This window comes from Cynocephalus volans, chromosome 12 (genome assembly GCF_027409185.1).
Source record: "Cynocephalus volans isolate mCynVol1 chromosome 12, mCynVol1.pri, whole genome shotgun sequence".
NCBI classification, from domain to species: domain Eukaryota; kingdom Metazoa; phylum Chordata; class Mammalia; order Dermoptera; family Cynocephalidae; genus Cynocephalus; species Cynocephalus volans.
This window is the reverse complement of record NC_084471.1, coordinates 104,261,572-104,333,660: the sequence shown is the minus strand read 5'-3', so window position 1 is coordinate 104,333,660 and position 72,089 is coordinate 104,261,572. Positions and strand designations below refer to the sequence as shown.

The 72,089-nt window shown below is 36.8% G+C and overlaps 2 pseudogenes; one reads left to right on the top strand and one right to left on the bottom strand.

The window, feature by feature from the left end:
• Positions 1-44,559: 44,559 nt before the first annotated feature.
• LOC134391832 (dermatan-sulfate epimerase-like) lies at positions 44,560-47,108 on the bottom strand (annotated as a pseudogene).
• Positions 47,109-47,827: 719 nt separating this feature from the next.
• On the top strand, positions 47,828-48,756 carry LOC134361102 (olfactory receptor 5W2-like; annotated as a pseudogene).
• Positions 48,757-72,089: the final 23,333 nt, after the last annotated feature.

The following is a 72,089-nucleotide window of genomic DNA, read 5'->3' as shown; positions in this document are numbered from 1 at the left end:
CAATCACAAGCACTCACTCATCCCTCTAGAGATGAATATAATCAGCTGGATTTAATCATTCAACAATATATACATACATCAAAACACCACATTGCACCATGTAAACCCAATCACTCAGTCTACCTCATTCAGTTTCATAACTCTTTAGTATCTTTCATTAAAGTATGTGCAATTGCATATATTCTTAATTATTATAGCTTTGAAATAAAACACAACATGCAGTAGAGCAATTTGTGCCATTTTTTCTGACCCCGGAGTAGATCATGATTATCTTTTTCCCTTTATATTTTTATAAAAAGTTCAGGATTTATTTTGTTCATATTACTGCATGCTTTTGCAGCCAAAACCTCTCATGCACTCTAAAAAATATGTTGTCTGTTCATTAGATCTGTCATTCAAGGCATTCTTAGCTGTAGCTAGGCTTTTTCTTCTCTATCAATCTACACTTCTTCACCACCTTTGTATGCTTCTGGAGTTATAGTAAAATCATATAAGATAGTGTTTATTTTTTACACTGTCTTTAAGGATGTGACTTTATTTGAATTATTGATGTATTATTATTATTACTATTATTATTGAATTTATGTGGGAAGAGAGAGGCAATACAAACCTATATATTGAGTTCAACATATTTAATAATAAGTCCACGATAGATAGATAAATGGTCTTACAGGTGTAACTTTTGATAAACATACATAGGGTTAAGTAACTGGACAAAGTACACATAAAATATAAGAATTATATACTTAGATGTAGGATTATTAATTGATTTTTGTTTTCTTTGCTCTGTAGTTTCTTCTCACTATTTTTTTTTCAGTTTGTTAATATTTCTATTTTAATAAAGAGAGAAAGTGTACGTTTGAAAACCTTGCAAAAATGCAAAAGTACCATGATCTCCAGCATTTTCACTTCAGTGAAATATCTGTGAAATGAAGAAAGTAGCCTAAAATATGGCAGCATTTATATTTAAAACCATTACAGCAAGATTATCTTCTGTATGTATTTTTCTTCTTTTTCAAATTCCTTACTGAACATATATATACATAATGATTTATATATAACATGATATCAATAAATAATTCATTTGGAAGTTCTAAATAAAAGTTACATTGGTTATAGCATTCATTTTAGTTACCAAACAGGCTCTAAAGAACATTCAGTAAAAGACTAATTGTATAAAATGTGAAAGAGATGAATAACCACAGATTTAGAACTATATTGTCAAATTAGATTGAGAAGGCTTTTGGTTAGGGTGTCATAGATAATTTCCACCAAGTAGTATGTTTAGGCTAGAAAATAATAGGATAAAAAATGAAAATATGAAAAGCATATCTTAATGACAACATCAAGAAACTACACTAAGTTATGGGCAATTTCTAATAGCAAAGTGATATATTTTGAGATGAAAGGCAGGATTATTGCTAAAAGTGAAGATATAAAGCCAAAAACATGTATACAGTTCTCTAGAAACTTAACATTTTACAGACTGGTATGCTTGGGGTCAAAAAGAGAGATTCTGACTTCTATTCCAATCAATTATTGGCTCCGAGGATAGTCAAAAAGCAGCAAACATCAACATGTGTAACTAAGGCAAGGAAGGCTTGGAGTTGTTCTATTGCAATGGTGGCAAAGGTCATGTCAACATCAGGATCATTCTGAGGTCAGGTGTCTATTGCCTTGAGTAGCAGACTTTTTGCACTGAAACAGTATTTTTTTTAAAAAGCTACCTGAGGACCAGCTATTATGTCCATATAGTGTAAAAAAATATGTATTTTATATCTTTCAATCATAATTTATACTAAGCCAAGTTCAAAGGAAACTCAGAATTTCAGAGAGATGATTGAGGTACCCGTGGATGATTTGTTCCAAAACCTTTTGCTGAAAGGCTGAGCTATACCTTTTATGGCCTCATAGACCTATAGGTAAAGGGACAAATGTAAGGAAAACCCAAAGTTGAAGACTCAGAGAAAATATTCCCTAATGTGGATTCAGGCCATGGACACATACACACAGGTGCAAAAGTGATCAGGAGATAAACCATACTACCTTTTTCAGTCTGAAACTGAGATATGACTCACCTAAGGTGCACAGGAAACTTTAAGTCTGGAAATTGGGAGACGGTTGTACTAGACTTGTGTTCTCAATGCCTATTGGAACACAAACAATATCCTAATGAAACTAAAACATTAAAGGCCTCAACATATTTTCAAACATGATAATTTGAATGTAATATCCAGTACATAGAGAAAGCTTATCAAGTACATAATAAGCCGAGCAATATATAAAAGACAAGGTGAATTATATGAAATATATAAAATACTGGGCAATATATGAAAGACATGGTCAAATCAAATACAATAACTTTACAAATTAGTATTACTGGATACATATTGTACATCTACACATTCCATGTTTAAGATGCATAATTTAAAAAAATTCACGGGGAATTAGGAATCACGATATTTTACAAAAACCTTAAAAAAAAAGATCTAAATAGAAGCATCATTTTAAAAATATAGCATATGAAATTAAGATCTTAAAGTTTTAATAGTAGATTAAACATAGGTGGTGAGAGAAGTAGTATATTAAAATTTTCAGAATAGAAAATAGAATAAAAGAATAAGACAAAAACTGATAAAAAAATATATGAGGTAAGAGACACAAGTAATTTAATGCTTGCAGAAACATATTTAATAGGTATCCCAGAGTTTGGTTGGAAAAAATATAAATAAGTAAATTTGATGAGATAAACATTGAAAATTGTTCTGAAATGGATACATCTTATTCCATTTATATCTTTATACATCCATAGTAGTAACATTCTAGAAAACATGACAAATCAAAAAGAAAATTACAATTTAAAGGAGCAAAAGTAGTAAATTTATAACCCTTCAAAGTGCTAATTTGACTGACAGCTGACTTCCTATCAGCAGCAATGGTCTGAGAAAGGATAACTCCATATCTTGAAGTCTACACCCAGTAAAAGTATCAATCAAGAATAAAGGGAGAGGGGAAGGTAGCTTAGGGAGTGATTGGGTAAGTGACACAAAGAATAATTACACTTTGTAATGATGAACTTGGTAATAATATTGATTTGACCATCACATACTGTACCCAAACAATGATAGTGAATCTGTACTACATAAATGTGCATAATTAATTGTGTTTCAGTTCAAAAAATTAATTTAGAAAAAAGTTAGATCATCCGCTCCCACAGAAAATGCAGTAAAAACAAAATCAAAATCAGAACACACACACACACACACAAAGAAAACAATAATGAATAGAAAATATTTTCCATAAAATATAATTGGGGAGAATTTGTCTAAAATATGTGCACATTCACATAGATGTGTAAGGGTATATCACTATAAATTTTCTGATATAATTTTTGAAAAATTTTCTGCAACAGAGAATCAATACACTATATTATTCATCATACCTATCAAATGCCTCACTTATAAATGCATATTCGACCTGAATTTTAATAAAAAAGGAAAATTAAGGTAAAATACACAATGACAAGAGCTCCATATCAAGTCTATATGCAGAACGATGGTGAGTATGTTATTTACAAAAAAATCACATGTGCAGAAACAAAATTGCTGAGAGAAACTGAAGAAGCACAATTCATTAAACATACTAAGTTCGTTTATTAAAATTGGGTTATGGTCTTTGCTTTGTTAATTTTGGAAATATTATGTTTTTAAAAATACATAATAAATCAAATTGCAGGTTTTTCTTGTTGCGTTTCCAAGACTAGAAGAACAATATTTTCATATGATTATCTATCTATATATACTTTTTCTCAAATGATTAAATGATTTAAAATTAATGATATTCTAAATTAGGAAGTAGGGACATTCTTCCAACTGACATGCTTATAGCTTGTTGCAAGTCCCCAGTCAAGATTCTCTAGGGTGTGATTCCTCAAGGTCATGCAGTTACATTTAAATTACACACACTTTACCTAAATTTAGTTTCCAAATCTCACTCACTCTTTAGAGGCTCTCCATGCTTCCTATATCATTTTTCCCCAAAGACAAATAATGTGATTTATTGGAATCATTTTTTGCATATTCTAAGAATGAAACTCCTGTTACCTAATTATAAACTAGAACTTTTTTGTAAAAAGTTACATTTTTGTAAAATAGTATTCAAAAATTGTATTTTTTAATCAGAGAAGCCTTCCATAAATAAGTCTATAAATAATCTCTGGCTTCTGCTGAGTTCTTAATCTGAGTGTTATATTTTAATTTTGATGTAGAGAACTCTGAAATCAGAAATCTAATATTTTTGGCATAGAGACTCCTGTGTGAGTACAGCTGCAGTGCAGTTGTATACAATTAATAAATTTGAGAATAAGAACACCAGGTATTGAACTCTATTTCCTACATTGTTAAGAAACCATGTAGATTTGTTTTACAGCCTCCTTTATTTACTTTAATGATGTTTGGTCAGATTGGTGAATATGAAAATAATATTCACTATTTGTTCTTAACTTTAAAAAATCTTTTAGGGAAGATTAAAAAACTTATAAAGCTTTAGATAAATATGCGAGACATTGTATAATAATTGTGATTTTAAATCCACGTAGGTGGAAGCAAATCAAAGCAGTATAACTGTGAAATCTGGATGAATCCACAAAGATTTCAGGAAAAGCGCTGCCTGGAATTTGACATTAAAAGGTAATGCTGCCAGAATTTGGTGGAGAAGGAGGTCATTCTAGTTAGAAGAGATATTTTGGTGAAGTTCTTATATTAAAAAAATCATGTTTTATGCATGAAATGTCAAAAATGCTGGTGTGAGTGAAATAGAGAGAGGATCAGTGAGGAGTGTGGACGTGCAGTGATATTAGATATTGTGCAAATCCAGGCAGAAGTGTTTAGAATTCAGGTGTTTTGTTAGGAGGTTATCTTGAAAAATGTGTAGGGATATGAACGTGACACTAAAATAAAATCTTAGCAACATCAGACTTGCAGGGTGGGAGAAGGCAGGCTGACTGAAGACGCAGAGTTATCTGGCTGATTAATGGGTGTCGGGGTGGGAATAAAAACGGGAGGACTTTTTGAAAATCTCTTTTTGCTCAAACTTCCTTTCTCACCATTGAAACCTGAGATAAAGGGAAATCTGAGGGAGACAGAGAAAGACAAAAGAAATGGAAAAAGTAAAGTTTTTGTGTTGATGGTCAGAGCCTTGAGGAAATTTGTTTCTTCAACAGAAGAAAAGGAAGGGAATTGGTAAAGAAAGCCATTTCTACCATGTTTCTAAAAATGTTTTCACTCTTTGTTCTCTGTTTGCACCACTTCCTGTTTCCTATAAGATATTCCTAGAAATGCTAACACTTTATATTAGTCATACAGACCTCAGGGTGACAGCTCAGGTCCAGTCTAGGTGAGAAACCTCACCACTACTGTTTTCTCTTCGCTGTATAAAAGTATTGAATACCCGCATAGAAACAGAATGCTAATTCCCCAGTGACAGTCTATGTGGAATTATGTGTGTTGTATGTAAGGATATTTTAAGTGGAATTCATATAGCAGTGCATAGTTATTTAGTCTTTAGTAAGGGGGAGAAATAGTGTAAGCATTTAGTATGTACATATATTTATATAACTTGTAGAAGACCTTTATGCGAAAGGCACATTACCTGTGTTATAGATGAGGAGATGAATCATGGATTGGTAAAGGGAATATTCCATGTTCAAGTATTAAGTGTCCAAAGAGAAGTTCAAATGAGGCACAGAAAGGCCAAAAATTAAACATGGGTACATATTTTGTACATCACACGGTGATGGCTTCTCGTTAGGAGCCATCTGTGTTCCCTCATTCCTACTCTCTTGTTATATCTGGAAGCTCAGGATGAACTCTCTGATTTCCTCCAGTAGGAATGATGAAACTGAATGAGGGAAATGAGAGTGCTGGAGCCACTTTTGTCCTCTTGGCCTTCTGAGAGTTCCCAACCCTCAAGGTGCCCCTCTTCCTGCTGTTCTTGGCCATCTACACAGTCACTGTGTTTGGAAACTTGGGAATGATTGTGATCATCAGAGTCAGTCCCAAACTCTACACCCCCCATGTAATTTTTCCTCAGCAATTTACTCTTTCTTGATACTTGTTACTCCTGTGTTAATGACATATCCACATATCATGTACTCAGCACTAAAAAGGAAGAAAGTACTGATACATGCAACAACTCAAGTGATCCATGATGGATTTCAAGGGAATTATGCCGAGTGAAAAAAGGCAAATCTCAAGAGGTTACATACTGTATGATTCCATTCATATAACAATCTTGAAATACAAAATTATAGAGATGGAGAACAGTTAGTGGTTGTCAGAGATTTAGGCGGGCAGTAGGGAGAAAGTTGGTTACGATTATCAAAGGGCAGCACTAGGGGTGCTCATGCTGGAAGTATTCTGTATCCTGACTGTGGTGGTGGAAAATGAATCTACATAAGTGATAAAATTGCATTGAACCAAATACACATTCCATCTCAGGGCACCTATGACCTCCCAGGGACAACCTTGTTCTTGGCCTGTCTGCACAAAGTCCTCTAAAAATGATTAATATATACTTCAGATCAATTTTCTGCACTATGCAGAGAAGCCACTATTAGTATAATTTTCTCCTTTTTTTGGGTAAATTTCTTGATTATATTTATAAGATAAACCATGTATCTCTAGCTTAAATGAACTTGAAGATCAAAAGAGGAAATAAAAAGCTGATATAGCTTCTAGTATTTTTGTCTTTTTTTATTTTTGTAAATTAAGATAAAAGATAAATGAAATGTTTCCAGGTTAAATTAGGTCAAATCAGAGAAAGAGAAAAGCAAATTATATAGCAAACACTTGCTCCTCTGACACCTGTAATTTTTAAAAGCATTAAGAATATTTTTATTAAATTTAGAGAAAATACAACTATAAACAAATACATGACATTTTCCAAAAGGCCACTTTGTGATCAAGTATATACACATGGTGTTCGTGGTTTTTTAAAAAGTGCTATGTCATCTCTGGTTTGAGAACCATCTATTGTTCTAAAACGCCTTTCAACTCAACTCCAGCGCTGTTGTCAGGTGACACTGGCAAAATTGTAAATGTGGGGAAAACATCGGACATGGGTCTCAAAAGAAGATTCCCGGACCCACCAGGTCCAAGTCCAGCTGGGTTAGTAAGAGGCACAGCTGCAGAGCGGGAAGCCAAGAGTGGATTCATGTCTCTACTTCTACCAGACCTGGATTCTGTTGTAAAAAAATGATAAAATATGGATTATTTAGTCTCCACCCTTCACAAATAAGTCAAATTGAAAAAACCCTCTGAATATAAGTAGTAGCATAAAGAAAGTTATTATTATATTGTTAAACTGACTGATATAGACATATATGAATAACCAATTTACCACTACTCTCAAATTTAAAATTCTAGCTGGCTAGTAATAACGCTGGTATTTAGCACATTTTTTGGACTACTCTTTAATTATTCAAAATGAAAGTACAAATAGGCCTCAATTCCTAAACACAAATACTAATTTATATTACTAAAATCTGATTAAAGTTCAGCCTTGATAATTCAAAACATTTTCTGATAAAGAAACAGTGCTAGACATGAGTTTTAGGTTCCCAGATTTGCACCCAAATAATTTTATCTCATATACTGCTGGATACTGGATCCCACATGCAGGGTCTATGAAATATAGAAGGGTAAAAGAGGACAAGAAACAAGAGAAAGAAATGGGAGAAAGAAAAGGGGATAGAAGAGCATTTCCATGCATATTTAATATTTTATTGAACACATTAATACTGTTTTATATTTAAATACCAGTTATATAACTGATAGACCTCATTTACTACAATAACAGCTTTTAGAAGGTCTTATCTATGCCGCAAGTCAAGCTACTTACCCAGCAGAAAAATGAAGAACTTGAGAACTTAGTATATGGATACCTTTCCTGATCCTCTTTTAGGCATTCAAAGATTTGAAAACAATTCTCAATTAGATTATTTCTCTAAAAAGTTGAGCTAATACAGTTCCTTTTTCTTGGAATAAGTACTTAGTTTATGACCTAAAGTCTTAGTGGATAGAATCCTGCTTTATTACCCAAGACCACTGACAAGTTCATTGATAAGAGACAAGCAACCCTTTGAAGGTGCCCACTTCAGCAATGGGAAACTCAAATAAAAGAGGCCTCCCAGAACAAAGAAAGCATGGAAACAAATTCATCATATCTCCACATTACTGAGCACCCCTGAGTTCCCAAGCTGTATTTTCCTGTGAATGACAACTTTCCTAACTCTGGGAAAGCTTCTGGTGATGCCTAATAAAAGCTCTGGCACACTTACAAATCCAGGATTAAAGATCAAGCTTGCTTTTTTTCATGGAAACCCTTTATCAACTTAGATCATCACTGGCTTTTGTCTCTGATCCATACAAATCAAGCTGAGCACAGAACTTGATAAAAGAAAGGGGAGAGGGTGAGAAAGAGAAAGGAAAGGGAGGAGAAGACAACTCTGCCATAATGAATTTGGGAGTCTGCTTCAAGATGCTACAGCCTAGTGTAATAAGAAAAAATGCTTTCAGTATAGTCCATACCTCTTAGATAAAGTTACAACTTTTCACTAAATTTAGTACATAAAACTTTTATCTAATCGACAGATAAATTTTACCACTTTCTTTTTCTATAGGAGTTCAGAAAAATAGAAACATTTGTCTGAATAACTAAGGAAGTTTTTAAAATTTCAAGAGTATAAATTCTTTAATGTTTTATCCAAATTTAAGAATCTGGCATGTGATATAAACTCAAGAGTATACAATAACATATTCCTTTAAAGTCCAACTAGCAAACATATTAGTCTAAAATAAAATACGAAGATTTCAGAAAAAAAGAGAGATTTCAATAAAGAATGTGTTTACAGTTTAATGGATTATAATACAATTTCAACTCAAGACATTTTCCTGCATGCCAATATAGGCAATGTGAATATAAATAAGACCCTCACAACCTAGTGGGATAGAAAAATATGTATACATGTCTACAACCACCAACCATTTGCTTCAGGAAGACCTTTCAACATACAGTATAAGGGCACTTCATAACATTCTTGGAAGTCTAAGTCAATTTACCAAACTGGCATTATTAACATGACAAGGTTTGGTTACTGAGTGTAAAACTTAGATTAGAGAAGGGGGAAAAACTCATCTCAAACTATAAACTATACATCTAGCTCTGATTAGTAATAAGTACCATTAGTGAAAAAGGAAAACAAGACTGAGCAAAGGTTTAACCAATTCGCCATCACTTCCATAGGAGTTATTCAAACTGGCTTATGCAGAGAGAAAAGAATTACTCCGATATACAAAGGGAAAGTATTTCACACTGTTTAATCTAAGCCAGTTAAATATCAGATTGCCACAAGAATATATAAAGCCAAAAATCTGATGGCTTATTGGAATTTTGAATACTCATTACGCATTTTCAAAAACAGTAAAATTTAGTTAATATCACTATAAAACATACTCATAAATTAAACTTTCAATTTTTAGAATCGTAGAAAAATAAATGTTTGGATTTACCTCTAAATCTTTCTGGTACATTTCTATCTAGTTTTCTCTTTCCTGGTGAATCTAGATGTTTTATATCATGACCAGAAAACTTTGGTGGTGGAAGAGATGGATGAGACTCTGCTTCCAGAAATTTAACCAAAAGTTCTGAAAAAGACTAAGATAAAATATTTGGTTATATTAGACTGGATAATAAAATTGTATTCACTACAATTAACAAAGTATATTCAGCTATTGTAATTAAATAAAAAAACGAATCATGCCATTTGAAACTTTTTTTTTTTTTACAAATCAGCTTTATGAACAATTGAAAATTCCAGCACTTTAGTTACACAGTTATCATTACAAAAATTTAACAATTTAATCAATACTCTGATGACAACACTCATTTCAAATACCTTTTTTTGGCAGTTGGCCAGTTTCAAACATTTTATAGTCAGAATTAGCCAACTCATAACACATTTCTTGCCATCAATGGCACTTAAAACACCAAGTCTTATCATTTTAATAACTGTTAATATAGATGTGAAAAATTATATTGAAGAAAAACAAGCATTAAACATGATTTTCTAAAGTAAGACCCAATCAATGAATATAGCAAAAGATCACCAGTAACATTATCAGATTAAAATAATGTAGTGTGGACCTTTCCTTTAAAATAAATTTTATGCTAGCTAAGTAAAATAGTGTTTTATCTTTAACTAATTCTGGGTAAGTCACCTATCCTTAATGTCCTCTTTATTAAAAAAATCAAAGAAACTCCACATTCTAACTCACAGTACAACTCAATTCAATTCATACTCATCTAAAGCCTACCACATAGCACACACAGTGTTTTCATGTTTACTAATTGCTTCCTCCTACCAGAATGTAAGCACCTTGTCTATCTGGTTTGCAGCTGCATCCACAATGCTTGGCATAGTCTGGTACATGGCAGGTGTTCACTGGCTCACTTTGCAACATGTATACATGAGCAAAATAAAGCCTCTGCTGTCAAGAATCTTATGATTTAGTAGCAAGACTGCCAATGGCAGCATAATCAAGCATAAAGAAAAGAACATTTAATACTTTGAAAAATAAAAGTGCCATATAAAAAGTTAAAATAAAACCTATATGCAATAAAATTATTAAACCTGCCTTGTTATCCTTAAGCTAATCACCTCTCTCTTCTCAGTTTTCACAACTCCAAAGTAAAAAGGGTTGTATAAAATAACCTGAAAAAGAAATCTGATTATTTGCTAATGAGTGCAATACACAATCATTTCACCATTCATATTCAGCAAAAATAAAATCGGTTCTTACACTATTAAGCACAGATTGCTGATTTGGACTCAAGGATGTGTTGGGGACACTTTTTGATCCTCCTCCAAGCCACCCAGTCATCCACCTGGTCACACCACCCTGATCTTCATGAAACAACTACAAGATTATTTGAAAACAGAAAAATATTATCAATACAAGAACAGAAAAAACAAGAAGCACTTAAATGTAATTTCATGTAGTATGGTTTTCAAGTCCAATTACTAGAAAATGTTTCCTACTGATAGAGGCCACAAATAGAATAAAATGGCATCCCTGGAATGATCTCAAATAAAAGTTTTGGGAATTGCCATATCTCAAAATTTTAGCATCCTGATATCCTGAATTGAGAAGTGGTTTATAAATTACAGAACATGTAAACTAATACATAAATTAAACAAATCCATTTGCCCAATGTTCTGTGAAATGATTCCATTTCTACATTATTGAAAAAACTATATTCAGTAAAAGTTATACATATTAAAAGGAAACAATTTGATACCACTATTTTAGTTATAAATGTATTCTGAATGGCTTTCACCGTCTAGTTACCTGCTCCATTTCCTCCCTTTCAATACCCAGGATGCTTCCCATCAATCTCAACACTTCATGACGCTGATTTTTTGGTGTGTGGAAATGTCCAACAAAGAGGTTTCTCATTAGGACTCTATGAAAATGAAGGCAGAAACAGCTCAAGCAACTTAACATTGAGTGTACCCAAACACTAAACACTAAACATATAAATATTTAATTATTCTTAAACAATTAAATGTTTGATTATAAAAAGACTAAATAACAAAATATTTTAAAGTAACTTTTAAAAACATCTTGACAAGTCTAATGAAGAATATTTCAAACAAGCCAAAATGTAGACCTTTTAAAACATCATTTATTAGCCACCCACTTTCTTCACCCCAACACTGAATAAGGTGGTGCCTCATTAGTAATTGTCACTGCCTGATTGGGCTGATGTTCACCTGAAGCAGACATTTAAATGGTGACAACTGTTCTTGTGCTTAACCATCATGCTTACAATTCCCATTCACATTTATTAGTAATTTGCTAATATCTAAATTTTAAAAACATTAGATATTGTCGCATATATACCTAGGTTTCAGAGCTAATACATTTTTTTAATAAGATGACCAGTAAGGGGATCTTAACCCTTGACTTGGTGTTGTCAGCACCACACTCTCCCAGGTGAGCCACAGGCCGGCCCAGAGCTAATACATTTAAACAGCATAAATTTATTTAATAACAGCAGGGAACAAAAAAGAAGAGTAAAAATAAACTTTTTATTTTCTAAGTCTTCATATTGGGGTGATGTTGTAACTCTTCCATGCGGTTTTAAGAAAACCAGTTGAAAAAAATTGACTTTAAAATTCAAAAGAATATAACTTATTCTGCTGACCCCTCATTAAAATTACCTATATCTCCTCACAACATAAGAAAAATAAAAGGCACTTAAAAAATTTAATTACATATAAACATCTACAAGTAGAAGTTGTTTTTACCATAAAAGCAATCTCCATAAAATATACAAAAGTTAAAAGGCAAAAGCACACCTGTCCACTTTTCCTTCTTCACTTTTTACTGAGTTCGCCAATTTCTGCTTTACATCATCCAGCATCGCTTGTTGGAGCTCATCTGTTTTAAAATATGTGAGTAAATATAGCCTTTAACTGATTAAAACAGTCTGGATGAACATATATTGAGATTTATGAGATATTTTCTATGAACTTTGAATATATGCACTTCTAATTGGGAATATTCAATTATTTGCATCTCTTCTTTGGAACAGGGAACTAGGCTCTCTGATTTAGAAATCATCTAGAAACCAGAGTACGCATTAATTGACATGGTCTACACCAATAAAGTAATCAATTCTTTAATAGGAAATTTAAAAACCAAAAAAGGTTTTCATCCTCTTTAGTAACTTAAGAGCAAAGAAGAGATTTTCACCACTGCTGCCATGCAGGAAACATTTCCAGAGCCACTTATTTAATGGTGGGAAATGGAAAAGACAATTTTAGATTTTCCTTTTTCTATTTTCCTGGCTTGGACTCACTTTTTGGTGAGCTAAGAGGAATGTTTAACACAACTAAGACCACGGTTCAGGATGTAGCTGATAGGGCAAAGTATTCTGGGGTAAGAAAATTGCAAAATACAATTCAGATCATCGATTCTAAAATACTAATGAAGTTACTATAGCATATGACTGATTCAGAAGGATGCTTGGGCTATTTTATTTTAAAATTCTCATTTAAAAAGGAAGCAAAATTTGTAAAATCTTGGTAGAAGAGCTGGAACTTGAGCAGTATTAAAAGCAAAGTCTAGAATTAAAACAAGAGATGCCTTGTTCATAAATTCAACCATACCTCAGAGCCAAGGATTCCTGGAGTAAGGAATGCTCAGTCAAAGATGGAGTTTACACCTTATCTCAGAAATGTACAGTTTGAGCTGAAAGAGAAGCTTACTAATTTTAAGCTAGATTACAAATTTTTATTCAGAAAGAAATAAGGAGGTGATCACTTTGTAACAGAATTCTACTTTTCAAATCAAGAAACATTCCCATCCAAACACTAGACTTTGACCTCTTTTCACAAACCTACTCTTTATTTAATGTTGCATTTTCCTAGCAGTAGCTGGATGCAAGTTCCTTTATCAGATATATGGCTGAAAACATTTTTTTCCCCATTCTGTGGGCTGTCATTTCACTTTCTTGATGGTATCTTTTGAAGGACCAAAGTTTTTGATTTTGATCAAGTCCAATTTATTTTTTCCTTTGTTGCTTGTGTTTTTGATGTTATATCTAAGAAACTATTACCTAATCAACATCACAAGGATTTACTCCTATGTTTTCTTCCAAGAGTTTTACAGTTTTAACTCTAAAATTTAGTTCTATGGCCCAATTTGAGTTAATTTTTATGCACAGTGTGAGGTAGGCTTCCAACTTTATTCTTTTGCTTGTGGATGTCTGGTTGTTCCAGCACTATATGGTGGAAAATTATTCATTTGGTACCCTTGTCAAAAATCAACTGAACATTAATGTATGATATATTTCTGGACTCTCAATTCCCTCTGCAAATGTTTTTTCTTGTGCATGGAAAGCTCTTTTCCATCAATATTGCCTATTAACTCTTACTCACCCTTCATGTCTCAGTTCCCAATTCACTTAATCACAAAAGTTTTCTCTGAGCCTTCCAGATTAGGCCAGGTCTGTCTGCTTTATATTTTCATTCTGTCCTGTACAATGCTTCCATACAATGGCTAAAATTCTGACTTAGAATACTAAATGCATATATAAAATATCTAGTTTAATTGTTTTCAATGGCTTGTGGTTTTTCTAAATAGCAAAAATCTAAATTGTAAAATGTCATTCATATAATAGGCTAACTTTACCAAAATAGAGATGGTTGCCATAACCATATTATAAAAGCAAGGTTAGTGCTTGGAAAATCTACTACAAAATTTCCTTTCCTGTCTTTTTAGTAAGGAATTTAATCATGGATGAGAGAGAGAGAGAGACAGAGAGAGAGAGAGAGAGATCAAGCACGTGCAAGCAAATATGAACAGGACTATTGTTAAACTCTGGGTTAGTAAAACATTTTAGATTCTTAAGGTGCGCAAGTATATTATGAGTTATGAGCACATGGTGCTATTTAGGCCTTTTCTAGCACTACATTCTTAATGTAAACAGAACTCTCGACTACTCAGAGGAACAACAGCAAATACCTTAATCTTGTCACTGTTCTTACTTAACCATCTCACTCACAATCTAAAGTAGGAGCCAGAGTAAAGATGGGCATTGTCTTCTCTTCCATCCTCACCACGCCACGAGGTTATAGAAGGTAGCAGAGAAACAGAGGTCAAACTTTCTTACCTGCCCCTTCCTTTTTCTGAGATTTCCCTTCTCCTATCTATTTTCCTCTAAATTGATAATTGTTATACTGATTATGCTTCAAAATGATAATTTGAATATATTGGTTTATATAATATATATTAAAAAAATAATTTCACATATCTTTTTACTGTTTTTTATTGTGACCATTAAAAAATTTAAAACTGCATGTGGCTCACAGTATTTCCTTTGGACAGTACAGTCTAAAACATCACCAGGATATAACACTACACTATACTGTCTCTTGTTTAAAAAAATGAAAAAACTGAATGATAAATAGACATTTTCAGAGTAAAATTCAAAAAGTAAAGAGTTGATTCTGATAAAGATGATTTTCATAAAATAAGTTTAAAATTTTTTAACTTTGCTGTATGAAAAACTGATTAAGAAATCAAACTGTCTTAAAATTGAAATAAAAAATACTTTCTTGACGAAAACTGATTACAGTTGGGACAACTTTCATTAAAATTTCCATATTCAGGAAGGAAGGGTTGAAACATGCTCAAGGTCAAAGTGACATGGTTATAAGTTCTTAAAATCACTATCAGAATATCCAGTTAGTCCCTGAGCTAATGTGAGGTAGAATGCAAAGAGCTGCTTCAAATTCAAGTAGTAGTTTAAATGTATTCTGACATTTGAGCCTAGAGGGAAAAAAACCCTCAGAATTTAGGGGAAGGGGCTGGAAGGATGTTATTAACTACAGGAGGTTTGGAAAAGAAAAGAAATTCAAACACCCACTTCAAAGGTCCCTACAGACTCCTCTTTTCTCCAGATACCCTTATTCTCCACCCATCAGAGATTCTGAACACTTCTCTACAAAAACTGACTGTTTTCTAGGAAATGAAGCCTTTTCATTTAATTAAATATAACCAAAGCAAAAGCTAGAAATTAATTGACTTTTTATCACAGAATTTCAACTTATAAAAGATCATTTTTATTTTAGCACCAAATAATATTGGTAAAAAATATATCTATTTTCAATTTGAACTTAAGATATACTAGCATCTTCTTTGTCTTTTAACTCAATTCTTTTCAACCATATCTGACACAGCATTTTAAGGTCTAGAGCACTTGGTGAATGCTACCTGCACGTGCACACCACCGTTCGTTCATTACCAGTCAACAGTATCTTCAGCCAGATTCCAGATTATACCACACAGTTTCATATGAACTCCTCCCTTTGTCTAGAATGCTTCTCCCCAACTCCCCGTGTGCTTAGCTTTCCCTACTCATCATTCAAGTGAGGTCAAGTATACCCTTCACTAGCCTTTTCTACCCTTCCATGCCACCATCACAAGTAGAACAGATAGCTCTTGCCTTGTGAAACAATTTGTTGTATGTATTTGATTCCGTATCCTACCCCCTTCCTGACTACTTGTAACCTCCTGAAAGTAGGACTCTAGTCCCCTGTCTTTGTACTTCCACTGCCTATTGTAGTGCTCAGTACACAGCAGTTAAACAAGGAATATTTGATAAATAAAAAAAATAATGATTAATTTTCCCTGAGAAGGGAGAATGAGAAGAACAAAACACAGAACAAAAGGAATACATAATTTATGTTCTGAATTACTCATCCATACATAAAGAAATGAAGGAAAGTACATAAAATAGATAAACTCAAAACGTTCTCATCTCTACATAATTTATCTTCCTTTATACCTAGAAGAATTATTTAAAAATAACTGCAATTTCTAAAACATAGCTCAGTTTAGATATTAAGGAAACACATTAAAAAATATAACTATTAAGTTGAAAAAGACTTAATTATTTATCTGATACAAACTTTTTTCTTAATTCAAATTTTGGCATTGTCTTGTATACCCAGATGTTTATATCATCACAAATAAATTTTTAATCATTTATGGCAATTCAGAAAACTGCATCTGGTACCTCTTATATGTTTCCTCTAAAATCACCACTTGTGCCAAAAACATCTGTAAAGGAATCCCTCAAAAGGTTTGGGTAACAAAGAATCTGGGAATGTATTTGGCCTATGTTCAATAGGACATTATATGTTTTCTTGTATAAATCACATCCTGGAAAATAGAATGTCTTTATTTAAAATAAAAAGCTCTACCATCCACAACCAGAAAGGTAGTTCCATGGAAAATACTTTAAGCTTCCTTTATAATTGTAGTTTTGAGACACATTTTTATGCTTCATATTACAGGAGGTTTTACTGGGACTCATTTTATACATTCTTCTAGATGTTCCTAAAAACAAATATGCTAGGGAAATTTTCCACTGTCAACTCATAGAAGACTTTTTTTAAAGTGGCAACTAAATCTTAAAAATAAATTAGTTAGGGGGCCCTTTTACATACAGGTATAAACTGGCAAATAGACCAAAAGATTTTTCAATGCTAGAACTAACCTGGTGTTGCTTATGAAAACTTATTTTTTTCTGAATACCATAAAATTCACCACCCTATTGTTTTTTGTTTTTTTTTTAATTTGTTATTAGTATACCACCACCCTTTTGAATAATATTTATGAAAGCAAGAACCATCTTATGCTTTCTATTTCAATTTATCCAATCCTTTTCATTTAAGCAGGAATTTATCTCAAGGATGATGACAGAGAACAAAAGTAAAAGAAGGAAAATGTCGTTTTGACCACAAATGTGGCAAGATAACACATCTTTTAATGTTCTGCTATAGTCTAAGTTTAGACAAATGTAAATATTTTCTCATTAATAGCAATTCCATAGAAATTGTGAACTCTGATCAACTCAGAATAATGAGACACTGCCCGACCTGCTTCATAGACTAGCATATAAAGTTTGAAAAACCCAATACGATATAGATTGGCATGTAAAATAAGTTTCTGGAACTATAGTCATCCCTGGTATGGGGGGACAGGGGTTGGTTCCAGGACCTCCAGTAGATACCGAAATCCACAGATGCTCATGTCCCCAGTATAAAATGTCATAGTTTTTAAGTATAACCTATGCACATGCTCCAGTATACTTTAAATCATTTCTAGATTACTTATAATAGCTTATGCAATGCAAATACTATGTAAATAGTTGTTATACTGTGTTGTTTAAGGAGTAATGACAAGAAAAAGCTCCGCACATGTTCAATAGAGAAGCAATTAAAATTTTTTTTTCTTTCAGTCTGCAGTTGGTTGAATCTACAGATGTGGAACCCAAAGAAAAGAAAGGCTGACTGTATACTGAAGAACGCTTTTAGATAAAATATTGAAAGGATAATTTCTAAAAGGAAGGATAGCACTAATTCTTCTACCAGCCAACATCATTTATTATAATAGTCCTCATAAAATCTTTTTTTGTTTGTTTTGTCTTTTTGGTGGCTGGCCTGTATATGGATCCAAACCTTGACTCTGGTGTTCTAACACCTGCTCTAACCAACTGAGCTAACTGGGCAGCTCTCCTATAGGATCTTAGGCTTTCTTTTCACCGTTACTTTCTCAGGCAGAGAGAAAGATGTTTTAAACAGTCCTTACACTTACTAGGTGAAATCCTACTACTGCTTCAAGGTTCTACTCGAGTTCCTTTCCTCCATGGAATGCCACCTGACCCTTAACAGGATTCTGAAGGAACTAAATATGTACTGTTGTATGACCGCTATCCTGCACCACTGTCTTAAATTACTAACCTATGGTGTATCTATGCTGGATGTCATTTCCTTAGCTAAACTCCTTCAAAAAGGGATCCTGTCTAATATCTGACACAGGACCTAACACAAAGCCAAGCAGTTGTTTCTCACTAAGTGCTTAATGCCTGATAAGGCATCTGTCTTCACAGTTTTCATACAAGACCTGTAAACATCCTCAGTTCATAACCATGGCACTAACAATACATACAAGTTAAATTTCCTAATATTGTTTAAAAGTTGAAACTGCATATCAACTAATCACTAGTCTACAGATGCTTAGAAATAAAACAATACTTTACATCTACCATTCAAATCTATATACTTTCTTGCAACAAAAACCAATCTGTCTTTTTCAAAATTGTTTCTCCTGGCCAATACTTTTACTGTCTGGCCAAGTTTTGTTTTGAAAATAAAGTACAGTACTACAACATCAATCAACATTTAAAGGACTTTATGATCTATGAAAGAAAATATACAGTGATTCTTTTGAAAAAAGCAAGCCAATCAAAGTTATGTTTACATTTTCAAATCAAGAGTGGAGCTTTGAGAAAATAAAATCACATTTGTGTTTAGAGATATAAGAGCAATATTAAGCACTTATGTAATATGAGAAAACAGACTGGGAGGGAGAGCAGTAAATGGCAAGAATAACTTAAAGACATCACAGAACCAACTGTTTCTTTACTTCCCTTCCTGTCTGTGGAACACTGGCCTCTTGCCTACCCTTCCAAACACAAGCTGTACAAGCTTAATTAAACAGAGCTTTTTCTATAAATAATATCGATTCAACAAAATGAGCCCAAAGTTCTATATGTTTACAAGGAATATTAATTGTAATTTTAATATGAATAGAAACCTAGGCCACCTATAATCAAAAAATCTAAAAATGTTTTACTACTAAGGGTTTAAATGGGTGCCTAAAGAAATACTAAATACTGCAAGGACTCTCATAATATTTATCAACTACAATAAGGCACATAATTTTTTATCATCTACTGGCAACATCTCAGGGAGATGTCTAAAGAGGAGGCCTTAGATATTATAGAAACATGAAATACAGCATTGAGTTCTCAAAGACCAATGAGTTGGTTCCAAACACTGCCTTTTCACCTCCACTAGTCGAGCCCAATTCTACAATACCAATGCTTCAGGTAACTACTTGGCTGCCCAGTGTGTCTCCTCTGGGTTGCCCATTTGCCTTCCAGATAATGCTGTAGTTGCTTTGGCCTTCAATCTAACTAGATTGTTTTCCCAATTACTACTGCATCTTGGTAAAGGCAATCATTTCAACATTTAGGGCACAATACAGAGGATACAACAATATCCTCAAGGAAGATGGAGACATATAGAACAAAATATAAGTCAGACTATAAATAACCATTTTCCTGACAGGAATACAGTAACATGGAAAGATCATGAACTTTGGTCATGGGCAGAAAGATCAGAGTTTATATAACCTTTAAAATGGAATTAATACCACCTACTGTAGAGTTGCTTGTGAAAATAAATAAAATAAGAAGACTAAATAATACAGTATATGTTATATCAAATGTCCATAATAGATATTAAGTATATAATTATTTCCTTGCTGCCCACTTCCTGGCCCTCTACTAGATTTAAAGTTCTCCCAGGCTGGTCAAGTCAACTAAAAGTAGAGGACTTTCAGTTGGGCAGTTCTTTGCCTCAGAATCAAGTTTATTTTGAATACAACTATCTAACATCCATCCTATCATTTTTTGTATTCCTAAAATTCTCCCATCTACTGTCTCCTGTTGGATTTACATCAAATTACATTGGCTTGTCCTTTAGAATCCATGCTTCAGTGGTTCTTGCCTGCTTGCCTCCTTAGTGTCTAAGCCAAAGTTTCTGTTGTTCGACAGCATCTCTGCTGTACCATCTCCTACTTTTGCCTATTTCTTATTTCTATTTTATGTTAGGTGGTATGTAATTCCCTAATTACATGCCTTGTTACTGCTGTGTCTAACCATGACACCTAAAAGTGATTCATTTCTAGGCTCCACTATCACCCTTCTGATAACCTTGAATAGTTACCTACTAAATGCAACCCTAGAATAGCTTCAACTTCTTGGTTACCCCTAAATCAGAGATTAAGTGAGGAAAACCATCTTTGTCAGCTATTAGATTCAGCAAAGCACTATCAACCACCTGATTATCTGAGGCCCAATTGATAATCCTAACCACAGGACTCACCTTAGGGAATTGACAGGGATTGTGAGCTACCTTACAAGCCTCAAAAATTAAGGGCTAACCACTTAGCTCAGTTGGTTAGAGCACAGTGTTATAACATCAAGGTAAAGGGTTCAGATCCCCGTACCAGTCAGCCACCAAGAAAGAAAAAAAACCATGATGAATGGGTGTGTGTAAAGCACTATCTCCAGTCATAAAAATCTAGTTATAATCAGACATTTATTCCATAAAAATGTACTCTTTTATTTGAAAATATTGCCCTAACATATCAGACAGCTTTAGGGTAGCATGACTATGAATTGATCAGGGAGAAGTCCGAACCATAAAAAGTCAATCAGTCAAATTAACCCCCTTGTCCTGGGGGGGCCCGAGGCATGGAGCCAAGGACCAGACCCCCTCTCACATAACTAGGCACACCACCAGTGCCAAGGAGGATGCCAAAAACATCACCTCCATTTGGGTGGCCCATCACAGCTATGATAGTAACCACAGTTTCCACCATGCAGGTGGTCCACCAGCCACTGGAGTGTGTTAACACAAGGAGATTCACCAGCAGAGACCAAAGAAAAGAAGAGGATGTTTCTCTCCACAAAGCCCATTCCAGAGCGTCAGAAGAAGCATCTGCTCTATGATAACATTGGGGGAACTGAACACACCTGTCAGCATTAGACAGATCATCTAGGCAGCAAATCAACAGAGTAACCATTACTCTTTCAGAGGGAGAGAAGAAATCTAGGGTTATAAGTGGTAAGAGAGTGGAGGGAGAGGGGGAAAGGGAGAGATTGGACAAGGGGCAAAAAATATAAGTACAATTTGTAACAATATATATACACTAATATTGATTTGATCAACATGTGTCAACACTGAACCACCAAAATATGTATAATCAATTATGATTCAATAAAAAAAAAGAGGGAAAAAAATCAACCCTCTTCTTAGTGCTCAACGGGGTGACAACCAACTCAACAGCATTGCCTCAACATCCAGGAAAACTAACTGCACAGCTAGGGCCAACGTAATGACTCTGGTTTCACCAGGATCACACTTAAGTTGAAGCTAACCAGTCATGGGAGATAGAAATGGAAGTCACGCACAAATGAAGTTGGTCTCACTCAACTGTGCCAGTGCATGGTGGAGGACCACATCTGATTGGTATTGTAGGGTGGGGGAAGGAAAAGAAAAGACGTACTCTGTTTTTTAAGTTCTTCAATTTGTTCCTCCTTTAGGTCTAACTGTTTTGTAAGTCTTGACGCTGAATCCAACACAGCATTTTTTTCATCCACATGTTCCTGAGGGGAAAAACGTTATTAAAAAGCAGTATGCAAAAATGGTTTCACAAACAATAGAGCTGAGAGACATGTCAGAGGCAACCCTTTACATTTTAGCTGATGAAATTGCACCACTGTGACCTTGGGGAAGTTTATGCAACTACTAAGTCCCAAAGATAGACCCCACACTATTTCACAATAAAACATTGCCTCTTTCAGAGGAACTAAATAAAACAGAGAGAATGCTATTAAAAGACAACATGATGACAGAAATAAAAAAAGTGACAATAAGAAATAAAACTTCAAAGAATGGACAGAAAAAGTCAAGGAATATAGCAACAAATGTTCTTGCTCTTTTTAATTTTTGCAAATCTAATAAAGTGATATGTCACTGTGGTTTTATTACTTTAAATTTTATTTCCCTATTACTGAATTTGAGCATTTTTTTCACGTTTACAGGATAGTTAGTTCTGCTCTTCTGTGCAAACCTCTTTGCATACATTGCTCATGTTTCTAATGAGCTGACTCTTTCTTGTCAATTTGTAAGAGCACCTTGTATGGTAGATGTAAACCCTTTGTCATCTGTGCTACACAAATACCATTTACCACATATGCCATTTTTCTAATAACTCTATGATGTCTTTTGCCATGTAAATTTTTTAGTTGTATATAGTCAAGCATGTCCTACTTTGCTTTTACAGCTTCTTGAGTTTTAGTCTTGGTTAGGATCCTCCTTGCCCCTAGACTATACATGTAGTTTTCTAGGTTTTATTGCAAGGTATTTTGGTTTTTATATTTAAATCTTTAACAGAGGGTTTCTCAGTGGGAGTGCTTTTGACATTCCTGGCCCACTAAATATTGGGAGAGCCATCTAATCACTGTAACAACCAAAAATATCCCCAGGTATTCAGTACCATTCCCAGTTGAGAATCCTCATTCTACTACAACTGGAATTTATTTTTGTATATGGTGTGAGATGGGACTCAATTTTATTTTCTTTCATATGGATAGCCAGTTGTGCTAACCTCATTTATTAGACAATCTATCCTATTTCTCATTAAATTAAAATTAGTTTAGTTTAGGGTTTAGTTTTAAATTCTCAAGTATATTCTGCGGTCTATTTCTGGACTCTGCTTCTGTTCCACTAATCTAGTAAATATTGCATTGACTTATGGCTCTATTTTAGTATCTAATAGGCCAGTTCCTCCTCACTGTTCTTTCTCATAATTATCTTGGTTGTTTTCGAGTATTTATCCATGTAAGTTTCAGGTCAAGTTTTGTCATCTTCAATCATTGTGACAGCTTTTTTGACGTGTCATCCTGAACAGGCTACAGTCTTCAGTTATTCAAACATAATCTATACGTTGCTGTGAAGACATTTTGAGAATGCAGTCAAAGCCCTTAATCAGCTGAATTTAAGGAAGGCACATTATACTGAATAATCTGGGTTGGCCTGATTAAACCAGTTCAAAGTCCTTAAAAGCAGGAATTAGGCTTCCCCAAAAAGAGAAAAAATCCTTCTGTGGACAGCAGCTTCCGCCTGTGCTGGTGGAGTTCCATCCTGCTTGTGATTTTCCTTTCTTCACTGCCTGTGGACAATAGCTTTGGCCCTGCCTGTGAGTTCCAGTCCACCTTTGATGTAGTCTTCCCATCTGGACTGCCAGCCTCCAAATTTCAGACTTGCTTTGCCAGCCCCCACAATCGTGTAGCCAATTCTTTATAATAAATTGTGTATGTGTGTAATCATACATATCATATATACAAATTTGTCTGTATATGCATATGTCACACACACATACACATCCTACCAGTTCTGCTTCTAGGGACTGAACACTTCAAGGTGACTGAAACAAAAAATTCTAAATAAAAAATTTATTATTCAATATCCACAAAACTAAACTTAATGTGAATGAAATTTAAATAAACTTCCAAATTACTTTTTTAACCCTGTAGCAATTATACTTACAAATTATTAAAGCTTAAAGCTATACTAAGACTTTTTACACTAAGACTTTTTCAAAAATCAGCATTTATACTTCATTTTTCTTCCTAACATTTCTTTGGTTTCTATTTCAATAATTTCAGCCTTTATCTTTATTAGTTCTCTCTTAGTTACTTCTGATTTATTTTGTTCTTTTTCTAAATGCATAGCACATTTTAAATTTAAAAACAAACAAACAAACAAAAAACCCTAGTTTTAAAAGAAGATCTGAACTTCCATCCTAGCAGTTTGACAGATTAGATACTCTGGACTCACTGGAAATAACTAAGTGTTGGATAAAATATATCTTCTTAAATGTATTAATGAACTGACAAGAAAGCAAGCATAAATGATCAATAAAAGTATTAAATGATACTCGATCTCATTAGCAATCAGGGAAATGCAAATTAAAACCACTGGAAGATAGAACTTCTGCTCTTGTTTGAATGTGTCCCCCCATATCAAATGAATCTACTAATAGTTTAGTTTTATTTTAAGTTGTTATGTAAACTTTTCATTTCTTTAAAAATATACAATGTTTCCCCAGGATAAATCATTGAAACCAAAACAGAAAACCATCTATTCCTTTTACTTCAACATCCCCTCCTAAATAGGATGGCCAATATTTTCCAAAAAGTTTTTAGTTAGTTTTCTTTTTCATATTACAGAGAAAGAGCAAATGCTTGAGAAATTACATAGATTTGAAGATCTCCTGCTGAGGACATCCCCTTCTCCCCCCCAAAATATGTAATTTATTATACTCAAAATGTACTATTAAAGGTACTCAAATTATATGAGCGTACTTGAAACATTTTGTGACAAAACAGAATTAAAAGAAAATATGAATCTTTCCATGAAATTTTGGAAGACCCCTTGCATAGAATATTGGAATAAATTAATTAGTTTATATGAATTACCCTCAAGTAATACAATACTTTAGTAATACTTGAGTTAGGGAAGCTTCCTAAAAGGTACAAGAGCCCGGATAAAATCTGCACACTTAAGATGTGTAAATGTCAATGAAATAGAACTAAATTGTACAAGATGCAAAACCGCAAAAGAAAAAAAATTTATCCAACAGAAGACTTGTTCTACATTCGTTCTGTTGTAGTCTTACAACCATAAGACACTGTATCTAATTTTGGTTAGTGAGTAATAGGAAGGTATACCTTCTAAGAGTCTTTTTCACACCAATTATAAACCAGTACCATTAATGCTAAAAAGTTATCTCTGAAGGAAAGAACACCTCACCATTGACCATGAGTGTACCTATTTAATGAGATATATGGCCAAGAAGAAGAAATGAAGTAAGTTTTCTCAACTTCAATCCAAGACTCTAAGAGAGAACTTAATTGACAAAAGAAGTTTATCTTGTGCCTGGCAACATGTAAATGCTCAAGAAGCACTTGCTGAATATTCCATTGTTCTGCCTACCAACGCTTTTCCAAATTTCTACTACTAAAAGTATAGAAATCAGAGTAGAAAGGCACTACCAAACAAGCCCTACACAGCACCAATCACAGTATGATGTAACAGGAGATCTTCAATAATTCTTATTAAAATGAAATGCATGTAAAAATTTAATGATATGAAAAGCTACTGACACTTTCCATATAACTGTTATGACCCTCCATATTATGGTTAAATAAACAAACCAATAAGGTCAAAACATACCCAAAGTCACATGTGTGACAGTGCTGGGATTACAGTATTTACTGAGTTTACTTTGTGAAAACTACTACTCTTGGCTAATACCTATCAAATTCCAGGTTATGACTAATTGATTCAGAAAAATCAGTTCAATAGTTTATCCACCACTGTGTTTGGTTTTTCTTTAAACAGAGTATCCCATGTAGTAAGGGTAATTTCTGGTTCTTGAAACTTTTCAATTTACACACACAGACACGTGCTGCTATGTCACAATGTAACACGTATCTCTTACTGTAGATAATGTTCAAAGATGTAGTATTTCACAGGGCTCTCCTTTACATATAAGAATCCCTAAGATGTTAATCACTACTAGCAGCTACTGAAATAAGCCTAAAATGTGTTTAAGTGACTTTAAAATTTCTCTTGTAACAAATTTCTACTTTCTAAGTGTATTAATTGCTACTGTACTCTATTTTCTTACTTAGCAGGCTGTAAAAAATTAACCTACTACTCAAAATATTTGGAAATAGGTAATAATTTGAGGGAGAAACTTCCAGATGCCTCAAATCAAAATATAGTCATGTACCCCGTAAAAACATTTTGGTCAATGACTTATCATGTATTCGACAGTAGTGAAAGCAATAGTCTGTACCATTCAGCCTAGGTGTGTAGCAGGCTATACCACCTAGGTCTGTGTAAGTACACTCTCTGACGTTCGCACAACAACGAAATTGCCTAATGATGTTTCTCAGAATGTATCCCCATTGCTTAGCAACACATAACTGTATCTTGAATATTTCTAAATGAACAAATGTGTTGTCCTCTTCAATGATGATATCAATAAAGTAACTGAAACAAAGAAGTCTCCTCCACCCCCAACTTCCCTCTACAATACTCCAACCAGAACACAGGCCCCAAATTAGGACAATTCTGAAAGACTACACCCTTTCCCTTCTTAGGCCTTAAAAACAGTTTTTCTACTTTTAAAGAGGGAAAACCAGCAAGAAAACACTGTAACAAAAGATAAGCAAAAATATCTTTTCCTAATGACATATTCCACCAATACCATCTATCAACCCTCTGGCCAATCTGTATCTGTTATCCTACTATCCCCATCCTCTCACTCAGCCTTTCTATCTACCAGTCTTGATGGGAGTTCCAAATTGTCAACCAAGGTGCCTTGCTACCCAAGTTGAGAAGACCAGTGTCTATCCCAGGAAAATAGATCTTGAGCTGATTCCTCGAAAGAGAGAAATTGGTTGGATGGGAAGCTTTATGATAGCTGCCCCTTCAAGAGTCTGTCTGCTGTATCCCACTACCTAGATTCCTGACACTGTCCCTACTCCTGTACTTCCTGTGGCCAGAATGCTCATCTCTTCCTCGAGTCCTATGGATGGATTACACCAGGTCCTTCCAGTAAATCCTCTTTTCCTTTACTTGGCTAGAGATAGTTTATGCTGCTAACCAAGAATCCTCATCTATAAATTAGCTTCTACTTCCTGAGAAAATAAGTATAGGTATTCTTTAATCCTGTGCACTTATTTATGTGCCAGCACTGAGCTAACAGCTTTATACTTAAACCTCAAATAAATAAATAAATATATAATATAATAAAATATAAACCTCAAAACAATCCTACAAGGTAGGTATTATGATGACATCTAGCTTACTGATGATAAAACAGAAGCCTGGAAAGGTTAAGTAACTTGCCCAAAGCAACACAGATGGTAAATAGCACAATGAACATTCAAACACAGGTCGGACTTTGGAATCCACCTAAACAAGTGTTGTAATAATAATAAAAGCAGTAAGTACCAGTCAAGATGGCAGAATAGATAGTCCCCAGAGTCACTCTCTCCCACGAATCAACCAATTTAGAACTATAAAAATGTAACACCAGCCAAGCTGGGGCCACTGGAGCTCAGGAGAAGAGGAGGAGAGACCTATGGAGTTCATGAATGTGGGAGAAACCACAATGAGAGAAAGAAAAAACTGCTCTGAGAATTTCAGGTCATCGCTGCTTTAATGCTTAAGCTGCGGAGTGCATGGAGCAGGAGCCAGCAGAAGCCACAGCTGTGCCCTTCAGCTGTGCCCTTCATATGAAGTTACTTGGAGGAGGCAGGTGGAAAGAGGGCCTTGGTGGCCCCCAGGACAGCCAGACCATTAATAGGATCCCTGTGGACCCACACAGGAGTGAGGAGCTAGAACAGCTGAAAAATGGAAGCCATTCAGAGGCCAGTGAGTCATCGCGAGGGACCGGTGCACGGCCCATCCCATGGGAAGTGTTTGAAGCATGGGTGGTGGGGACGACAGGCTCACCAGGAGAACACTGGGACACAGGAAGGACAGCTAATCAGCCCCCCAGTCATCACAGGACCACTCAGAGGAGACTGGTTGGGAATGCAGAATTGCAGGGGGTGCAGTTTGATGAAAAAACTCAGGCCCAGGTCAGAGTTTCTACACAACCCAGGTGCACCAGGTCTCTGGAGAGCTGGAAGTACCTTTAAGGTTAACCATTAATCCCTGAGCTGCACAAAAAGCCTTCCCTAGGGAAACAGCTGCAAAGCAGCAATTTAGCTCAACCACAGAGTTCAAGTACTGGTTCCCACAGGAAGTTCCCCCATTTTAGAAGTAAGCAAAGGACAAAATATTAGTTCCAGCCCAGGCACACCACCAGTGCATTGGGGCCTGCCCGGGGACATGAGGCATGGAGACAGGGACAGGACCTCCACTCACACTGACTCACACAGCCAGCACCTTGGAGCCCACCTGGGAACCCAAGGCTTCGATCCAGGAACTGGACCCCACTCCCACATCCAGGCATGCCACCAGCACCTCGGAGCCCACTCAGGTACCTGAGGCATGGAGAAGAGGACCGGAACCCCCGCCCATAACCAGGCATACAGTGCCAGCATCTTGGGGCCCACCCAGGGACCCGGCATATGGAGCTGGGGACCGGACCCCCTCCCACAACCAGGCACATGGTGCCAGCACCTCAGGGACTGCCTGGGGACCTGAGGCATGGATAAGGGGACAGGGCCCCCCTCCCAAAACCAGGCACACTGTGCCAGTGCCTTGAGGCCCACCCAGTGACCTGAGCCATGGAGGTGGGGACCCAAGGCATGAAGATGGGGACCAGACACTCCCCACAACCAGGCACACCACCAGCACCAAGGAGCATGCCAAAAACATCACCTCCATGTGGGTGGCCCACCACAGCCACTAAAATAACCATGGCTACTGAGAAAGCGGCTGGATGCCACAACCACCATACAGATGGCCCGCCAGCCCCTGGAGTGCACTGACACAAGGTGAGTCACTAACAGACATAAAGAAAGGAGGAGGATGTCTCTCTCCACAAAGCCCATTCCAGAGTGACAGAGGAAGCATCTGTACTATGATAATATCGAGGGACCTGATCACACCTGTCAGCAATGGACAGGTCATCTAGGCAACAAATCAACAAAGTAACCATTATTCTTTCAGAAGGAGAGAAGAAATCTAGGGTAATTAAAGCAGGGAGAGGGAAGGGAGAGGGGGATGGGGAAAGATTGGACAAGGGGCATAAAGAATAATTATGATGTGTAACAATATATATGCTAATAATATTGATTTCATCAACATATCTTAATATTGAACCCCAAAACTATGTATAATCAATTTTGACTCAATAAAAATTTTAAAAAATAATAATAATAAAAGCAAAAACTAAAAATTCTGTAGCTGACAATAATTGAGACACTGAAAACAATTCATTGACACAATAAATATATGTAACTAAGAATTATCTTAAAAGAAAAATAATAATTGACACAGAGTAGCAATAAAGTGTTTTACCAATAAAGTAAAAATAATTATTTACAATGAATAATATTAGCAGTTTATGTTGTCAATAGCCTTAAATCTTAAATCTTGAAACTTCAACAGCCCTGGAATTCTGTTTTAATATAGTTTTATGAGATACAGTCGAGTGTAGACACTTATGAAATATAAACTAACTAACAGTTGATTTTGGATCCCTGTGGCCAGCCACACACAAATACACACAGAAAAAAAGATTTTCTAAAGAGATTTTTATATACCTTAATTGTCATAAAAAATAAAGAGGTTACAAAATATTAAAAAAGAAACAAATATAATTTCATAACTGAGACTTTTACTAACAGGCCTGAGGCACCCTCCAGAGGCTCACTGCCCAGGGCCATCTCGGGAAGCTGCTTCCAGCACCAGCACCCTGGCTGATTTGGATGCTGCAGCAGCTGCAGCCATCACTAAATTGGCCCCGGGTGTAGCTGGACCTGCAGGTTTAGAAGATACTTGCTGGAAGCCTTGGCAGCATCTACATGGTGTTAGGTCTGCACATTTGCAGAATGCTAGAGCTGAGGAGGTTTGGGAGTCTCCACCCCAACTTCAGAGGATGTATGGAAAAGTCTGGGTGCCCCAGGAAGAGATCTGTCATAGGAGTAGATTCACTGCAGTGAGTCTGCTAGAGCAATGCTAAGTGGAAATGTGGGGTCAGAGTTGCAGTAGAAAAACCCCAAAAGCTCCATGCCTACTGGAGCCAGGAGAGCGGGACCACCATGGAGGCCCCAGACCTGTGGAGCTACCAGAGTGGAACCCCAGCCTGGTAGAGCTGAAGAGTGGCCTGCAATCAGGAAAGCCATAGGGGCAGAGCTGCCCAAGGACTTGGGGACAAAACCTGCACAACAGCATGCAGAGGACACTGAACATGGAATCAAGGTATATGATTCACCAGCTGTAAGATTGAATGCCTGCCCTGCTGGGTTGCGGACTTGCTTGGGATCTGTCACACCTTTCTTTTGGCCTATTTCTTCCTTTTGGTATGGGAATATGTACCCTTTGTTTGTCCCACCATTCTAGATAACTCGTTTTGAATTTCACAGATGGGACTTTGAACTTTGGACTTTTGAGTTGAAACAAGTTAAGACTTTGGGGATGAAATGAATGTATTTGTATGTGAAAAGTACATGAGTTTGGGGGAGCCAGGGGTGGAATGTAGTGGATTGAATTATGTCCCCCCAAAACTCCCTGAAGCTTGAATTGTCTCCCCCAAGTTTTACATATTAGAAACTTAGCCCACACTGTGACTGTTAAGAGGATGGGAAATCCTATTATGGTAATAGAAATGTGGAGCCTTGAGGAGGTGATTGGATTGAAGGACCACACTGGAGGGAATGTAGAAATGGTGGTCAGGGGTGTGGTGCTGAGGGTTTTTAAAAAGAAGAGGAGTGTCTGTCTTTCTCTCTGCTCTCTCTGCTTCCACCATCTTGCAATGTCAGACCCCTGGGTCACTGTTGCCACCATGAGATGGACTTTGGACTTCCCACCCTCAGAAACTGTAAGCAATAAATTTCATTTTCTTTATAAATTACCCAGTTCCAAGTATTCTGTTATAGCAATACAAAACAGACTAATACAATACGCTTATGCTATTAATAAGATTTTAGATGTATAATAGCAACTGCAAATCAGCAATCTGACGCACCTTAATGATATTTTGCAGTTTGAAGATTTCTCTTTGATCTTGTGCTTTAGAAGTCTAGATCAGAAAAAGAGAATTAGAAAATAATTACACTGATTTTTTTTTAAATAGGAAGTTGCAAACTAACTTTATTAACAGATTCTTTTCAAAAAAAGGGCATTTCTCAGACAGATTATGATTAATGAATGCCAAGCACTTTTTAAAGAACCTAGTACAATAGCAATACACAATAAATAAAAGGTATCATATTTGAGAATTTGTTAACTGATTGGAGAGACAATGGTTTTATAAAATAGCGAATGTTAAGAAGAAAAAATCATAGAATATTTTATTTAGCTTAACAAAATGCAAATGTGAGGATAATTGAGCAGCTTTTTAAAAGGAAATTTCTCAAATGGAAATTACCTAATATTAATGCTAATAATGATCCAAGTAAAAACCTTTTTTAAATGATGTTACCCAGAAGATCTCTACTCCAAGACAGAATAATTTTTGGTATGACAAGTAAATTAAAGAACTTTTGGATTCTTCTCATTCAAAGTTGTATCTTGGTCATTTATGTTCATTAACATTTACGATATAGCATGTTAATAAACTAAAAGCTCCTCTAGGGCTGAAAGAAGGAACATAGTATAATGGAAAGAACACAGGTTTTGGAGTCAAAAGATGTTTTTGAATCATAACTTAATCACAGTAAAAATGGGTGTATTACTATAACTGTTAGTTTCCTTATTTCCAAAACAGAGGTAATAAATTTGTCACATGGTTATCAGGATAACATAATATATATTGTGATAATAAATATGGAAGCATCTTGTAAAGTGTAATACAAATAATTTTTATTATGCCTTGCTAGAAAATTAAATCCTGAAATGTCCCAATTTTTTTCACCATTATATTTCAGCACAGATCTGTCATACAGTAAAACATTTAAGTTATGCTAAAGTGAACATACCAAAAAACCCATCATTTCCCTTTGAAGTCTTACCTAAGCAGTGTTTCTTAAAATGTGTTCCTCACAACATCAGAATCACCTGGGGAATTTGTTTGAATGTGGTTTCCAAGGCTACTAAATCAAAATCTCTGAAGACAGGCATGAAAATCTACAATATCAAGTTCCCCAGGATATTCTTACAGATACTAAGTTTAAGAACTACTACTTTTTGGAGATAAGATGGAGAAACGAATCAGCCTTTCTAAGGTTTATTTTGGGTACTGGGACTGTCTAGCAACTTGGGAAAGAGATCATTTTTATTGGGAGGATTTCTCCTTTACATAACTAGATTAAATTCACAAAAAGATAGAAAAATAGTCTATTTAAATACTTTGGTTTTTTCTACACTGATGAAATTAAATCCAAGTGAACAGTGCTCCAGTTTATTCCAGGTCTCATGTCTACTGACAAACTCCATTAACTCTAATATGTAAGAAAAATAGTGTTCCTTGGGAGAAAGTTTACAGCCCCAAATAGCAAGGATTTAATTTCTAATGCATGAGAAACAACACAAAATAGTCTAACTTATTTTATAATCCAATTATCAGATTTCACTTTACACATACCTAGAGCTAAAAGAAACCTAAGACGTCATCTAAGCGAGCAGGATCAAACACGGTGCTTCAGACTCTGATGTTTCCACCAGAGAAGCCTTCAGGGACTCCCGTGGAAAAGGTGCTGGTTCAATCAACAGCAATTCAATTTTTATCTCTTTTGAGTCCTGGACTTGAAACTTTTATTTTATTTTTTTAATGGATCTATTTCTTTAAATTCTTTTTGGAATTTTTTTTCCAAATATTGTTCAGAAGGGAAATCTAAGGCTGTAAGAGAAAGACCACCTGACTAAAATCACTTAGAAAGAAAATCATTGGCAGAATTAGAGTACAGATTTTCTATTTCCTAGCCCACAGTACTTTCTAATACCAAGAGCTCTCTATATGTCTATTCATATAACATCAGTATTTTTACTCACTATTTTCAAAAACTCATGAAAATTTTAGCTACCTGAGCAATATGCCTCCAATGGCCTACTTCAGACTCGAGTCTTGAAACTTCAGTTGACAATCTGTTCATTTCTTGTTGTAATGAAATAACATCTCCAAAGTCCATGTTATCATCACGGAAAGCTGAGGCATGATGACCGATCCCACAACCGAATGAAGAAGATACAGGGGTTGCTGGTATACCACCAGCTTCTGAATGTACTGACTGAGTGGCTGACTGCAGTTTCAGCAACTGATCCTGTAGTGCAATCTGTCTTGCTTTATGCTCGCTGATTTCGACCTATATATTTATAATCCATGTTTTAGAGAAAGTACTTTAAAATAACCATATTAACCCTTTTATAAATTAATAATATTAAAAGGTATAATAATTTGTTTAAGATAATCAAGTAATGGTACTCTGTTAACTGAACCCACGTCTTCTATAACATCCTATCCATAACATGGTTATTTAAAAAACAAACATGATCACCAGAGTGAAATCACAGATAATGTTTCAAATGGTATAAGATCAGAATTTCACTCACATGTTAACTAAAGCAATGAATTTCTCAGTTAAACGTGGGTTTGCTATCGTCTATGTATGGGGTACTATACGCAATTTCTTAGGGTTCTGTTTGTGATTATCAAACCTTAAAATGATAAGAAAATGAAACCTGCATCAGTTTGTGTATTGGATAACAAGTCACAGCCTCAAAGAAATTATGAACACAGAATCTACCAGAGTGCCATATCCATTTGGAATGAAAGATTACTAAAAACACAAGTGACTAATCTAGAGAGAACTGTCAGAAGCCTTTTATGAAAAACTCAAACTAGTCCAAAAGACACTCTGCCACAACTAAGGAAAATGTGATACTGAAAAAACAGCCTACAAGTTACAGTATTTCTACATGAGTAACGTTAAGCAATTAGACAAACAAAACCAAACACATTTATGTCATGTGTCATAACAAACAGGTTTTTCATATTAGAGACCCTTCCCTAAGGGAGATTTAGAGTAGTACACAAATTTCATTCATCTTCCCCAAAATGATATGAAATAAATTGCATTTTGGGGAAATATGAACATCACGATGAGGGCAGCAAATAGATTCAGAAAAGAGCAGTTTTATACAGTCACATATTAGCTTTCATCCTAGTAAAAAGTACTGAAATACACAGTATTTTTAGAAGTATCTATAACACAAAAAGTTGTCCTTATACAACAGACATTTATATCAAGTTGTAGAGTTACACAGTGCAAGCTCTAATCACAAAGACACATTTGCAAACTTGAATGCTTAATGTGCTCTCTAATATTAACAGTTAAGTAGAAAATAAAAAGCCAAAATTTCCCACAGCAGTATTTTCAACTTTGGGGTAAGCATCAGAATCATCTATGGAGCTTCTGAAAATTACCAGTACCAGGGCCCCTTCCCAGTACACTAAACCTGCACCTCCTGGGGGGCATAAGCATGTGTATTTTTAAGTGTCACTAATGGTTCAGCTGTAAAGCCCTGGGTAGGAATACTATTCTATCATAATGTCTATAAGGCAGTGCTACTCAAAGTGTGGTCCATGGACTGATGCCATGAATGTCTGCTACCAGTCCCTAAGTACAAACATCAATGAATAAGGTTTAAAGAGTTTTAAAGCAATTTGGCAGTAAGTGGGCTTCTAATTTTAATTTGAACTTGTAACTTTGCTTTTCTGTATTCATTTTATTTTTGAAGTAATTTATCTTTATTGTATTATGAAATTATCAAATTCCCACTAGATTAAAAAATTAAGCTCTATTTTAAATTTTATATTTATCTTTAATGTGGGATACTTTTATTTTTAACCTTAGCATGTCACTGAAAGTACTAGAAATCAATATATCTAAATTTAAAACACCTAAATATGAAGTTATGGTGGACATGAACATTTCAATCAACAAACTGAAAAACACCCAAATGATCTGGATAATAAAATGGTTAAATTTAATACAAATATAAGTATTTATTGGACTCCACTTATGTACTAAACACTAAAGAGAATTCAATAACAGCATGACACTTGGGGACGCAGTCTACATTTTAAGGATTCCGGATAACAGTGGTTATATCAGACAATAACTATTACCAGCAGTGCAAAGAAAAGATAAGCCAATTTCAAACACACATTTCAATCAAACTAAAAATAAACAAAAGCATTTATAAAACAGTATAATTATATTTCATATTCTTTTTTCCATGGAAAATCAAGTACATGCCAGTACTACAAATAATAACACTTGCAATCAAAAGCATTTTAAAAAGTCATTAGGAATAACCACACTGATTTAAAACAACTTAAGAAAATATGATAAATTAAAGTTTCATAAAATCAGAAATTACAAGCAACAGATGCCTGAAGACATTTTACATAAAAACTTTCCTTCTTTTGGAAAGTAGAAATTAAAGTCCACAGAGGTCAGTTTACATAATATAAACTAGTAGAAAAGCTTAGAAAGCTCTTGTTAAAATGGTGTTATCAAAATGAGTCGGGAATTATTAAATTCAACATCCTTTCAATATTGTTATGGATCAAAATAGCTTGATTTATATTATAACTCTTAAAAACCTTCCTAAATACATTACAGTAAAGTGAATACGAGGTAACTAAAAATCTTTGCCTCTTTCTGTTGTAGTTGATGTTGGTAATATGTAGATTGCTGCTTTATTTGAAGCTCTAAGGCTACATGCTTCTCTTGCTGATCAGTACAAAGTTTTTTCAGTCTTTCATTCTAGAAGGCAAAGAAAAAAGGATTTGCAACAAAAAGACTGTAAGTTATGTGCATGGAATTATGAAAAAATATTGCTTCATATAAATGATGTAAAAATATAAAAGGTCTCAGACAGAATTATGGCCTTTAAAATATACTTTCATAATACACAAGTGCATAAGCATGTTTATACAGAATATGCCTAATTCTAAACCAAAGGGGGAAAATTAACATTTTGCTCAGTTTGATTTTCTGCTAAGAAAAGCCGCTGATTGACGTTTCTCCCATCTTTCTACACACAATGTCTAGCATATAATACATGTGTAGTAAATGAATGGACACATTACCTGTTTGAGCTTCTGTTTTCTCCCCAAGCAGCAGAACTTTTTTAGGACATATTTTTTAAAAAAGATTTCTGGCTGAATTACAGGTAGGAGGCTAAAGCCTCACATCACCTACTTGTCTTGTTCCCCAGACACCCTGAGTCACCTCTGAACAATCCAATTTGAAAATGACTACTGGGATTGATTGTTTGAAAAACTGCTGTTAAAAGTATACAAAATAGTCTAAATATAATTCAGTGACTCTAGACATTAAACATAGTCTTTTGTTTTAAGATGTTGGAAAACATGAAAATATTACATAACTATTATCTTAACCTATTATCACTCCTTGTCAAGAACACAATATGAACATAATAAGAATATAATGGGACAAGAGAAATAGACATTAAAACTCTCTGCAAAAAAGAATTTAAAAGTTATTACAAATAATTTACTAATTATTCTACTAATATATCTACACAGTTTAACAATCATGACTGAGAAAAAGGAGACTGACGGTGGGCAAGAAAGCTGCCAGAAGATGATGAATTTTTCACTTTTGGGATGTCATCTGTTTTTTTTCTTAGGTTCTAGGAACTTCTGATGTCAGCAGCCATGAAAACTACGGTCTAGGAATATTTCATGAATTCCCAGAGAAAATGAATGGAGTAAATCAAAGGAATGATTACAACATCCACAAACCTTAGTTTGGGACTCTAGCCCCAGAAATCTAACACACACCTCGCTTATCTTGAAGAAGTAGTAGTAAGAAACAGGACCAGTGGTCACACAACTAATTACCTTCTATTCTATTGGCTGCTTTTCATGATTTTCTGTGAGAGCTGTTAATATGAAAAACATACAGGAGTGAATAACACAATATACTGAAGTCAAAACCTGGTTATAAAAGTCCACTTGAGGCTTTTTTTTTTTTTTTTTTTTGCCTTTTTGTGACTGGTAAGGGGATTGCAACCCTTGGCTTGGTGTCACCCACACCGCGCTCAGCCAGTGAGCGTACCGGCCATTCCTATATAGGATCTGAACCCGTGGCGGGAGCACCGCTGTGCTCCCAGCGCCGCACTCTCCCAAGTGCGCCACAGGGCCCGCCCCACTTGAGGCTTTTTAACACAAAAAAAACCCCTAAAGTTATTTAACTGTGGCTAATAACTAGAACTTTGAATTTGATCAATACCTACTTGGTTGTCTGCCCTCATCTCCCCAGCCATATGAGAGTCAGAAAGGTTGAGAAAACACATAAAGGATAGATTCTCCTTATCTGGCTGAACCTGTAATATATTAAGAGTTGTCTGGGGTCATATTTTCTATCAAGTGGAATATGTAGCAGAGGAGGCTGGGGTGAAAGGAAAAAAGAATAAATACACACGACGAAGAGCAGAGAAGAATATAAAAGAAAAAAAAAGACTCTTGATGGCCTCCATTTCTAGTTGCAGCCCCTTCCTGAAGTGTGCCTACATTTCTGCTCTTGGAGTCCAGACACACTTATATTCTTAAAATATTTCATCCTGCTTAATGCTTGGTAAACTATCGTGGTCCACTAGTACCAACCTTAATTTCTTTTTAAAGAAGTCCTATTTGTAAGAATTGATATTAATGACTATTACTCTTTCTTAAAGGTCTTCCAACAAACAAAAAATTTGGCTTTAGAATAAAATTCATTCCACCATGCAATTACCATAATGGTACCTTGGATCCTTTCAGAAATCTAAGAATAATCCATGGGATTGTTATGATCTTGTTTTTTCTGTATCCTGAAACATTTTGCTATTTTATTATCCTAGGATTTATTTTATCATTATTTATCAACTATTCCCAACTATGCTGAAAAAGACTAAAATAATAAGAAAATGGAAGACTTACGGAATCACCCAGAAGAATCATGTAATAGTGAAAAAAACAGTTTTCTGTTTGCATTGCCCTAAGTATGACATCATCTTTATAAAAGTAAACAGCAGTTTGGAGATATCTTTGGAGGTTTTTTTTTTTTTTTTTTTTTTTTTTTTGGCTTTCATTGAACACAATTGAAAATTCAGAATTTTTCGTTTTTTGACAAAAAAAATAAAATGACAGAGGAAAACATTTCACAATCACTAGACAACTCTGAAGATGAATGCAAAGAGACAGAAAGCAGCACTCTAGAGTGTAATGGTGAAACTGACTATACAGGCAAAATCTCAAACAAGTCTTTAGATGGCAATATCAAAATGAAATTTTCTCAAACGCAAGAACTGATGAATGAACAATATATTTCTAAGAACAAAAAGAGAATATGATTTTCACATTAGCCATTCAATAAGAAAGTATTTTATTCTGCAATACTTTAGGACAAGGACCTGAACCACCCCATTTTGCTAAATGAATATGAGACAGTATTCTTTCATTAAGTATAACATTTGTACTCCAACATTTACTTGATGCAGTTCATTCATGGACAAATGCTGAAGGCCAGTGTGTATACAAAGATGACTAGGAGGAAACAGATGACACAGAGATGAAAATAATTCTATGGATTGATCATTCTAATTGGTATTTATAAATATAAGAATAAAAATACTTTGTGATTATGGAGCAAAGATGACAGCCATTGTCTGATCAACAAAATCATGAGTTCTCTCTCCCACAAATCAACCAATCTACAACTATAAAAATGCAACAACAGCCAAGCTGGGGCCACTGAAGCTCAAGGGAAGAGGAGGAGAGACCTATGGAGTTCATGAAGGGGGAGAAACCACAACGAGAGAAAGAAAAAACTGCTTGGAGGATTTCGGGCCATGGCAGCCTTAAAGGCTGGAACTGCTGAGCACATGGTGCAGGAGCCAGTAGAAGCCACAGCTGTACCCTTCAGATGGAGTTGCTTGCAGGTGGCAGAGGAGAAGAGGGCCTTGGTGGCCCCCAGGACAGCAAGACCGCTAATAGGGTTCCCGTAAACCCACACAGGAGCAAGGAGCCAGAACAGCTGAAAAAGGGGAGCCGTAAAGAAGTCAGTAAGTCATCGCATGGGACCCATGCAGGACCCATTGCACATGAAGTGTGGGTGGGTAGGGATGGGCCCTCCAGGAGGAAACTGGGACACAGCAAGGACAGCCAATCAGACCCCCAGTCAGCACAGGATCACTCAGAGGAGACTGGTCAGGAATGCAGAATTGCATGGGGCTGCAGTTTGATGACAAGATTCAGGCCCAGATCAGAGTTTCTACACAATCCAGGTGCACTGGGTCTCTGGAGAGCCAGAAGTACCTATAAGGTCAACCATTAAAACCTGAGCCACGCAAAAAGCCTTCCCTAGGGAAACAGCAGCAAAGCAGCCATTTAGTGCAACAACACAGCTCAAGTACTGGTTCCCACAGGAAGTTCACCTGTTTTAGAAGTAAGCAAAGGACAAAATATTAGTTCAGGCCCAGGAACACCACCAGTGCCTTGGGGCCATCAGGGGACCTGGGGTGTGGAGAAAGAGACCAGACCCCTGTCCACCACCAGGCACACCGCCAGTGCCAAGGAACATGCCAAAAACATCACCTCCATGTGAGTGGCCCACCACAGCTACCAGGGTTTCCCCGAAAGTGGCTAGATGCCATAACCACCACACAGATGGTCCACCAGCCACTGGAATGCACTGATACAAGGATAGTCACCAGCAGAGACCAAAAAAAAGAAGAGGATGCCTCTCTCCACAAAGCCCATTCCAGAGTGACAGAAGAAGCATCTGCTCTATGATAATATTAGGGGACCTGAACACACCTGTCAGCATTGGACAGATCATCTAAGCAGCAAATCAACTGAGTAACCATTATCCTTTCAGAGGGAGAGAAGAAATCTAGGGTTATCAGTGGTGGGAGGGAGGAGGGAGGGGGGATAGCGAGAGACTGGACAAGAGGCATAAAGAATAAGTACAATTTGTAACAATACACATACTAGTAATATTGATTTGATCAACACAGAATCCCCAAAATATGTATAATCAATTATGATTAAATTTTTTTAAAAAACATGAGCCATTAAAGTTTTCAAAACTGTCAGTTTTAATGACACAAGTCAAGAATTAGAAGTAATGATCAAAACAAAACCAAAAATTTAAAAACGGGGGACAGCCCCGTGGCTCACTCAGGAGAGTGAGGTGCTGGTAGCGCTGAGGCCGCGGGTTTGGATCCAATATAGGGATGGCCAGTGCACTCACTGGCTGAGCATGGTGCAGACTACACCGTACCAAGGGTTGTGATTCCCTTACCGGTCAAAAAAAAGAATTAGAAGTAATGATAACCTAAAATCTACTAGGAGAGTAATTAAAATCTAGAACAAGTATTTACAAGATAGATAGAAACATTCTCATGTATGCTTAAGAGTTAACATGTGCCATCAATATGTTTCGATAAAAAATTTAATTTGAAAAAACACACAAAAAAGAGTTAATAAGCAATTAACTGAATTCAAAGAACACTGCCTATTTTGTGTGTATATGTTTTCAAACCCGAAAAATATGAAATAAAAATTTGGATTTGCTATATTAAAATTTCTAATAAAGTTCTTCACCATTACTTTATTCATACTTCTGTAAGTTTTTTGTAAAATGACTTAATATAAAAAGATTAAAATAGTCTATTGGACCAAGACAGTAAATGTGATGACTGTTTTTCTTCATATACAGAAGGTTAAGTTAGCTGACACTGGTTACTGTTACTTGGAACTAAAGAATCCTAACTAATTCTGTCAGCTACACATATTAACATCTATAAGCAAATCTAATTTCCTTTGGAAAACCTCTGAAAAAACACTGCCCTCTGTCTATATGAAAACTTACTAAATAAAATATTCAGCCATATCTACACCTTATCCTCTTACAGCAGTAAGTCTTGAACAGATATACTGTACAGTCACATACGGGGTTAGGGTATGAAGTGAGCACACAAGGTGAGAATTATGAATAGTCAAAATTATCTTAGAAAATAATCCCTTGGGAAGTCCAATCGTCTCTTTTCCTCTAGTATTTGAGTAGCTTATGGTACTTCGAATAAACACCGAATGAGAAATTTAGCTTGCATTTGGAGGTGTTTTATCAAAAACAAATATTTCTCAACACTAGAATCATATTTACCATAGTCCAATGATAACACGATGAGAGGCATTAAAAGAACTGAGATCAACAGAAGGACAGAAGACTTCTATGTCCCTTCTCAAGCTCAATACGGAGCAGACATTCACTGAGCAGGTTAACCTTATTTATTTTTTGATCAGAATGTACAATGGTGAATTAACCAAAGCTAATGCTACTACACACACCTCTGCCCTTTAATTTTTCTGGGTGGATGTGGGCCAATGAGTGCTTTCTCAGGATTTCTTTAGGAACTGTGGGAACGATTTCCTATCTTGGCTGTACAAAGAAACTGTTTGTCACTGGAACACACCTACTTTACTGATTAGGTAATTACTAAGGTACTGGCTAAGATCTTTAAGTGCCACCAAAGTGCCATCTTGTACTGAAGCAGAATACCACTGTCGTTCTTCTTGAGAGGTCCCTCTACTTTCAAATTCCACAATCCCACCTGGATAGTCTAGACCAGAGTTCAACAATGCTAGTCAGTAAATATTTTCTTATATCTAAATTCTATGTTCTCTTTTTATGGGCTTAGTAAAGAGGAAACAGGCTTACCACAGTCCTCTAAGAATATCTTTTGCTGAAACACAATTATTAAGTTCTTGCTCTCACTGTTCTTACCTCAAGGCTAATAGTTGAGTTTCTTTAGTCCTTTACAATAGAATCTACTTTTTCTTTTTTTCTTTTTTTTTTACCAGTAAAAGGATCGCAAGGGGATCATAACCCTCTGCACAATGTTGTCTGCACCATGCTCAGCCAGTGAGCACACCAGCCATCCCTATATAGGATCTGAACCCGCGGCCTTGGCGCTCCCAGCGCTGTACTCACCCGAGTGAGCCAGGGGGCCGGCCCTAGAAACTACTTTTATTTATTTATTTATTTATTTATTTATTTATTTATTTAATTTTTTTGTCTTTTTTGTGACCAGCACTCAGCCAGTGAGTGCACCCGCCATTCCTGTATAGGATCCGAACCCGCGACGGGTCGCCGCGCTCCAAGCGCCTTACTCTCCCGAGTGCACCACAGGCTTGGCCCGCTAGAAACTACTTTTAAATCCTTTCATTTTCTTTATGGCTTTCCTTTGAACTCTTTTCCAAGCTTTTCTCATCCCTATTAAGTACAATGTGAACTAGTCATGACTAGATGCTTGACCAATAATAAATAAAATGGTAAAATTAATTTGTAATTCCTATATTCTTAACTACTTTGTATCCAAATATTATTGTTATTTTAAAGTTTGGGAATTAAAAAGCTGTAAATTAAACAGAATTATAGTCTTCATATTATACTTAAATAAATGTACTACTGCAATTAAACACACTCTTAGAACACAGTAAATCCTCGATAATGACAGATTTTTGTAACAGTCATTTCTACATTTGGCAGTTTTCCTACTTCCAGCATATAGAAATAGAGATGGGAATATTAAAGAACAGCAAACTGCAGTAACATGTAAATATATTCTTCATCTAAAGGCGGCTGATAAAAGCTCACAAAAACAGAGATAAAGAAGAAGAGATAAAAAGTGGAAGGGAGTGCATTAAAAATGACAGAACTGAAATAAAGTTTGAATAACTCTCACAGCTTCCAAAAAGGAAAATCTGGGCTGGCCAGTTAGCTCAGTTGTTTAGAGCAAGGTGTTGATAACACCAAGGTCAAGGGTTCGGATCCCCATACTGGCCAACCACAAAAAAAAAAAAAAAAGAAAGAAAGAAAGAAAAGAAAAAAAAGGAAAGACAAATCTAAGTTTAATCAGTCTTTAATTATCCTTACCTCTGATATTAAGACTGCATGAATGGCTTCAATTTCCGTTCTCATAAAATAAGGTAATTCTGTTACAAAAGAAATAGCATATACTGAATATGTGATCAACACATGAGGCATAAGCAAGCATTTTAAGGAAAATATATTTCACTGGGTTTAAACAGAATAGTAGGCAGATATGAGAGCAAATTCAGACGTATACCACTTGATTTTCATCACAACTTTCCATTGCCGTTAATGTTGTTCATTATCATACAAGTCATTATTTTGCCTCTGTCCTATCCCTTAGGATGTCTACCTTTCCTCCCTTGAAGTGCTCATTAAGTTTTGAAAACTGACACTCTTTCTCTGTTGACTTCCCCTGTAATTTTAGATGAAACTTATTCAACTGGGAGTTAAGGCCTTATTTCTAACTCCTGCTTCTAATATCAAATAATTAATGACCTGTAAACAAAAAATGAAAATACACTAAAAGAACGCTTATTTAAAGCAACATAGATATAACTTAATAAAAATAATAATGAGCTCAGTCTGGTTTTATACATTTGCATTTAAAAGTAGAGTCAGAGCCCAGTAGTGCCAAAATAGCACCATTGATGCTGTCAGAAAATTATCATCCAGTTATTTTTTTCTAGGTATTAGTGTTTTTTCATTACTCACAGCACTCTAATATTATAAAAATAACTTCTCTGAACTATAGTATAAGTCAAAAGAAAATACAAGCAGCATGCAATAAATTATATTGACAAAACACCCTTGTTTTAAAAATCACAGGTAGGGTTGCTTCTCTGGTTGTTTACACATTTTGTTTGAAACTCTGGCTGTCTAATTGCTACCCTGAAGAAAACAAAGTACAACCTAATCTGTTTGGAATGGTTGTTTTTAAAAGCAGCTGGAACTGTACAATGTGTCATCACAGTAAGTAAAAATATAACTGAATGGAAAAACAGCTATGTCTCACTAACAAATAATACACGCAAGACAGAAAGGGCAAGAGTTACCAAATGTTTTAATTATCAGTTATTTCTATTGTTACAAAAATAGAAGAAAACAAAAAAAGTGACGACTTATCATATACAATTCTGTGACAAAATGAAGGTGGTCAAAATTCAGATCTGCCCCCAAAATGAGGGCAGAATAAGTGGTGGGTGTGAATGAACCAAAGGAAACTAAAGTCTACTCCACCTGGGAGCAGTTTGACTCTGAGATCTCCAGAGTAGCCCAAAGCACGAGAACCAGACTCCTCCCGCAGACCCCCGTGGTCATGCATCACAGAAAACCAACCGGGAAGAGTCTGAAGGAGGAGTGGTAATAAAAAGGGACGGGGTGGGACTCGTCTGCGACCTGTCCCCGTCTGCTGTCGGACGTTCCCAGGGTTCCAGGAAAGCCCTCCCTCCCCTGGCTCCAGCTCTTACTTTCCACGTCCTCCATGGCCTCCCTCAGCATGTTCTCTGTCCGATTTGAAGTCTGGCCAGTGACGGAAGCCAGGCCACCCCACACTCGACCCAGAGACTGGCCCACGCCGGCGCCGAGGCCCCCAAGCCAGGACGACATCGCTGCGGGTTTAGAGAACGACCCTGTCAGCTCCGAAGAAAGCGTCCAGCGCCGTCGGACAACCCCGCCAAATGTCCTGGAACGTAGGTCTTCACGGGACTAGTCCAGATCCAAACGGTCGGAATTCCACGCACAACACGGGGTTCCCTGGCAACGCCGGCTTCCTTGGCAACGCCGGCTTCGCGGGGGGGGGGGGCTCCCCCCAAGGGCCGGGTTCTGCCTGGAAACGCTGAGGCCTGGCCCGGAACTTTGCCAGGGGCCCGCCTCTAGTGACACCGTCACCCACGCGGGGCCTCTACTCACTCCCACGACTTCCCACCATCCGGACTGGGTCGCTGCTTCCTCTGCTGCAGTGACATTCCCCAGTCCTGTGGGCCATTCCTGCCAACTCGACGCAGGCGGCCACGACACCCGCTCTGAAAGCGGCTGAGGAGCAGAGAGAGGCGCTGCGGTGGTGCATCATCCTTGTGTAATGAGCTACATTAGCAGAAAAAATAATCCTATGATCAATACATCGGATCCTATGTAGGGATGGCTGGTGTGCTCACTGGCTGAGCACGGTGCAGGCGACACCAAGCCAAGGGTTACAATCCCCTTACCCATCACACACAAAAAGGGGGGGGTGGCGACCCCTTGGCTCACTCGGGAGAGTGTGGCTGGGTGCTCTGTGGACAGGGGTTCGGATCCTATGTAGGGACGGCCTGTGAGCTCACTGGCTGAGCAAGGTGCGGGCGACATCAAGCCAAGGGTTACGATCCCGTTACCGGACACACACACACACACACACACACAACACACACACACACACACACACACACACACATACTTAAATTGACATATATATATATATTTTTTCACTATTATAATGTGTTTATTTAGCAAAATAAACTTGAAGAAATTTTCTATTAAAAAACAAGAATATATCCAAATTTTGGATTTCCCATCTTCTTTGGTATTGAGATCAACATTCAGGATATAAAATATTTTATTTTAAAACGTTTAGTCACTAGGTCTACAACAGTTTTCCATATAAGGAAAATACAATATTAAGTAACCTGTAATTGACTTATTGATCAACCCATGAATGCAAATACAAGCAACCAATTACATGTGGGAGAGAGCAGTATCATCAAAGAAATATTCATTCATAGACATATGTTTTCTACTGAACATGTCTTTTAAGTTTTTAATGATCTTCTGCCATCTTTTTTTACTAGGTAACCTGAATAGCCATCCAGATCCTGTAGTAACAGTTCCTGCTATTCACATAACTAAAGAACTACTTCTCCAAGGAAGCTGACATCATCATACCAGGACTTAGCAACACTCATTTTTCAGCATGCTCTTAAGAAAAATCATTACATTAAAAAAAAAAAAAAACAGATTTTGTTTCTTCTAACACTAGTAGTATACAGACTACTAAATTAGCAAAGCCAAACACTTCGAGAAGCAGCATGGGACAACTGAGCTACTTTTATTCCTTTAATAATTTCTTTGCCTGCTCCAGTTGTGATTTCTCCAAGTCCCTGCTTTCTTGTGTGAAAATACCTTCCCTTAATTTGTTTGGCCACGGATGGCCAAAGTGGTTGATGCCAAAGTGCCTCTGAATGAGAAACATCTACTGGAAGAGTGATCGAGTGGTGTAGCTGCCATGTGCAACTTCTTCATAGAGGGAGCCGTCCGTCACCTCCCGGAGCAAGACCAGAGATTTCTCCATGATGGTCAGAACCTGTTTGGTCCATAAGTAGGCTTCTTGAAGATACCCTTGATTCATCAGAACTAGGCTTCCTGTGAGCAAAGCCATGCAGCTGGTGGGCTGGTGATTGTGCAGGTATTGAAATCCCATCCTCTCCTGCATGAATTTCATACGTATATCCCAAGGCAGTGGCAATCACTTCAAGAAACTTCTCCTTTGTGTCTTGCTCAGGTAGTGGTACAAGAAGTCACAAGCAGTGGCAAAACCAACCAGGGAGTGAGCAAGCCGGACCTCATCCCAAGGAGCATCCTTCAGCAGCTAGGCCGCTGCCGTCCCTTCCATGTAGTCTCTGGCCGTGTCTCGGGCTCCAGTGCTCTCAGGATACAGCACACAGAACATGGCCAAGGCACCCAGGTCGCTTCCGTAAGTGTCATTCCAGCGGGCGCTGTGATCCTTGGGCTCCCAAGGAGGCAGGCGCTCCACAGGGCTGGGCGGCGTGGTGTGCACGGCCTCGGTGCGCCGGCGGCGACGTGCTCGTGACAGCCGGCCGCCCTGAGCTGCAGCTCCGCCACCTCCGCCCTGGAGAAGCCCAGCAGCGGGTGGCTGTCGTGGCTGGCACTGGTGAAGGGAGCCGTGACTTCCGGGTTCCCGTCGGTGAAGGAGGCTGACACCAAGCAAAGCGAATCTGTGAAGAACACACTGGGAGCCCCGGGCGCGAGTCCTCATCGTGGCATCCGATCTCCACATCTCCAAGGCAGCCAAACCGGCTTCGAAAGACCCGCTCCCCGCCGCGGCTCCGTCCTCTCCGGCGTCGCCTGCCAGCCTCGTCCCCGGCTCCACAGCCCCTTCCCGGCCGCCTCACTCCATGGCGCCCGGGCCCCGGGATCTTAACTGGACGTGTAAGTTCAGGAATCAAGTCCACGCATCTCAGAGACGTTTGTTTTCTTCCCATGTTGATTTTAATGGAAAAGTCAGTTTAAAAGCTGACAACAAGCTCACGTGTGTGCTGCAGTCTGCGTTTCCACTTCTTCTCACCACTTCTCTCTGGTTTTCAGGAGATTGATCCTTTGGAACCAGGTGAGTCATACAAATGGGTCATGAATGCTGTGGAAACCAGTGAGGGTGAGTGATAAGACAGTTTAATAACATTCGTTTAATTTTTCAGTAAACACTAAAGATATGGTGCCAAAAACAGTACCATAATAATTTTCATTTAACTTATGTCCAATATCATTGTCAGTGAAAAAATCAATTGTGTTTTTTGAAAAATGCAATAAATGTGATCCTATTTGTCAAAAATATAATACGGTTGATCTTGTGCCTTCTGGCCTTTTTTCTCCAACTTGGGCGCTTTTTTCAAACCGTTTTTGATCTACTGCCTGAGACTGGGCGATCCAACCCAAGACAAGCCACATATCTCGGGAATTCTATGTAAATTTAGAATCAAAGTTTGTCAACTTTCTATTCCAGACGTTTTTAGTTTTTGCACATGAGAATGCTTATTAAAAAGTGACACTTGTCTGGAGTATTTTCTGAGAGTAAAGAAGACAATTTACAGAAACAAATCATGCTCTGTCTTACAAATAATACTTTTTGGATATCCATGAAAGTCAAATCCTAATCTATCCTTCTCTTGATTTTTGAAACAGTTTTGAACAAGATCAGAGAAGAATGGACAGGGGGAAATTGCTCCTTAGTAACGGGTTTTTTCTCTTGGGAATTACAGATAACCCGAAAGTAAAAGTAACTCTGTTCTCTGTATTTTCAATTGTTTATCTCATTATTGTCCTGGCAAATTTTGGAATGATCATTTTAATTAGGATGGATTGGCAGCTTCACAGGCCAATGTATTTTTTCCTCAGCCACCTCTCTTTCTGTGATTTCTGCTATTCCACGGCAATTGGGCCCAAGATGCTGGTGGACCTGATGGCTGAAGACAAATCTATTTCTTTCACTGGCTGTGCTCTGCAATTTCTCATCTTCTGTATCTTTGCAGATTCTGAGTGTCTGCTGCTGGCAGTGATGGCCTTCGATCGGTACAAGACCATTAGCAACCCTTTGCTACTGTCAATATGTCCAACAGAGTGTGATTCCTACTCTCGGCTGCAGTTTATCTGGTAGGAATGACAGATGCCTTAATACATACGACCTTGGCATTCCACTTATGTTTCTCTGGATCTGATGAGATTAATCATTTCTTCTGTGACGTTCCTCCTCTCCTATTGCTATCTTGCTTAGACACACAGGTCAATGAGCTGGTGATATTCACCATTTTGGGGTTGATTAAACTGAGTACCATTGCAGGAGTTCTTGTCTCCTATTTTTATATCATCCTTTCATTCTTAAAGATCCACTCTGCTGAGGGAAGGTTCAAAGCATTCTCCACCTTTCCCTCCCACTTAACTGCAGTTGCAATTTTCCAAGGAACTATGTTCTTCATGTATTTCTGGCCAAGTTTATTCTACTCTCTAGATCAGGACAAAATGATCTCATTGTTTTACACCCTTGTGATTCCCATGTTGAACCCTCTGATTTGTAGCCTAAAGAACTAGGATGTGAAAGAAGCCCTGGGAAAGCTGAAAAATAAACTTTTTAAGTAAATAGGTACACACTGTAAATAAACATGCATTTATATACACACAGAAATGCATACTCATTGCTTTCTTCAAATCGTGTATTATAAAGTTGTCTCAAATACCTTAACTTAATATAACACACATTTTACTAATTCACAGCATGAGCATGCTAAAATTTTGAAATTTCCTAAATAGGCTATACTTTATCATGTGCCTTCAACTTAAATAAATTTCTCTCTATTTTTGTAAAACTTTCTTGTCTCTGTATTAGTGTGCTTAACTTTCATTTGTGTGCTCTTTATTTCATGAATTAATTTAATTATTCTGAGAGTTATCAAGTCTTTAGGATGTGCCTTTTACACTGTTGTGTGCTTTTCATTTTATGGTAATTCATTAGTTTCTATGCTAATGAATCTCATAATGTAGTGAAACTGGAAACATTAAACTTACAAATAATTCCTAATAAACTGTAAAATGCAATTAAGCCAAAAGGCAGCATACTCACATACAAGGAAGATGTCTAAATCTATATTACAGAGGAGAAAAGATTCTTTGAAATGGGGACATTTAGTTTCAGATCTAAACAATGAGTAATATACAATGGGGGGTAGAGAGAAGAAAGAGGTATAGATGGAGAAGCTGAGAAGTAGAAACTCAGGGGTGTGCTGGACAATGCTTTGCCAGAGAAGAGGAAGCTCGGGATGTAAAAATTAAAGCACAAAGGGAAAGGCCCCAGTAAAGTTCATCTTTGTGTTGAAATTCTCAGCTCAGTCACTTCCACTCTACTTTTCTTCCTTTCTTTCCCCTCCTCAGACCTGGTGAAAGGCCCCTATTTTAGATTCATGATTAATATTCACCTAAAGGTATTATTCTATTACTCTGCTTATTAAGCTATTGACTCCAAAACGAGACTGAGAGCATTCTTGTCTTAAGGATTGTGTATTTTATGCCTGTCATTCCAGCACTTGCCTAAGACACAAGGCTAAAACATAAATAATTAATAAAAATCAATATACACCATAAAATTTTTGAGTGTTTTTTAGATATCAAAGTATAATTAACTGAGGGCCAGATGTGTGCCTTGAATATATATTTTATAGCTTCTGAGAAGGTAAATAAAACGTTGTGAATGCTAAGATAATGTTGTAATCAATGTGCATGTCTACAAAGACATGCATAAGGATTACACAGGAAGTAAAGAACATTCATTTGGTTACTTTGTTTTCTAGGGGTGTTTTTTGGGGGCTGGGTATTTTTTTATTTATTTATCTTGGAGGCTGGCCAATATGGAGATCTGAACATTTGGCCTTGGTGCTATAACACCATGCTCTTACCAACCAAGCTAAACTGCCAGCCCTGTCCTGGGTACTTTCTTGATGTTTTCCTACATCATATGCCTCTGGCCAAGGGAGAAGTGAATTGACAAAATGTGGATATGGCCATATAATTGAAGGATCATACAAAACTCAATGACACTCAATAATTCATCACAATTATATAAACTAAAAGACAGGTATTCTAGCTGCCACTTTAAAATGTCCTTGTGTGAAAACATTTCAGAATGAAAGTAAAGTACAAGAGACTCCTCTGCTTTTCAAGGTGGCATTTGCGGGACACTGTGACAGATTATAGGAGAGCACAGTGATGGGAAAAAACCCACAAGACATGTTTCTTTTAGAAAACAGGTTTTAAGAGTTTCCACCTGTACCATATGTTCTCAATTTATACATGTTCTTGTTAATCTTCCTTAAAAGCAACAGCATAGATGAAAGCGTTGTTTGAAAATTATTAAAGTTCAAACAAATTGGAGGGTTGGTGAATTGCTGCAAATTCAGAAAACATAAACATCTTTTCTCCCTTCCATATGAAATATGACAGTTATGTCATAGAAACTGATTTGATCTATTGGCCCATTTAATAAAGACTAGGAAATTGTAATCCCAACAAAGATGCGATCTTAAGCTCAATAAAGGTATATCTACAAATGGGAGAAACCAAGTTGATTGATCGTAGGCCTCATCTCTCTGAATTTGTCTAGTTAAATGTTAAAAAGTCACTTACCAAGACAATTGTTAAGAAGATTCATGATTTAAATAGAATTTGATGCAGATAGCCTGGAGTGGCCCTTCAATTTGATAATTCACAGAAACAGGGAAAACATATATCAAAAGGCTTTGATCTATTGCAGTCTGTCCACCGGGATCCCCATCATTCTCCTCCACTCTGTGTCTCTCTACATCATACCCTTCTCATACAGCTGCCAGGGACTGATGAAAAATAGTACTGCCCAAATATGACATCACTCTAGACTGTGTGTATTGGGTTAGCACTCTAGGCAGCTTCTTTATCTTTAGCCCTTACCTTCAGCCTTAGAACTAAAGTGTCTAAATATGATCATGACATAATGATGGTAGATTTGAATAAAAATATAATATAGTGAACAGACAGATACATACTGGTGATAGGTTGTATAACTACATTTGTTAGGATAAATCTATAGTAGTTCTCAATGACCCAGAAAGTAGGAGGTTTTCTGTGAAAAAACAGCAAGTTTTATCTTCCCTGAACCCTTCTTTCTAGAAACATACTGTGAACTAGTGACCCAAAGTGATTCTAAATCACTGTGGAATTTAACAAGTCACTTTTCCTCACTAATCGGTCTCCTCATCTGTAAAAAATGGACTTACACTAGATTATCTAAAAAGTCGTTACTAGTTGCCACATTAGGTATCTAAAAATCTATGACTCTAGCGTCATATAAACCTGTCCCCATTATTGGAGATATTTACAATAAAAACAAAATAAGATAACAACAAAAGTGATGCATGTTACAGCTTTATGCAAGAGAACTGCAGTGCATGTCCAGACTGATTCCACCTGAAATGACAATGACAGTGATACCAGCTAGAGCAGGTGCACTGTGAAAGACCAGATACTCTAAGCACAGCCCCTTTAACTGGCCTGCCATTCTGCATGCAGACTTTACCATACATGTCACAGAAGTGGCTATACAACTCTTAGTATCCAGGTAAATAAAAATTAATACCTCAGTACAGTACTGTGACTCAACTACAAATGACTCTAGTGAAAATGATTAATATTAATTTCAAGTGTTATGTGATTGTGGAACAATGACAGCTCTTATACATTGGCAGTAGAATTTGGATTTGGCACTCAACTTTGGAAAACTGTTCAGCTTTATCTACTATAGATGGACACACACACATACACACACACGTATGTATAATATATAATTTAGGACCTCCAAATATTCATTCATTGTTTTGTACCCAATAGAACCGCATGAATATGTATACTTAAAGCTTGTACAGTGCATTATTTGGAGTTTAATAAATCACATATGGTATGTTTGTCTATTAGGATGCCACACAGCAATGAAAATAAATGAACTACTACCACAAGAAACAGTATGAAGTAATCTCACTAAAAGGAGTAAAAGAATCTAAACACAAAAGAATACAAACTGAATGGACTGATGTCTATAAGGTTTTTAAAATCATGCAAAACTAACCTATTATATTGGTGGTCAATTTATGTTAGGGCTCACATACAGTCTCTAAGATGCTATTTATGCTATTTATGTTCTGCATAATGGTGTGAATCCTGGCTGCAGGAGTGTTTTCATTTCTAAAAATTCACTTCTGATATATGTATATGTGTGTGTGTGTATTTTAAAAGATCCTCAAAAGTAAAAATCTATCTATTATCTGATTGCAGGTGACTTCAGAACCTCATTATTACTTTGAAAGTATCCATCAGTTTCTTGTACACAATAAATTTTCAATCTATGCTTGTGCAATTAATAAAGCTCACAACTCTCATAGAACATTTTATTAAATAATCATCTTTTATGTTACAAAAAATCTGCTTCCTTGCTTATAGAGCAGAGATGTCAGCAATCCCCAGGCACTGTTTTGTTTTTGGTTCGTTTTGTTTTCGGCAACAGAGAGTTTAGTGAACCTGGTTTCTTTGTTACCAATATCATACACTGAACTTATTTGATAATAGTCCATGACTCAGGGCCAGGCAACTATTTTCTGAAGAAAAAGGCTTTATAGGCAGACATTTTTCTATGTAATATTATGTTTACAAGTACCAGTGACACTAGGAAAGCCATTTTTTTTTCTTTTTTGTGACCGGTAAGGGGATCGCAACCCTTGGCTTGGTGTCGCCCTCACCGCGCTCAGCCAGTGAGCGCACCGACCGTCCCTACATAGGATCCGAACCCGTGGCAGGAGCGCTGCTGCGCTCCCAGCACTGCACTCTCCGAGTGAGCCACGGGGCCAGCCCAGAAAGCCATTTAGATGCAGATGTTTTCATTTTTGTTTTTTATTTACTTGGTTGTCCCTGACATCTTAAATTCTACCTTATGTCATTTTCTCACATGATTAAAAAAAGTGATTCTTTATTAAAACACAAATCCCTTTGGAGGTCATTTAAATTGTCCAGTTTTCAGCAACATATGGCTAACCACATTCTGGTAGTAATGGTGAGTGGAAATTAGACTACGTAGTCTGCAGGGGCAGCCGTGTTTACAAATTAAAATTCGGATCCTACCTCAACGCAATGTAACCTGAGGAAATTTGGCATTCCGTGGAGACAGGAAAGTACCTGAGGGACAAAAATGAGTTTGAAAAGGAATCAGAAAGTGCCCAAGTCTGACTCCACCTCTTCAAAACACGCACCAGAGAAGTAGATAGTAGATTTTGCTCTTGGGAAAAATATTACTTTCTTAGTTCACCTGGTGGAAAATTAGTGGCAACTACTTAAGCGGTTTGAGATTTATCTCAACAATATCTGTAACAGGAGTGCAATTTGTATTTTTGTATTGAGATCATCCCCCCCACACACACACACAATGAAATATTAAAAAGCCTTAAAAATTGTCACTGAGGGGCCGGCCTCCTGGCTCACTCGGGACAGTGCGGCGCTGGGACTGCAGCGGCGCTCCCGCCGGGGGTTCGGATCCTATATAGGGACGGCCGGTGCGCTCACTGGCTGAGCGCAGTGTGGGCAACACCAAGCCAAGGGTTGCAATCCCCTTACCGGTTTTAAAAAAAAAAATTGTCACTGAGAATCACTTTTCCAAAAAAAAAAGAAAATATATTAATTTCATTGGATTTCACTTACAGGTATTCTAGCTTTCTAGAAAGCAAGGGGGAAACTTCATAACTATAAACAAGACAAACAAACAAAAATAACAACAAATCTACAACTCTGTTTACTCCAGGTGGAGTTTCAGAAGAAACATTAAACCCCCTGTGGTATTGGAGTACATAAACTGGTACATGTCTTGCACATCTTACTGCTTTTTTCTTTGCACAAATTTTGCATATATTATATTTGTGGCAAGAAAATTAACCACATTTAGACTCAAGATGTACAGATAATATCCATAATTATTGTATATTTTCTTGAAATATTGATCGACAATAACCATTTAAGGACTGCATAGGAACCTGTGTTTGTAATTGCATTGTAATGGGTCACACATTGTAAAATATTTCTCAGAAGATGACCAAAGGTCACACATTGTAAAATATTTCTCATGTTGCACAACTTCAACAGGCACTATTTTTTTTTTCTTCTTATTTCCTGGATTTTCTTAATGCAATGGTTCCTCACATCACTTTCTATTAAGAGGAATACCAGTAATGTTCTAGTGCCAGGTTGATATAAATCAAGTAAACTATCTCCCAATGTGGCAAACCTCCTTATTTTCTCCCTTCTGCCCTCAATTAGTGTTGGGATCCTGCCTTGGATTAGGATAAGTGAAACTTGAGTCACCTCTGAGGAGTCATTTATGGGTCACTAATTTTGTGAATTTACAAAATTCAAAAAACACACTATATCATTCTATGACAGTATTGAAGAGAATTTACTTTTAAAACTAATCTGCTTTGCTGCACATTATTCAAGAATCTATTGTGAGTAATCTCTATGGATTCAATGAAACTTAATATCGAAGAAACTAAAAGTTATTCATCACCTTTGGCTTTCAGATTATAATGAGGTTATTAGAGAAAACTCAGGACATGTGTGATAAAATATGAAATATATGATAACATGTTATGATGATTAGATAATATAAAACACACTTGACTGTGGTAAGAAGGCCAAATTTTCCTTTATACAGGATGAAGTCTCCTTGTCCTTACAGGTCATTTGTTAAAATTTATTTTAAGAAAACACCAGAACATGATAAGTTACGTATGTTTCATTCTACTCATATCAGACTTCTTATATGCAGAATGGCATATAAACCAAATGGCCATTAGAAGAGGATAGATTAAATAAAGTAATGTACAAGAATAGAAAAGAATGCATTGTTTCTAATCATAACATTCATTTATACATAAAGACTGTTTATTCTAACACCATTTTTGTTTACAAGTTAGAAATCTGATAGTATAATCAACAAAATCTGCCTAAGCAGTGCCATTATAGTTCCTTTATGATTTCCTTACAAACATCTTTGGTTTGTGTGTGTGTGTGTTTGGAATAGTGTCTGTGTAAGTGCATCTGTGTAAGTGTGTCAGCATGGGTGGGTGTATATTTATTTTGTACATTATGCAATTATACGAAATGCCTGTGGAGGGATTGTTGAACTGGAAATAATGAATGCTGACTGATTATACTGTTTTTAATTAAGAATACTGTTTTTAATTAAGAATAATATTAAGCATTAAGGTAGAAAGGAACAAAATGAAAATTGAAATATCTGATGGTAAACCTTTCTATTATATCAGTCTCTTATTCCTGAGAGACTGAGGGTTCAGCACCCAGGGACCAGACACAGAAGTAGTTATACAATCTAGGTCTGTCAGGAGACAATGTTGAATATTTGTGCGGATAGAGCTGCATCCAACAATGAAGTCAATAGTTCTGAGACAGGTATGAAGATTTTTTATTGATTTTCTGATTTATGTTGCATATTTCTTTAATTTTTTTATCTTTTTTCTTTAAATAAAATCATGTTATAAAACCAAAGGAGACTATGAAACTTAATGCAAAATTTATTGTAATCACTTAAATCTATTTATTTATTTTAGATACGTATATGCGTGTGTGTGTGTATATATATATGTACATATATGCACAGATAGAAAATACAATAAAATGCTAGCATGGCTTATGGAGGTGGTCAGACATTATTTACTGTTCATAATCTCTTACCTGTACTTATATATATATTTTTCTAAATGTTCTCATAAAGGACATCATTATTTTTAAAGATATATTTAAAGGGACAGGTATGTAAGCAGGTTTAGGCCATGGTTTTGGAGATTTGCACATTGATCACTATGCCATTATTCAGATAAAATCCCTTTTCGGTATTCATGTATGTGCAACTCCCCTTACACCTCCACCGAATGGAGAGGGGCATGTATGATATTACATAGGACATGATGGGTTTGAGTAAAATATAACAGTCGAGGCTTGAATTTAATTAGCCTCCCAAGGACCACTTTTAACCAAAGCCGGCAGACTTCAGAGTCATACAAAAAAATAAGGATAAAATAAAACAACAACAACAAAAAATATTACTCTGGGGAACTGGGACGGGAAAACCCCATTCAGAAACTAAACTCTCTGAGGTTACGAAACTGTGGACATATAAATATTTTTATCATGCGTCTTACACATCCGATCTGTTGGTGAATGGATCATGTGTATTTTAGTTTAATAGGGCAGAAGGACTCATACAGTAAACCGTAGCCCCTTTCCTGCCTGTCACCTGTGCTACCAGCACCCATACAATTAGGTTCAAAATCCTCCTCCTAGTCTCCGCTGAGCAACAGCAGCTTTCTGAGGAGAGCACGGTTAGCCCTGGCACTTCCCTGCCCATCCACTCGAGCTTACTGCTCATAACGACCCTTCCACCCACTTCTCCAGCAATCACCACCCTCCCTAATCTTCCTCCTCTGTCCTGAACCACAGACTACTCCATCCCACTGAAAATGGGATGCAGCCTTGTTTATTGAAGCTGGATAGGACCTGAGAAGTGCACGTGGGCAGTAGGGGAATGTAACATCCAGGACCAGGCCATAGCTCTGTCTGCTCCACAATTTTGGACGTTGACGGAAAGGTATTGAGACATATTCATTACCTGCACTTCTCACTTAATTATGACCCTCTATTACAGAAAATAGCAGCATTTCTATGACTCTGAAGACAATAATCATCATACAATGTAGGTTATTTGGACAAATTAATTGTAAGAACTATTACTTTGAACTCAGAGGACACCAGTTTCTTAATCTATAAAACAGCAGGAGCAACAATCATCACAAGTGCTACGTAGGTTTGCATGGAAATATCATGACTTAATTTGGATGAAAGTATGTTATAACCCCTGTGCAGTGAAATGTAAGAGATATTATCATTTTATTGATTTACATTAAATTGGATGTATTTTTTCTAGACTCAGTGTACATTCATAGCTATAAAAGCTAAAAAACTCATGTTATATAAAATTGGATTCACCACCCATTTTTCACATACATGTGTAAGGAAATAAAATCCTTAATTATTTTTTTTCTCGTGTTTTTCTTTAAAGGCACTGATTCAATAGTCTTTACATATTACCAGCAATCCATTATTTGTTTGTGCTTGCAGTGGATTACAGATTGCTGCCTACCTGTCATATGCCATCACAGCCAAGAGGAAAGATTCTGTGTCAACCAAAGAGCAGAAAAAATATAACTGTGCAGCACAGCCATTGTAGGAAAGGCCTTCTCATCAGAAACCAAATTTACAAGTAATTTGGGGGCAATGAAGAAGAGTAGCATGCATCTATGAAGGACAGCATGCAGGGGAAAAAGTACGTAGGAGTGTGCAAGTAGGAACTGACTGTGATTAGTAAAATCATCCCAAGGTTCCCCATCAGGGTAGATAGAAAGAAACACAGCGAAAAGAAGACTCTGCTTCTGAGTCTCTGGAGTCATGACAGATCAGTAATGGAAATGTTAATAATAACCTGGATAATGACACGCACGCGCGCGCACGCGCACACACACACACACACACACACACACACACACACACACACACACACACACAAGGAAAAGATCAATATAAATAAAACAGTGATTCTAACTCCAACATTTCTTATAATCCATGTGCTGGGCTGTGCTAGGCACACCAATTCCATAACTAAGACATTTCTTAAGACTGTTTCACATGAGTCCAGGAGAAATAAGTATTTTAGGGGGAAAAAAAAATGACATGACCTCTCTTTTGGCTTATCACATGGATGTGGGGAGTCATTTCCATTAAAGGACCACCAGAAACCCTGGGAACTCAACAGCTGCAGGAGATACAGAAACTGGGCAGTGGTTAAAAAATGTGGATGTCTCTGTTGTTCCCCCCAAATAGCAAATAGTCATCATTAATGAAGTAACCCAACTTGCATTATCAGATAACTACAGCGCAGTTGATGAAAATGTCACTGTAGTATCCAGCAAATCATATTTGGTGTTAATTTAAGAAAATGTTGAAGTTATTTGGTACTGTTGGCTCATTTTTGTTTTTGTAAGTAAATCCTGCTTGACTGGGCTATGTAAGCCTCGGGAGTAATACCTCTTTTCGGGTAGGTTAGACCTTGACCAATATTTTATTGCCTACATTAGTGATAGTGGCACTTGACATGGCCATGGGACATGTCCAGGGTTGGAGTTGAGGTTAGAACTTGGAGCAAAGAGCTATACTCACATTAAGGTGCCAATTGCTCCACTTTTTTAGGTATAGGCTCAATGATTTTCAAATGTTTTATAGATTGTGTGACTTCAAAGATGCACAAAACACTGTGGCTGCTTGGGAAATCTTTCTGGCACTGATTTCTTTGAATATCCAGTGTTTCAACATAGACTTATTTTAAAGAAAAGAAATATAAACCTCTGTTCTTTCTTTTTTCCCTTTGTTAATTCCTTTTTCCTTTTATTCCATTATTATCTGTCCCTTTCTTACCTTCTTTTCTTCCTCATTTCCTTGGATCTTTTCAGTTGTGCAGGTCTGTACCTTAAAACTGAGAATAGACAGCAATAAGTACTCCAACTTATCATAACGTAATAATGTGTATGACTGAGTACCGTCATTATGATTACTGGGAAGGAGATATGGCCAGGATGCAGGATGGACAGTTTTTCTCTGTCATTAATCTTCTCTGGGGTGGTTTTATGACATGTTTGCCAATTTTTTGACATTCTCCCAACATGAGGTAAAACCTAATTTCACTCCAATGCTCCCACCTCTTCTTGAGGTTGGACCACCACGATTGACTCAGTTTTAACTAATTAGAATGTGGTACAAGGGACATTGCAGGACTTCTGAAGTTAGGTCATAAAAGATGATACAGCTTCCTTCTGTTTTTTTCTCACTCATGGGATGCTTAGCTAGGAACCTGGCCACCATGCAGTGAGGAAAGCCCATGAAAAGTCGCCCACGTGGAGAGAAATTGAGGCCATTGGCCAATAGTCAGTGTCGACCATCAGACGTGAAGTGAGCAGCCCAGCCTTCGGATGGTTCCAGTTTTCAAACTTTGTGCAACAAAGGCAGACTGGCTCCTTGTGCCCTGTTCAAATTCCTGACCCACAGAATCCGTGAACTGAATCAGTGGTTTTTTTATAGCTGTAAGTCTTGGGGTAATTTGATATACAGATATAGTAAGTGGAGTAAACTCTAATCACTATTCTTAGCTAAGATTTATCAGAAATTAAACCTTTATATTTTATTGACCACTTGGATATGGTGTGGGCATATCTGAATTTAAGGAAATTTGACTCAAATCCTTAAGTTAATTTAAATAAAATAAAAGTAAAAAAGTGGAAATTAGGTCCTCCTGTCATGATTTTTGGATCTATGGCAGGTAGAAGTAATTAATTCTGTAATTCTTAGGAGGGGTTAGGAATTATTTCCGTAAGTGTGACTTTCTTCTTGCTAGAGCATTAGCATAGTGTTTTTGCAAGAATAAAGGTATGGCATTTATTCTATTATGATATCATTACTGAAGTGGAGTGGGAGACTATTTATTTTCTTTTCATCTTTTCTTGCTAGACTTTTTCAACACCCATTCCTTTATCCTACTCACACCACACCTTTTGTAGTTTTTACATTTTAATGATGTGAAATGGTACTTCCCAAACTTTATTTTGATACCACCTTCCCAATTTCTGTCCTGTTTGTCCTTCTGTTGTATTATTTGTTTTTAATTTATCATTATATGTACTTAGAGTTTTACATACAGCTATTTATAAGGAAAGTTTTACATCACCGAAGTAATGATTTGTATCATTTGCCATAAATATACAGTATCCATACAAATAAATATAATGAAAATAAAAGGGGTATTAAATTCTAGTTAGATGTTACAATTGCCAGTGACTCTGAAATTAGAATGGTAGGTACTAAAGAAGCATCATGAAACTTGTTGCTTTTTATAAGTGCAAGGATTGTAAGAGAACTGAAAAGGGAATATACTTCTCTCCACATGAGTCTCAGGAGTATAGTCTCAGGTATAATAGCAGGAGTCCTCAATTTATCATCAGTGTTTGCATGCCTATTTTGCCTATTACATCTTTCTCATAGTATTCCTAATCATAATTTCATAAATATTTGTCTTGTTAATGAACCTATTTATCTTTTGCATCCTTAATTTTGAGGGCTGTTGGTTGACGCTTCTAGTGAATGGAGCCATCCCCTTAACTATTTGGGAAATATTTCAGACCCTTGCCCTAACTGAGCTGAGGGCAGAGCTGGTTTATATGTTTTTGGTCAAACATTATTCTAGGTGTGTCTGTGAGCGTGTTTTGGGATGAGATGAATGTTTAAATCGGTAGACTGGGTAAAGCACATTGCCCTTTCTAATGTGGGTGGTTTTTATCTAATCAGTAGAATGTCTAAATAACACAAAAAGGCTGATCCTCCCTTAAAGGGAACTCCTCATGCCTGAATATCTCAAGCGGGGATAACAGTCTTTTCCTGCCTTCAGACTTGAATTAAAACCTCAACTCTTCTTGGGTCCTGAGCCTGCCTGATTATGGATTGGGACTTGCTCCATCAGGTCTCTGGTTCTCAGGCCTTCGGATTTGGACTGGAACTAAATATTGGCTTTCCTGGGTCTTCAGCTTGCCTACAGCAGATTTTGAGACTTTTCTCCATTTTAGATATATAGGTAGACAGATAGATACATAGAGGCAGGGTTCTCCAGAGAATCAGAACCAATAGGAGATTATATAAGAGCACTTCAAAGTTCATGGAAAGATTCATATTACCTTTTAATTTTATTTTTCCATGAACATTTTAAAGTGCCATGTATATAGACATGAAATGTACATATTACTTATATGTAATCTATTGGCTCTGATATAAACATGCACTCAATTCTATGAGTACCTATAGCACACAATATTTTCGTGCATCTGTCATGCATTTTGTTACTGCCTCAGTCATGGAAGGTGATAAAACAAATTCCAGAACAGAGACTAGATTTGCAAAGTGATGAGTGTGTGTGTGTTGGGGGGGCTTGAAGTAATTAAACTTACTGTCATATTAACAGGATAAAGGGCATAAGAATCCTGGTATCATAGACATTGTCCCAGTCCTTTCCTGACTGCCATTGTTCTTCCTCACCTGATTTGCATCTTGCAGAAACTTGTGCAGAGCATTTGCAGAAGAGATTCCTGTGAGTTCCGGAATGCGTCCTGGGTGGTTTGTCCCTGGGTCACTCTATTTGCTCACCTATCCCTCCTAAAGGCCATGAGTTCCTAATCAGTCATTTCCCTTTATCAGTGCTTATTGTTTTAATCCGTTCCCTTCATCCCAAGAGAAAGGCACTAACGTGATTCTGTGAGTTCTAGTGGAGTGGAGGCTGCACTGTCAGAGCCAGGCTGGCTTCTGTGGCCTTAAGCAACTCAAGGTGGGCTCCTCAGTGGCAGCTGCCAACTGCCAGAAAGCTAGAGCTTCTGATTATGTCTTCCTGAAAAACAGTTCTATTAGGCAAAAGTGACATTTTTAAGCCCTGATGTGTGTCTGACTCATAAAAGTTCAGGAGTTTGTCACAGAGAGGAGACTACAGTGATTTTAAGATTTCAGGAGCTGCTGGAGTTGGATAGATAATTTTTGCCCTTCCTAATATTATGTATTAGGTGCACTCTTACAACTGGGTGAAATAGAGTCATCATTGTAACTGCATTTTCATTATCATAATAATTAGACATAAAATTGATATTTATGTATAACTTGTAATTTGAAGACATTCCTTACTTATGACTCTGGGCTTTACAAATTAAAATCTGGATTCAGTTGGCCAATGAAATGTCACAGTATAAAGAGAATTTTGAAACAATGAGGCTTTCACTGCTTTGAGACTATTGGCATGTTAAAGTACAAATATATCTATATTTTTCTCACTTTTATTAGACGAGTACATGTTTGCTCAAAACAACTGCTGGTTTGTCTAGTCCCCAAACAATCCTTCACATTTTTTATTATGTTTGGTGGCTTTTTTAAGCATCCTCATGGCCTTGAACACATTTGCTCCTCCCGGCTGAACTGGGCAGGAGGTGAGTCAGATAGACTCTGTCCATTTGACAGGTTTGAACGTGGACAGAGGCAGCAGCTGGTTAGATCAGGTGGTCCAACCTTGGAGCCTGTGCCCCTGACCACACAGCCATACTGCCTGAAGATCAGGAGGGAGGGGTTGGACATTGTCTCCTAAATATTGCCCACTCTTCATATTGTTGTACTCTTTAGAGACGGCTATTTCTTTGCCCTCATTACTGGGGCTCCCTAAATGCCACCTCCAGTGCTGCCAATTTAATCCTGGCCCTAGGAAGACATAGGGTGATGGGACAAAATTCAACGCCTCGAAGCCATGGTTTCCCTTTGGCTGCACTTTCTCTGTCACCCGATTAAAGCACAGGGTTTGGTAGTCTGCTCCATGGCTGCAAAGTCACGAGAAACTTACAGCAGGTCAACAGTAACCTGTATATCTTGGGTGACTTCCCAGTCACACTGTGACCTCCCCAAAGCCAGGGCTATGACTATCTCTGGATTCTTAAGAACCTAGTTCAAAAGGTGTTTGCTAAATGAAAGCATGATCCTGCAGACCAGTCTTGTGGTGGTTCAAGGAAGCATGTTTGCTTAGCTTGATCACAGACAGATGGTGACACTGGGTGTTGTACACAAACCTTCTTCTCAACACTTCCTGTGGAGGCAGGATCATGGTTAGCCAACAATTATGGAGGCAGCTAACAATTACTGGGTGCCATGTGCTTGCAGAGGGCAAACTACCCATCTCCAGAAATTCTAGGTTTCTCTAGACTCTCTGAAAGGGTTGTAGAATTGGGTGGGACGACAATAGACCTGGTGGGCAGAGGGCTGGGCTGGGATGGGCTGGGTATGGAGAAATTGCTTATTACAGAAGAAGAAACAGGGAGTGTGTTTTTGGATTTTGGGGGCCAGACAAACAGAAGAATTGTGCATTTGTTGTTATACATGCACACACAAACACACACAGGTCAGTAAACTCAGTCTCTAAATTATTTCTTCAATGGAGACATGGCTTTTAAAGGTAAGCCTTGAAGTGGGCATCCCACTGTCACCTTCTTCTACCACCTAACTGACCCTACTGTTCTCTGCCTTGCTTTGGCTGTTCCCAAGCACATCCTATCTCTGCATTTATCTCCTATGCCATCCAGTGCTGCTGAATTGGAAGACAGTTTCATCTTCCAAGAAATCCACTTCTTAGAAAATTAGGCCCCAACACTTAAAGAAATAGGGATCAGGAAGGTCTGGGGTCTTAGGACATGCTTAAAATGGTGACATGACACAGAGAGTTGCCACACCTCTGTTTTTCTAAGTGAAATTACCCACCAAAGGGACTCCTGAAAGTTAAGCCCAGTAGCTTCATCTGGAGCAGAGCAACTGCCCACATGATTTATGAAGTTAGCACTGTTATAGGGGTTGGCAGTGACCACCGGCTTAGGCCTTCGTATCCCAGCTGGCTGCAGAAGGGAGGGAAAACAACCTCAGGAAAGTGATTAGGAGCCCCTGTTTAGGAGCTGGGATTCAGAGTTTCAGATGCAGTTGGAGATTCCAAAGTGTGTGGACGGGAGAGTGCCCCTCCTCCCAGGCGTGGGGGTGCCACTTAATTTCTCTTAGTGCTGGAAGGGGATTTGGTGGAACTGATTTGGTAGAAGGGTTAATGCATTGTTATGGCTGCCAGTTGGCCAATTGAATTGCTAGTAATTCGGGTAAGGGAAGCATTTATTTTGACACACTGAATGTGAGTCCACCAAGAGTTGGTATCTTGGTTGCAGCAGTGTGTGTGTGCGCGCGCGCGCCTTAGATATGCTCTTGCTTTTACTCCTGTCAGCTTCTGCTGTTATCCAAGGAGTTGTCATTACTATTCTTTGTCTACTCAACAGCCCCTACCCCCTGCCACCGTAGAAATCACAAGTCATTTTTCTACTATGCCATGTTACTGGAGAACTGTGTTCATATAGGCTCTTCTCTCTTATAGAACAGGCGTCTCCTAAGAGGGATGCACCCGAGATAATCCACTAGGTCAGGGGGCAGTAAACTACAGCCCACGGTCAAGTTCCACCCATCACTTGTTTTTATAAATAAAGTTTTATTGAAACACAACCACAACCATTTGTTTAGGAATTGCCTAGTACTTCTTCACCCTGCAAGGGCAGAGTTGAATTGCTGCAACATCTGTCCCACAAAGCCAAGAGTGTTTACTGTGGTCTTTGAACAGAAAGAAATTACTGACTTCTGAGGGTTGCGAGATTTAGCAAATAAAAATACAGGATACCCATGTAAGCTTGAATTTTAGGTGAATGATAAATACATTTTTTAGCAAAAGTTTGTCCCAAATTTAACTGAGTAGCATGCATTTTTTTGTTTGTTTGTTTGTTTTTTCTTTTTTTAAATCTGGCAACCCTATGACCACTGCACTAGGATATGGGAAGGAAATATAGCAGCTTCTGTTCACTTTTTTCTTTTATCTTAGTCCATTTCATTCCTATTTCTTTGGATATTTTGTAATATTACTTGTGGCATATACCTCACTTGTAGGTAAATAAGTGTACAGATATTGGTGGGGTTTGCTCAAATTTTATTACTGATTAATTTTATTTATTGATAGTGGCATGTAATCACAGCAGATTGGAGGCCATTAGGAAAGCAGGAAAACTTGGGCCCTGGTGACTAGGCAGGGTTTTAGGGGTGCCCTCTGGGGAAGTGTGGGCAGAGGACAGAGCTCACATTGCAGCTCTGGCTTATTTTAGTTGTCTAAATGCTCTGGTTTCTGAGTCTTCCTGTGCAGGTGGAGCTAAGACTCAGTTCCCGCGCAGGGTTATAGTGAGAACCCAGTGGAAATGTATATCTGCAGTGCTGCCCAGAGCCTCTGGTGTATAGAAGGGGCACTATCAATGTTCTCTTTCTTTCTCCTCACATGAAAATAAGTCTTCTAGGAAAAGTGAAGTACAACAGTCCGCAGAACACACGAGTGAACTTCCACCAGATGGGCCTTGTCTGCCCAGCATTGCACTGGCTACCGTGGCGACTCATGGGGTTTAAACTGTTTATGTCTGTGGAGTCAGAGCATTCTGCCATGTGGTTTTGGTTCACATGGGGTTTGGTGACACAATTTTGTTTTCACTTTGGTTTCTCATGTGAGTTTCCGTCCATCATCTCTTTTGTATCTAGCATTCTTGCGAAACTTTGTGGGGATTCATTTGAAATTGTGCAGTGAACAGCCGCCACCATGACTGTCATAGTAAGAGCCAAGAGCCTTCCAAGAGTGGTGGCCAGCCAAGGAAATGGCTACCTCCTGGGCCTTCCAGCCCTCAGAGGAAACGCCCACCCTTCTCCTTGGAGGAGACACTTTAGTGTCTTTTTCTTTCTTTCTTTTTTTTTTAATAAGAATATTTTATTTTATATTATTTTATTTTATTTTATTTTTATTTTTATTTTTATTTTTATTTTAAAAATTTTTTTAAATTTTATTTTGTCGATATACAATGTGGTTGATTTTTGTGACCCATTACCGAAACCTCCCTCCCTCCTCCCTCTTCTCCCTCCCACCCAACAATGTCCTTTCTGTTTGCTTGTCATATCAGCTTCAAGGAACTGTAGTTGTTATGTCTTCTTTCCCCACCTCCCCCCCAGTTTTTTTTTTTTGTGTGTGTGTGTGTGTGTGAATTTATTTATTTATTTTTAGCTCCCACAAATAAGTGAGAACATGTGGTATTTCTCTTTCTGTGTCTGACTTGTTTCACTTAATATAATTCTCTCAAGGTCCGTCCATGTTGTTGCAAATGGCAGTATTTCATTCGTTTTTATAGCTGAGTAGTATTCCATTGTGTAGATGTACCACATTTTCCGTATCCACTCATCCGATGATGGACACTTGGGCTGGTTCCAACTCTTGGCTATTGTAAAGAGTGCTGCGATGAACATTGGGGAACAGGTATACCTTCGACTTGATGATTTCCATTCCTCTCGGTATATTCCCAACACTGGGATAGCTGGGTCGTATGGTAGATCTATCTGCAATTGTTTGAGGAACCTCCATACCATTTTCCATAGAGGCTGCACCATTTTGCAGTCCCACCAGCAATGTATGAGAGTTCCTTTTTCTCTGCAACCTCGTCAGCATTTATTATCATTCAGAGTCTTTTGGATTTTAGCCATCCTAACTGGGGTTAGATGGTATCTCAGTGTGGTTTTGATTTGCATTTCCCGGATGCTGAGTGATGTTGAGCATGTTTTCATATGTCTGTTGGCCATTTGTATATCTTCCTTAGAGAAATGCCTACTTAGCTCTTTTGCCCATTTTTTAATTGGATTGCTTGTTTTATTCTTGCAAAGTTGTTTGAGTTCCTTGTATATTCTGGATATTAATCCTTTGTCAGATGTATATTTTGCAAATATTTTCTTCCATTTAGTGAAACAGAGATTGCTTGTAACCTAAGAGAGTGCAGATGCCATGGAGTCATAAGAGCAGGAGTCAGATTGTAATAAATTGAGGAATGAGAGTAAAATATAAGAAACAGAAATGAAATGCAGACATGGAAGGGTGGAAGAGCACACCTTTCTAACAGGACAGGATGAAGATAAAAAGCATGCATATATATATATATATAAGCAGGCATATAAGAGATTTTCGGTCTGATAACTGGTGACTTTTATTTCTCTGTTATGCATGTCATCTTCTAATATTAAGAGGGAATGTGGAAGAGTCAGAGATTTGCTAAGAATGGCGAATGTGTAATAAAACTAATTTGAGGGAATGTGAAAACGTGGTGACTTGAAAAATGTAAGAGGACTCAGCAGTGTCAAAGCAATTTCATGTTGGTGACAATGAATTTATATTGCAATAAATATAACCTGGTTTACAGGCACTTGACTTCTTCGCCATTGACAGAGATAAAAAGATAATTTCATATAGGATTATAATTTTCCTGAACAATTGGGGCCAAAAGAGATTCAAGGAAGTTTCGTGTACTGGCAGAAGTGTTTTCAAATAACATATCACGGAATCAATCTAGACACGGAGGAAGGCAAAATAAGAAATAGACTAATAGATTGGAAAAAATTAGAGTTGGAGACAAGACTGGAGATGCTAATGAAGTCACAGCATTTGTATGTTGGAAAGAGATGAGCAAGTAAGCTAGAGAGGTCATGTCGTGTGCAGAGGGTGGGAAACTTTAACAGTACGTTTTTGAGAAGAATCATTTGAAGTTTATGGCAAAGATCAAGGTATTATATCATACTGTCTATGTTATGCTACATTTTGTCATGTAGAAAAAATGTAAACCCCACCCAGAATTTAATAAGTCATTTTTGAGATGTACAATTTAGTATTTATGAGAAAGAACAAGTGTTCTCATGGGAGAGGGTGGCTGAGGCCAAGTAGAAGAGTTGTTATTTGGAGGTGGAGAGACAAAGAGACATAGTGGTCAAAATGTAGGAGAATCATGGGTATGGAAATTGATGGAGAGGAAGGTTGTGAATCATCGTCAGTGATGAATAAAGAGGATTCCTGGGAGGACATAGGCAACAATGTGAATAGGGAAAATGAACTGTAGTGGGAAAATGATTTAATTTGTAGAAGGAATAATTATGAGAATCTGGAGGAGAATGATGTCAGTAGTATGGTTCTGAGTTGTCAGGTAGAAACTAACAGCAGAGCCAAATTTGGAAATTCTTAGTAGGGTAATTTAATACCCACAAGCTAGTAACCACTAGCGTTTTTCAAATGATGTAATTACTTATTATGCCATACCAGACTTCTTCATTCTATATTATGCTATAATAAACAAAATATAAACACTATGCGATAGGTTCTGATATCAGCTACCACTAAGAATTATTAGTTATAATTAAGCTGATAAGCCTAAAAAGATAATTTCTAGTCTGACAAATCTATATGCTTTTCTATGTATCCTGTGTCATTTTTGCTCTGTGTAAACTCTAATGCAATATTCAACTTGGTTCATTTTTTTTAAGGCCTCAGACTTGATATTGGGATGTTCCTGTTAATTGGTTTATATATTTAATATATTTCTATTAATTTTAAATATTCTCAGATATGACTTATGAAATTTATCTCAAAGTATCAGAAGTCATGACCTATTAAAGTAACATTTTCATACCCTGATAGGTATTTTGTGGGGACATAAACTGCAAATCAGCACTTATATAAGAACTTCCTTTGTAGTTTTTCACAGACTCTGATTAACAAAATTTCATAGGTCATTAGATCCTTGAACCCAAAATCTTGCCTGGAGGTTCTTACCTCCAGGTAGTTAGCTATACAGCTTTATTAGTTTCAGTCTGCAATAATTTTGTTTTCTTTCATACTGACTAGTCTCCTACAAATTTATTTTCAAATTTATTCTTCAAGTTGGTGAGTATTTTTTTTTTATTTTGATGTTTGTGCTTCTGGGATCTTATTCATTAAGTCTTTGTTCAGTCCTACTTCTTAAAGTGTTTCCCCTATGTTTTCCTTTAGGGGTTTTATAGTTTCAGGTCTTATATTTAAGTCTTTAATCCATTTTGAGTTGACTTTGGTAGATGCTGAGAGTGAAGGTCTAGTTTCAATCTTCTTCATATGGATGTCCAAATTTCCCAGCACCATTTATTGAAGGGACATTCTTTTCCGCAATATATGTTCTTGTTGCTTTTGTCAAAGATCAGTTGGCTGTAGCTCTGTGGGTGGATTTCTGGGCTCTCTATTCTGTTCCATTGATCTGAGTGTCTATTTTTGTGCCAGTATTATGCTGCTTTGGTTACTATAGTTTTGTATAATAATTTGAAGTTAGAGAGTGTTATGGTTCTTGTTTTATTATTATTATTATTATTGCTCAAGATAGCTTGGCTATTTGGGGTCTTTTTTTGTTCTATATGAATGTTAGGATTGATTTTCTATTACTGTGAAGAATGTCATTGGTATTTTGATACGAATAGCATTGAGTCTATAGATTGCTTTGGGTAAGTACTGAAGTATTCACAATGTTGATTCTTCCAATTCAAGAACATGGAATGTTTTTCCACCTTTTTGTTTCTTCTTTAATATCTTTTAGTACTGATTTATACTTCTCATTGTAAATATCTTTCACTTTCTTGGTTAAATTGACTCCTAGTTATTGTATATTTTTGGTGACTATTGTAAACGGGCTACCTTTCTTGGTTTCTTTTTCTGCTAGTTTGTTATTAGAGAATAAAAAACTACAGATTTGGGCGTGTTGATTTTGCATCTTGCAACTTTACTGAAATTGTTAATCAGCTCTAAGAGATTTTTGGTGGAGTCTTTAGGATTTACTTTATATAGGATTGTGTCATCAGCGAACAGTGACAGTTTAACTTTGTCTTTCCCATCTGGATGCCCTTTATTTCTTTCTCTTGCTTGATTGCTCTTGTTAGCACTTCTAACACTATGTTAAATAGGAGTGGTGAGAGTGGGCATCCTTGTCTTGTTCCTGTTCTTAAGGGAAAAACTTTCAGCATTTCCCCAGTCAGGAAGATTATTGGTGTTGGATTTGTCATAGACGGCTTTTACTGTGTTGAGATACTTTCCTTCTATACCTAATTTGCCGAGTGCCTTTATCATGAAGTGATGTTGAATTTTCTCAAATGCTTTTTGTGCATCTATCGAGATTATCATATGGTTTTTGTCCTTGATTTTGCTGATTTATTTACTTGCATATATTTAACCATACTTGTCTCAGAATGAATCCCACTTGGTTGTGTTGTATACTTTTTTTATGGGTTGCTTTTACGTTGATTGCTAGTATTTTGTTGAGGATTTTTGTAGCTATGTTTGTTAAAGGTAGTTTTTGTTAAATGTAGTTTGTAGTTTTCTTTTTTGGTTGTTGTATCTTTGTCTGGTTTTAGTACCAAGGTGATGCGGCTCTCATAGAATGTGTTTGGGAGAGTGGTTTTTGTTTCAATTTTTTGGAATAGTTTGAAGAAAATTTGTATTAGTTCCTCTCTATAGGTCTGGTAGAATTCAGCAGTAAAGCCATCCACTCCTGGGGTTTTCTCTGTTGGGAGATTGCTAATTCTGTTACTGGTCTGTGAAGGTTTCTTTTTCTTCTTGGTTCAGTCTTGGTAGTTCATATGTGTCCAGAAATTTATCCATTTCCTCCAGATTTTCAAATATTTTGGCATATAGCTGTTTGTAATAATAGTCTCTAATGATTCTTTGTATTTCTGTGGTATTGGTTGTTGCGTCTCCTTTTTCAGTCTGATTTTTGTTATTTGGGCCTATTCTCTTCCTGCTCCTTCTCCACCTTCTCCTTCTTTTGTTAATCTAGCTAATGGCTTGTCTGTTTTGTTTATCTTCTCCAAAAATCTTTTTTTTTCATTCATCTTTTGTATCCTTTTTGGAATCTCTGTTTCTTTTAGTTTAGGTCTGATCTTAATTATTTCTTTCCTACTACTAACTTTGGGATTGGATTGGTCTTGTTTTCCTAGTTCTTTGAGGTCTAGAGTTAGATTGTTAGAACAATCTCAAATTGTTCTGTTCTTTTGATGTTAGCATTTATTGCAATGAATTTTCCTCTTAGTATTGCTTTTGCAGTATCCCACAGGTTTTATTGTGATGTATCTTTATTTTTATTGGTTTTGAAAACTTTTTGATTTTCTCTTTGATTTCTTCTCGGATCCATAGATCATTCAGGAGTCCATTGTTTAATTTCTTTCTTTCTTTCTTTTTTTTTTTTTTGGTTTGTTTGTTTGCTTGGTTTTGTGTGTGTGTGTGTGTGTGTGTGTGTGTGTGTGTGTGTGAGACTGGGAAGGGGATAATAACCCTTGGCTTGGTGTCATCTGCACCACACTCAGCCACTGATTGCACTGGCCATCCTCATATAGGATCTAAACCTGTGGCCTCGGTGCTACCAGTGCCACACTCTCCTGAGTGAGCCATGGGGCCAGCCCATAATTTCTAAATGTTTGTATAGTGTATTGAATTTCACTTGTTATTGATTTCTAGTTTTAATCTGTTGTGGTCTGAAAAGATGGCCAGGATGATGTTGATTTTGCATATTTGTTTAGTTTTTATTTGTTACCTAATATGTGGTCTATCCTGGAGAATATTCCATGTACTGATGAGAAGAATGTACATTCTGTAGTTAGGTGAAATGTTCTGTAGATAACTGCCATATCCCATTGATCTAAAATGTAGTTTAAATCCAGTGTTTCTCTGTTGAACTGTTGACTAGATGATCTGTCCCATGCTGAGAGAAGCAAGTTCAGGTCCCCCGCTATTGTATTGGGGTCTATCTCTTTCTTTAGTTCAAATAGTGTTTGCTTTATATATCTGGGTGTTCCAGTATTGGATGCATATATATCTATACCTGTTTTATCTTATTGCTGGATAGATCCCTTTATCATTATGTAGTGGCCTTCTTTGTCTCTTTTCATGGTTTTTACTTTAATATCTACCTTATCTGATATAACAGCCAATTCTGTTCATTTTGGGTTTCCTTTTGTTTGGTATACATTTTTCCATCCTTCACTATTAGTCTGTGTATGTCTTTATAAGTGAGGTGGGTCTCTTCAAGACAGCACATAGTCATGCCTAGGTTTAAATCCACTCCATCAGTCTGTGTCTTTTGAGTGGGGAATTGAATCCATTTTCATTTAGGGTTATTATAGTAGGTATTGTCTTACTCTTGCCATTCTATTGCTTTTTGTTTAGATGATTTAAATATCTTTTATTCCTGTCTACTCCTTTTATTATTCATCTTCAGTGTTTGTTGGTTTTTTATTTGAATTTAAGAAGATTTTGTTTTTCTTTCTTTCTCATTTATACTTGTGTT